This window comes from Lygodium microphyllum, chromosome 13, assembly GCF_053477565.2.
Source record: "Lygodium microphyllum isolate KBCC chromosome 13, Lygodium_microphyllum_v1.1.10, whole genome shotgun sequence".
In the NCBI taxonomy this organism is placed as follows: domain Eukaryota; kingdom Viridiplantae; phylum Streptophyta; class Polypodiopsida; order Schizaeales; family Lygodiaceae; genus Lygodium; species Lygodium microphyllum.
The window spans coordinates 68,694,897-68,766,985 of NC_141147.1; the positions used below are offsets into that span (position 1 = coordinate 68,694,897).

A 72,089-nucleotide genomic window follows, 5' to 3' on the forward strand; every position below is an offset into this window, starting at 1 on the left:
TGTGCATATGCTATGGCCGCCAAGATACAGGAGTCGTGGGATACACTGACTCTGATTATGCAAGACATACATATAGTAGGAAGTCCACTTCCGGCTATGTATTCACCTATGCTGGAGGTGCTATTTCTTGGATGTCCAGGGTGCAGAAATGCACGGCTCTTTCTACTACAAAGACTGAGTATGTTGCAGCCCACTGAGGCTTGCAAGGAGGCCATTCAGTTGGGTCATTTGGTTGCTAACCTTGGTATTGATGCTATCCCTACACTGCATTCGGATTCTATGAGTGCTATTCAGTTAGCCAAGAATTCGGTCTTCCATGCGAAGATGAAACACATTGAGGTGAGGTATCACTTCATACGTGGGGCTATTGAGGACAAGTCTGTTGACCTTGTCAAGATCTCGATGACCAGAATCCTGCAGATCTGCTCACGAAAAGCCTCTCTACAGAGTGCTTTGCCTTTCTCAGGAGGTTGATGGGCGTGGGATGAGATGACGTCTTTCCTCATCCTGTTGTACGTGTGTACATGTACTATCTTTTCCTTTTTCTTTTCACTCCTCACTAGGGCAGATTCGCCTTTAAGTGGGAGGTTGTTGGGGGTAAAGGCGCCTCCGCCTAGCCGCCTATGTATTACTACACTGACAGTCACCGCCACTGCACACTGCAGGTGGCGGGCGCCTGTCACCGTCACTTTATTCTTTATTCTTTTAGTGACAGTTTGAATAAAGGAAGGCCCAATAACACATTGTGACGGTTGGAGTTCCCATTTCTTGTCTCTCTCTTTCTTGCTCTTGCTCTCCTGCCATAGCTCTCGAGTGCAAGCTTCGATCCTTCTCACCTTTTAGGATATGAATTGGGGACCCCGATCGCCGATGATGTCAAGGGATGAAATGTGCCATTTTTGTGAACCTATCTACCACAACAAAAATATAGTCATTTTTGTCTAATTTGGGAAGATTTGTTATGAAATCCATGGACAGAGAAGACCAGGGTCACACTAGAATGGGCAAGGGTTGTAGGAGGCCATGTGGTTTGTGACAAGGTATCTTAGCCCAATTGTAGGTATCACATGATTTAATATATTCCTTAAATTTTTTCCATATATGGGGCCACCAAAAGTCTCTTGAAATAAGCTCTAAGGTCTTATTAACCCTAAAGTGTTCCGATGCTGGGTGTTATGGGTTTGTTGGAGTACTTGGAGTCTTGGCTTTCTTGGAGGGATGTAAAGTAGATCCTTATAGTATAATAATCCACTAGTTTCCTGAAACTCACAAACTTCATTTTCTTTTCTCTCTTAAATTTTTCTCTTGACATTGTTGGCCAAATCATCATGTGGCAAGGCTTCACGGATTAACTGGATCAAGGTAGGATCATCTTGGTGACAACTAGAGATGGCTTCTAGCTAGAGATGCTCTGGCTTGAGTAGTTTTGCTCATTGTTGATCAAAAGCTTCTTCTCCCTTCTTAGGTCCCAGGTAGGATCTTCTTAATGAAGCATATGATTGGCATTGTTGGTGTCGTGGGTGATAGGTGAGAATAAAGTCAAACCTAGATAAGAAGTTACTCCAATGGGATTGCCTTCGGTTGAGGATGTGGGTTGTCATAAAGTATTCTAGATTTTTGTGATTTGTGTAGACGATAACTTTATGGGCTGCACCCTCTAGATGATGATGCCAAGTATCAAAGGCATCTATAATGAAAAGGAGTTCTTTGTCATGGATCTCATAGTTTATCTCTAGAAGGGAGAACTTCCTTGAGTAGAATGCCATTGGATGCATATGATCAGTGTCTCTCCATGCAAGAACAAGATGGCTCCCAAGGCATAGTCTAATGCATCGATCTCAGAAAAATGGCTTTGTAGGATCTAAGTGGACTAGGATTGGGACAGTGGTATAAGTGGTCTTTAGGGTCTAGAAGGCCTTCTTGGCTTCCAGGGTTCATGAGAAAATTGAGTTTCCTATGAGTGTGGTGAGTGGTGTGACTATCTTTGAGTAATCCTTGATAAATATCCTATAGAAGTTGATAAAGCCAAGGAAACTTAGATATCGTGAACACATGTGAATGTTTGTCAGTTAAGAATAGTCTCGATCTTCTTGGGGTCCATGAAGATTCCTCTCTAGGAGACATTGTACCCCAAGAATCCCACTTCTTGTCTGATGGAAAAAACACTTCTCAAGTTTTGCATGTAGTCCTTTTTCTATGAGATTTTCCCAAAACTGATTTTACATGGTGCTTATGCTCCTTTGGATCTTTTGAGAATATTAAGATATCATTCGAGTATATAACTACAAAATTATCTAGATGCTTTTGGAAGATATCATTCATCATATGCTAAAACATTGTAGGAGCATTGGTGAGACCGAATGGTATAACAACATACTCAAAGTGACCATATCTTGTGTGGAAGGCTATCTTCCATTTGTCTCCTTCTCTGATCGATACAAGATTGTAAGCCCCTCGTAGATTAAGCTTTGTGAAGATCTTGGCTTTTCCAAGGCATTCCAAGAGCTTTGATATCAATAGCAAAGGGTATCGATTCTTGGGCTACTATCTTGTTGAGTTCTCAATAGTCCACACACATGTGAAGTGACCAATCTTTCTTATTCATGAAAAGAGTTAGGACTCTAGCAGGAGACTTTGAGTGCCTAATGAACCCATTAGCTAAGTTCTCATCAATATTCTTGTGTATTTAGCTAGTTCATCATCAAGGGATAGCTTGTAGATGGGTCCAAAAGCTGGTTGAGCTCCCTCATAGAGCTCTACAGCACAATCATATTGTCTATGTTCGGGCAAGAGATCTACATTATTTTTTTCAAAGACATCTTGGAATTCTTGATATTGGCTTGGTATCTTGACTGACTCATCCTTACTAGATTCTTGAGTTGGTCTATGATATATCATGTAGGCTGATTTGTGCCTTACTATGTTCATAAAGGCTTTGGCTCCTAGATATACCGACTTTCCTTGCTTTTCACAATGTGTAATCTTTCACTTAACCCAATCAATTTTTTGGTTGTGTTGCTTTAGCCAAGGCATGCCAAGGATGATTGTATTTGTGGGATTGAAAATGCCATTAAAGCATACATGAGATTTGTGATTGCCAAGAGTTACTGTGAGTGGTTAGGTTTCCTTGGTAATCTCCAGATATGCTAGAGGTCTTCCATCCATGACTTCAGCTATTGTAGGATTGGTCTTTTGTACTATTGGCTAGTATCTATTCACAAGTCCATCATCAATGAAATATGCAGAGGCCTGAGAGTCAACTAAGGCTTTGAGGGAAAGGGTCTCACTTGGTGGGATCATCTAGACTATGAAAAGGAAAGTTTCCATAGGTGTGGTTGGGATCAAGAGACTCTTTTTTATATCAAGGTTTGGCTATACGGTCTCATTTACAATTGGACATCATTGTTTTCCTACTCGAGGATGGTTGCAACAACTCTTAGGTTCTTTCCCTCTTATTAGGGAAATTAAGGGTGATGTGTCTAGGGTTTCCACAATACAGACATAGATGATTCTCTCTTCATCTTTGCTTTTCTTGTGGGGTCAAGGGCTAGAATTTGGTATTATCTATTTGCATCAATTCAGACTTGGTTTCTTCTTTGAATATCTCTTTAATTGGGCCTGGGTTCCATTGGCAATGCCTTAATTCTTCTTGCTTTTCTTGCTTCCTCTTGAACAATCTATTATCACATTGGATAGCTTGCATGATATAATCGTTGTTGAGTGTTTTTGCCATAGGCATATTGAGCATGAGGTCCTTGATGTCATCTCAAAGACCCCATTTGAAATGGTTGATAAAACACTCCTCATGCCAAGTGGGGTCATAGATTAATTGCCTAAACTGAGATGCATAAGCAGAGGTAGGGTGGTTACCTTGTTGTAGCTTTTGAAGTTTTGCTTTTGCTACTTCAGTGTTTGCATCTCCAAATGTGGAAGTGATCTCGCAAAGAAATGCCTCATAGTTATGAAGCACTAGCATATTCTTTTCCCAGATTGGGGCAAAGCACGATAAAGTTTGAGCACAAAGAAAACTCCCAATGAATCCCACCTTGAAAGCATCATCTAATACCTATCCAGTTGCATGCGGTATAGAGGTTACTTGTTGCATGAATCCCTTGAACTTCAAATGGTCACCATTGAACTTCTTTGGCATGTTGATCTTTTTGTTTGGGGTTGACAAACATATGGAATCATCTGATCACTTCCTCTATTGTTTTGCAAGTCTAAGATTAGTTCTTGCATCTCTTGAAGTGCAAGGCCTAGATGCATAGGGTGTTCTATTTGAAGTTGCACTTGTTGTTCATTCAAGTCTTGAATTTGTTGTCGGAGGTTTTGAAGGGAGGCCACGATTCTTTCAAGGGTCTTCTACATGGTTCTCAATAGGGCTAGAAAGTAGTCTTGCCAAACTATTATGGAAGCACTAGATTGTGCTTGAGAGAGACTAGATTAGATGCAATACTTGTTACAAGAATTCTCATTACAAGATAATCCCATGTAGGGGCACAAGGTACAATGATAACTTAACAAGATATGAAAAATTTCACAACCTGGGATCGTAGGTATAGACAATAGGACTTGATAGGATATGAAGGATCCCACAACTCAAGATCGTAGGTATGGATACAAGATATCAAAATTACAAGGTCAGCCTCGATGGGAATGAACAAGATACAAGATACTACTAGACAAGATCTCATACTATGAGATTACAAGGTGACAAGACAACATGAGTACAATGGAAGACAAGATAAGACTAGATACCATGACTATACAAGAACTAGAACTAGAACTAAAACTTACTTACTTGGAGGTCTCAACTCCTCGAGCTCCCAAGACTGGCATTGGCAAGATTGAGAAGCTCTATAGCGAGCCCCTCCTTTTATAGGTGTTGGAGGGTCGCTAAAGATCTTCTAGAATATTCCATGATGACATCATCAATTATGTAGAAAATGACATGGCATATCTTCTAGAAAATTATATGATGATATGGCAAGCATAGGTTTGCATGGTTGGCTCGAGGATGTCTTAAGGGTGGGTTCGCATGGGGTGTGGATTCATACGACATGAGGAAGAATTAATCCATACACTTGATCATGGCATGTCCATGATACCCTCTTCCCCCCTCTCTTTGTCTTCATAATCTAGAGGGGGAAAATGAAATCTAAAGTTTGAATGTACACCTTGACCAAAAAATAACACTAGCACAATAATTATTGGATGTAAATCAAAATGAACATTGGATGAAATATGATATTGTTGTTTCATTATAATTCAAAGTACAAATTAAAAAAAAGGTTAGAATGAAGCCATAGGCTAATAAAATACTTTGGATCTTTAAAAACTTTAAAGGGGGCAACAATCTACAAGAATTTCTTCTAAGACTTTGGTTTGGGAGGTTCTAGGTAAGGATCTTCAAAGTTAATGCTTGTTTGAGGTGAATGGTCATTAGTTCCTTTACCTCCTAAGCTAGACGTTGTGTATTCTATGGAGATCTTCATATTTTTCTTTGAAATAGCATGTTGGATTCCTTTTCCTCATAATTTTAGTGCAAACCTCAGAGATCATTTCCATCCCATCATTAGTCATCTCCATGGTTTCTCCTTCAACCAGCTCTTCCACATTTGGTTTTTTAGTTTCATATAACTATTGTCTTGCCTCATGTACTTTAGGCACTATCTTCTTTGGCTCTCATGGCTTGGCTACCCCAAAATAGTATCCTCTCCTACTAGATTTACTAACCTTGTCGCCCATTCCACCATCATGCAATAGGGCTTCTTGTCACCCCCTATGGTACCAAGTACTTTATCTACCCCCCACTACATGTAGTATTGGTGTTCGGCTTTCTAGAGGATTCTGCCTAAGAGTGCATTGCACAAATGATGAACTGATATTATTTAGCATTAAAGTTCTCTAAATCAAGTTGTGGAATTTTTAAGAGAAGATTGCAAAATAATTTTTTTAATAGTATTACCAACACCATCAAACGATGATCTGATTATTGCAGATGGGCACAATATATATCTAATGCTTCATTCTCATGTGTTTTTGTTAGGAAGATTCAATAGCACCTAGGAAAAAAAAAAGAGCAAAGGTTGTCTATACAAGAAAATGTGGTTGTAGTAATAAAAATGAGCTACAAATTGATACACTAAATAAAGCATTGAATGCGTGCTTTTTTGAGCATGCAACCAATACTAATTGCTGAATATATATTCATTAGGTCCATAGATTATACATGGTATTTACATAATTACCCTTTGCACTAGGTGGATTAATCCCTTGGATCCTCACAGAGATGGGCTCCACCCCCCCTCCACACCTCTTCCCATGGAAGTTGGTGGGAAAAGTTGCAACATGATATGGCCTCCAAATAAGGACCTAGTGTAGTAATGAATCTACACATATATGTAGCTAGGTTGGCAAAGTTTTATCTTTGGTGAGAGAATGCAAGACTAGATTTCTTGTAATTTCCATGTAGGTTTAATTGTCACAAAGCAAATTTATAGACTCCTTTTGCACTCTTCCCATAACTACCAAATTTGAAAAAAATTTGTAAGTTTAGTAAAGTAAAAGGGGTCATTTTGAGGCTTATAGCATGTAAAAAATGTCAAGAATCGCGTGGTGGGGGGACTTGCTCAAGATGTTGCACCGAACACACACAGAATGCACAAGGAGAAGCTCACTCAAGAGACAAGAAGAGAGATGGAGGCCAAAACGTTTTCTTGCTGGATTCTTCTTCTTCTTCCACACTCTTTACAATGTACACAAAGTATAGATAAGATACAATATAAAGAAAAGTGGCCTACTAAGTCAAACAATGCATAACCGACTACACTAGTCGACTGGCGTTATAACTATGCCAGCTGTAAATAGATGTAATAACCTGAATATAATAAGTAATGAGTCAGTGGCCATGTGAGAGTCATAATGACTACCAACGTGCTAAGTGTAGACGTGTGGACCCATCTAATTAGGCGGTCCATCATCAATGTCTACATGTGTTGAGCTTGTCATCTCAGCACTCCCCCTCAAGCTCAACTACATCTCTGCAACTCCAAGTAAGCTTCGAAACTTTAGCTTCTCTGTACCCAATGCCTTCGTGAAGATGTCAGCTATCTGATCCTGTGTGCTGACATACACCAAGTCAATCTCACCTGCTAGTATCTTCTCTCTCACAAAGTGGTAGTGTACCTCAATATGTTTTGTCTTGGCATGGAACACAGGGTTCCTAGCCAACTGTATACTGCTCATGTTGTCATAATAAATGACAACTAGACCTTCCACCTGCACATCCAAATCAGCCATTAACTTTTGTAGCCATACTACCTCACATGCTGCAATAGCAACACCTCTATACTCAGCCTCTGTACTCGACAAAGCAACTATAGATTGTTTTTTGCTGCTCCAAGCAACTGCTGCACTACCAAGAGAGAACATGTATCCGCTGGTAGATCTTCTATCAGACATACTACTAGCCCAATCTGCATTTGTGTATCCAAACACCTGTACATCTGTACCTGCCTCATAGAAAAGTCCATAATGTAATGTGGTGTTCACATATCTCAATATGCGTCTGATTGCATCGAAATGTGGCTTTCTAGGTACTTGCATAAACTGACTCACAAGACCAACATCGTAGCTCAAGTCTGGCCTTGTAATGGTCATGTAGATCAAACTCCCCACTATCCTCCTGAACATAGTAGGGTCTTCTATCTCATCCCCAACATCAGCACTCAACTTTACATTCTGCTCCAACGGGACTGAAAGTGGTTTGCATGCTGTCATACCATACTTGAACAACATATCTAAGCCATATTGTCTTTGGGACAGCCATATACCATCATCACATATGATCACCTCAATGCCAAGGAAGTACTTAGCTCACCTAAATTCTTCATCTCAAACTTCTTCTTCAAAAAATCCTTGACTTCAACAATCCCACTATCACTATCACCTGTAATAATCAAGTCATCCACATAGATGACTATGATGACCAAACCTGCATCTCCCTTTCTCACATAAAGTGAGTGATCAGCATCAAAAACATAAAAGCCAATATTGACAAGATACTCTCTGATCTTGTTAGACCAAGCTCTAGGTGCTTGCTTGAGCCCATAGAGCGCCTTCTTCAACCTGCACACATATGTGGGATGCTCTAAATCTTCATAGCCTGCTGGTTGATCCATATACACTTCTTCCTGCAAATCACCATGTAAGAAGGCATTCTTCATATCCATTTGCTGCAACCTCCAACCTTTGGCTGCTGCCAAAGCAATCACACATCTGACAGTTGTCATCTTAGTAACTGGACTGAAGGTTTCTTCATAATCTATGCCATATGTCTGGGCATAGCCTTTTGCAGCCAGCCTAGCCTTGTACCTACTAATAGAACCATCTGCATTGTGCTTAATCTTATAAACCCACTTACATCCAATAGTTTTCTTGCCCTTTGGTAATGATACTAGATCCCAAGTCTTATTGGCCTCTAATGCAGCCATCTGCTCATCCATTGCTGCATCCCAACGAGGATGACCAACAGCCTCCTCAAAACATGTGGGCTCAACATCCTCAACTAGTTTCACCATATAAGCATAATGGTGAGCTGCATAACCTTCAAAACCAAATCTTTTAACAGGGTATCTGACCCTGCTAGATCTGCGTACCACCGGATCACTCAATGGAGCCTTTACATTACTATGAGCTCTCTGTACACCTGGTGTCCTGATAGAAGGAATACCAAGCTCATCATCCAAGCTCTTTGAGCCACTGGAGTCTCCATCAAGAACTGCATCAATGCCATCTGACACATTATGTTTTCCTTTGTCTTTACCTGTAGTGCTACTAGATGCATCTGAAGATGTAGAGGTACTCCTTAGTCTCCCAGACCAAGGACTACCAGATGATGTCTCTGGTCCACTAAGAGTCCGTGATTCTTGCTTTTTAGCCTACACATGAGTGTCATGATCATCATCATTATCCAAATGCATCACCACTAGATGCATACCAACTGCTCATTTCATCAAAGATGACATCCCTCCTCACTCTGAACTTACATGTGACAGGGTTATAACAGTGATACCCTTTTTGCTCTAAAGAGTATCCAATAAAAACACATTTTTCTGCCTTTGGATCAAGCTTCTTCCGTAGCTCATCTGGCACATGAACGTATGCAACATAGCCAAATACCTTCAAGTGCGATACATCAGGCTTCTTTCTAGTAAAGCATTCTTCAGGAGTCATGCCATGAACTGCAGCTGTGGGAGTTCTATTCATAATATAAACAGCAGTATGAACAGCCTCAGACCAAAAATTTTAGGCATATTCTTTTCAGCTCTATCAAGGCACATGCAACTTCTGCAATATGCCTGTTTTTCCTTTCTGCAACCCCATTTTGCTGTGGGGTATATCTGCATGTGAACTGTCTCTTTATCCCATGAGACCTCAGAAAATCACTGAACTCATTCGAGAGGTACTCTCCCCCTCCATCTGACCTCAAGCACTTTACTTTCAAGCCTGTTTCTCTTTCAATTGCAGCCTTGAAAGTTCTAAAGTGCTCAAATGCTTCACTCTTTTCCTTCATAAAATATACCCACAGCTTTCTAGAACAATCATCAATGAATGTGACAAAGTATGAACTGCCTTCAAGAGATATATTTTGTGTAGGCCCCAGAATGTCTATATGCACAACATCAAGGATATTTATGCTTACATCTCTGTCATGTGAAAAGGGTTGTCTTGCCTACTTACCAAACTGACATGCTTTGCATACCTTATGAAATTCTGCAACTTTAAATGTAGGCAAACCTGTAACCAACCCTTTGGACTACATTAATTTCAGCCTTTGTACATTTGCATGTCCAATGCGTTTGTGCCAAATTTCAATATCTGCAACAACACCTTTTCCTTTAGCATACATAGTAGCATTCATAGTAGGAATTCCAGCATCCAAAGTAAACATACGTCCAACTCTACTTCCCTTTGCTACCAACCTGCACTTGTCATTGAAGTCTTCTACAAAGCAGCCCTTTGCATTAAATTTGACTTGCAGCCCTTGCTCTACCATTTGACCCGACTGACACCAAGTTCTTTGTAATAGATGGCACATGTAATACATTTGAAAGACTCTTTGTCTTACCCATCATGCAAGGACAAGGGAACTTTTTCAATGTGTGAAATTGGGTGGCATGAATCATCACCCATCTGCACATAACCTGCATTTTGCAAATCCTGCATCTCTCCAAACCATTCTGCATGGCTGGTCATATGATTGGATGCACCTGAATAAACATACCAAATATCATCATGTGTTCCCTTTCCTATAACAGTATTCAACATATGCTGCATAACAAACAGACATTCATTTTTGTCTTCATTCTGTCGTGAAGACGATGCATAGTTTCCTTGCTACAACTTACCATTGCGAATATCATCTTTCTTAGCATAACATTGGGCTGCAATATGACCTGTTTTGCCACAGTAGTGACACACAATACTAGAGTTGTTAGAACCTCTGTTTTGCCATCCACCTCTTTCTCTAAAGCTCCCCCTGCCTCTAAAGTTACCATGACCTCCTGAAACCTGCATATCTCCAAATTGCCGATTCAATCTGTTTTGCTGGTTGTCACTACCACATCCTGTACCACGGCCTCTTGAAGAGAACCTGCCACGTCCCCTTCCTGAACTGAAGTAGAAAGCTTGAACCTGTTCACCACTTCTTTCAGATGTCTCACTCTGCATATTGATTTCTTCAGTGATCATAAGGGAGACCAACTCATCGAAATCTGGAAATGGCTTTCTGACATATACGGAAGTTACAAAGGACTTCCAAGCCTTTTCATTGTTAAGTCCACCCAAGGTAGACGATACCAAATCATCATCATCACGCATTGCATCAATCGCTGCCAATGCATCTGCAATGCTCCTTACCTTCAGTGCATACTCATTGATAGACATCTTCCCTTTCTTCAATGTATTCAACTCTTGCTTGAGTTGAATCTTTCGTGCCTTTGTATTTATGGAAAATATACTTTCAAGTATGGTCCAAGTTGCATATGAATTCTCTGCATTTCTAATATGTCCTAGCATATTATTGTCAATTACTGCAGACAGCCAATACATGACCTTCTTGTCTTTTGCATTCCATTTCTTTCGTGCCTTTGTCTCTTCTGCAGTTGGAGGATCACTCACCTCCGGCTCCTTTTCTTCACCTAAAACAAACTCGTAGAGGCCTTTTCCAATAAGGAAGTTCGTGACATGGAACTTCCATGAAGGGTATTTGTTCTTGTCGAGCTTCTCAATGATGGGGCTTCCACTGTTCTCTGCCATTATCATAAAACTAATACCAAACAACAAGCAAATCTTCTGCAACCCTCGACCTGTAGTGCACAACAATACATCAAATAGCCTTTTTCACTCTGCTCAACAATACATGCAATCTGCAACCTGTTTGCAGATAAACCTTATGTTCGCTTCCTGTAAACACCTCAAGAATTACAGATTCACAATGTGTAACCTGCGTACCTACTTTCGGTCAAAACAGTCAAAATCACAGTGTACCGTGAAACTGTTGTCTGCAACCTTGCGGCTCTTAAACGGGACCTGAAACGTCCTCAGATGCCCAAAATAACTGCGGAATACACATCACTCTTCACGCACACCAAATCGCAATGCAATCTGAGATTTTTGCTTTGCCCTACTTCCGGTGCCTCCATAGGCACTATTCAAGAGAAAGAGTGGAAGGATGGGAGAGCTTCTTACCTGTGGCTTGCTTGCTCGAACCTTCGTTCTTCTCCTTCATTTTAGCTTTCAAAATCAGCCTCTCTTAGTGGTACGGCTCTGATACCATGTCAAGAATCGCGTGGTGGGGGGACTTGCTCAAGATGCTGCACCGAACACACACAGAATGCACAAGGAGAAGCTCACTCAAGAGACAAGAAGAGAGATGGAGGCCAAAAAGTTTTCTTGCTCACTTCTTCTTCTTCTTCTTCCACACTCTTTACAATGTACAAAAAGTATAGATAAGATACAACATAAAGAAAAGTGGCCTACTAAGTCAAACAATGCATAACCGACTACACTAGTCGACTGGCGCTATAACTATGCCAGCTATAAATAGGTGTAACAACCTAAATATAATAAGTAATGAGTCACTGGCCATGTGAGAGTCATAATGACCACCGATGTGCTAAGTGTAGATGTGTGGACGCATCTAACCAGGCGGTCCATCATCAATGTCCGCATGTGTTGAGCTTGTCATCTCAACAAAAAAAGGGTATTTCTTAATATCCTTTGAAGGCACGTTATATACATGATTTCTTATAGATAGGCTCCCTGAGGATGTGTGCACATGGGGTATGCAAGGGTGGTGTGTAAGGGGTGTGCACATGTGCATGGAGGGTGCATTAGGGGGTGTGCACTAGTGCACGAGTGCATTAGAGTGTATAGTGATGTGTATAATATGATGCGATGGGTTTCATGGATACACTATGGAGTGGAAGAGGAATGCACTAAGGGATGTGCATTAGTCCACTGGGTGCACTAGCGTAAGGGGTGTGCATGGAAGAGTGTGTATTGAGCTAGCATAAGGAGGGTGTGGTACTGTGTGGATACACTAATGCACATGCATGATGCATGTGCAAGGATTGTCCACATGCTCACTAAGATGTGGGATGTGGGTTGTGCTAAGTAAAAATACGTGAGTGTAAGCTAGATGCACAAAGGGTTGTGCACTAGTGTAAGAGTATGTAGTGAGGTGCAAGAAGTGCACACAAGGGCCTGCAATGGGTCACATGCAAGGGGGTTGCACTAGTGTAAGGGGATTTGTGTTATCTCTAATAAGTTTTAAGAATCTAGTCTATTTAAAATCTCCATGAACAACAATCCTCCTCAATAGTACAAGCTTTATATCTTTTCAACAAAGTGTGTAGTTTAGTGGGTGGGGGCTTAACTAGTGAAGCCAACATGATCATTAAAGAATAACTCAAAACTAGAGTCAAAAAGTCACCTGAATGACCTCAGTGAAAGAATGTATCTAGGAAATGATGTGTGAAGCAAAGTAGTTGGATGTAACAAAGCACCATCACAAGTGGAGACCCATAAAAATTTAAACTTAAGACCCATAAAAAATTAAACTCAATTAGAATAATTGGCATTATTCAATATGCAAGTTATAAAATTTTGCAATCACTACATATGCATTGTCCATTCTACACTCTAAATGAATTTCAAGTTTGAAAATTTTGAAGCTTTAGCTAGAACTTTAGTTATTATATATTTAGGTTGAAATGGTTGGGACATTATGATTTTTTGGACTAGTGTGGAGTTAGATTCCATCACAAGTATGTAAAAACTATACATGTTCAAGCAAGGATTTGGTCATAGGTAAGGCAGTCCAAGCTAGGCTCTAGCCACAAGTATGAAATACTTTTTATTGTGCTTATATTCTCTCACAAAACTTTTATTACTTACTCAATTTTGTATATGTGCTCAATTTTATAAGTGTGCCTGGGGCTTGAGTAGAGTGTTGATTTATGAAAAGATGAGTGATTAGTTTGTGAGTGGAGATTCCTTAACATCCTTCCCTTCACATGGATGTAGCATTTTTCATGGTATATCTGCTTCTTGCTCACATGATATATTCCCAAATCTTTTTGAAGTGATCTTCTCTCGTAATTGGTCATCTTATTTCTTGGTCCCTATAACTAGGATAATGGTCAAGCACTTCTTCTAATCACATGACTTTTCAAAATTTTTTGATAAGAATTGTAAATATACTATTTGGAAATGGTATTGTGCTTATGGTAGTTTAGGTTACAATGTGGATGATAGCAAACTGATTAAGTCCTTAATGCTTATCATCATAATAAAAATTCTCACACACTCCATCACTCACACAAGTTTATATATATATGTTTGATTACATATTGGAAAAATATGCTTTCTTCCTAATACCTTCAAGCATCATAGAGACTTTATTACTTTCTTTGCACCTTCTTGAAAGTAAAAATTCACCCACTTCCAATAAGTAATTTCAAAAAATCACCTATCTTTGCACTTCAAAGAAGCCTTGCACACATGAGATAGACTCTCCCTTGAATGAAATGCTACAATATGATTGTTTATGACTAATAGTACTATAGCTCATTAATATCAAGGAGAAACTTGCATGCTAGTAGAGTTAAAGAGTTTATGACACGAGAAATTGTAGTGGCATGCCCACTAGAGATAAAGAGATTTGGTGTGGATTTGACATGAGAATTTGTATATAAGTAGCTATTGATTATGTTTAGCATAGTATGATCAAGGGATTTAGAGAATCCCTCTCTTGGATTTCAAGTATGAAGCTTAAAAAAAAACTTTGCTACTTGAAAGAATAGTCACTTGTATACACACTTCAAATGCAGTACTTATTGGCATGATATGCTTCTGTCATAATACTTCCAATTATTATAGAAAATCTATTACTTTCTTTGAAAGCAAGAAGTTTCTCATTTCCAATAAGTTAGTTAAAAAAATCACATACCACCAATGGAGTAAAAGGCTTTAATGTGTATTTTGCATGAGAGTAGCTCTTGATGAGGTTTAGCATTATGTACAAATGAAGGAAAAGAGAGAGTAACTCTCTTCGAGTGCAAGTATGAAGTTTAAAACCCAGTAGCTCTCTTGGAGTTCCAATATGGAGCTTAGACAAAAAACTTTGCTACTTGAAAGGAGAGTCACTTCTATATATGTTCAATTACATGATTTATTGCCATTATATGCTTTAGTTATACTACATTCAATTACTATAGAAAATTACTTACTTTCTTTTGAAATAAAAAAGTCGCTCACTTTGAATAAGTTAGATCAAATAATCACCTACCTTTGCACCTCAAAGAACCCTTGCCACATGAGATAAACTCTCTATTGAATGAAATACTACATTGAGGTGGTTTATGACCAATACTACTATAGCTCATTCGTAGCAAGGAGAGATTTATATGCTTAAAGAGTTTAATATGGATTTGGCATGAGAGTTTGTAATAGCATGCCATATAAAGTTAAATAGCATGGCATGAGAATTTGTATATGTAGCTATTGATGAGGTTTAGCATTACGAGAAGAGAGAAAGCTTGAGCTCTTGTAACACATAGATACATACACACAAATAGATCACACAAAAGATAGGGAGTTGAAATGAAATTTTCTTCTTCTTCAAAATAATGAGAGTCTAAAACCTTAACATTCATTATATGTACAAAGTGGTCCATAATTAGTGTAAATTTATTGCACAAAAATTTGTAAATTAGGCTATTATTAAGGTCCAAACCATTAAAATTTGGCTATAATTTATGCAAAAAAAACCCTTATTGTTAAATATGGTTATAGTATAAGATTTTAAATTTCATCATCAAAAGGCACTGCGCATGCGCGCGCGCACGCACGCACCCGCACACACGCACGCACGCACGCACGCACGCACGCACGCGCACACGCGCACACGCACACACGCACACACACACACACACACACACACACACACACACACACACACACACACACACACACACACACACACACACACACACACACACACACACACACACACACACACACACACACACACACACACACACACACACACACACACACACACACACACACACACACACACACACACACACAAAACACGCACACAAATTGCTCGCAAAGTATAAACTTTATATGTTATAACATTATATAAGGTTCAAGTATGTGAGTGAGTAAATATGTGTGTATATGCATATTTGTATTTACATCTTAGCCAACTTGACAAGGTTAAATCATAAATGAGCTTGAGTCACTAAATCTTCAAGCATAATTTTCATTAGGGGCTCCCAAAAAGAAATCCATAATGTAAACAAGCTAACTAATAAAATGGTTAGACATCTTTGTCATAACTTGGTGGGTAGATTAAGTGGTATCCATGGCCAATTGTAAAGAACTACTTGTAGCATCACTACTACAATGATCCCCCTATAGCGAGGCATAAAGTGATTGATTGTCGTCTCATGAGTGATGTAAAAAGGCCTGTCACTACTGTACATTGTTTATGCGATGCGTATAGTGAGGATATCAGTGACCAAAAAGCGTCGCATAAGCAGCTTGAAAATTTTAACATGGCTTTAGTCGCTTAAGCGATGAAAATATTAAAACAAAATCGTTGCTTAAGTGATGACACCCTGTGGACCCGAGCTATCTGTTTTCGTCTCCTCTGTTTCTCCTTGGCCATTTTCTGGTACACCCCCCTCTCTCCCTCTCTTTCTCTATTGTGCATCTCTCTCTCAATCCCTCTTGTGGTTACACACAAACACACGCACACACACACACACACACACGCACACACACACACACACACACACACACACACACACACTCTCTCTCTCTCTCTCTCTCTCTCTCTCTCTCAGATATCACAAAACCTGTTGGATTTCGCTATTATACTAGTGTTATGGTTATTTACTATAATCGATCCTTCAAAAAATGTCTCATATTCTTGTGATTCTTGATAAGCAGATTTGGATAGGTTAGAGGGTACACCGCCACCTCCTACCGGTGATTGGCTGGGGTGGATAGAGTTCCAGTGCTACACATGGACCTACATATGATGATTTTCACTATGAGGAGCATATGATATGTTGGCGTGATCATTTTCAAGGCACATATTAGAGGCCACAATGAGAGTGCCATTCACATAAGATGCAGTACGGTATTTATGATCGAGTGCCAACACCTAAGGAGTGACATGAACTTATGGTACATGACTGATCTTTCTTACTTTCATTATTAGCTTTTGTAATGAGCATTGACTTATATATGTGATGCGAACTACGTTATATATGTAGGGACCCTTGCTTGATGAGAATGATGACTACAGTATTGGTGGGGCACATGTCCCTCGCACACGACATGGACATGCCATTGGTCAGTTGCAGTTTGAGGTTTCTTGACGACCTCTTGCCCTTGGAATTGAGGTTGAGACAGTTGGAGATCATCCATTTCCTACTCATTTTTTTGTACTCTAGTTTAGATGTGTACGATTTTAGAGGATACGGAGGATGGCAAAGGGGATCACTTCCATCAGATGGAGAGGTTTTCAGCTTCTAGGGCAATTGGTACATGATTTCTCCATCCACTATCAATGGAGCAGGACAAGGCCTATTTATTGCATAGGATCTACATTGCCCCCCTCTTCATAGGTCACTCTTATGTCTTTTTGTGGACCTATATATGGGTGGGGACCATGGGATCAGCTTGCTCGCTACATTCAAAGAATGAGTACTTATGGGCTGTGTCTCAATGCAACCTCTCTTTTTGAGAGAGGCATCACACATGCAGAGGGGCAAAGACTCTATATTGATGGGAGACCTTACTCTGAAGGAAACATAGCAACTTTGATCAATAGCAGCTGAGGAAGAAGCGCAAGAACAAATTTCACATTTGTAGAGATTGAAAATAGTCATGAACCAGGACATATGAATAGAGATGTACCAAGATACATAGTTGTGAATGCTATTACATCATTGCATGTTGGCAATGAATTGTTAGTTAACTATGGTTGGCCTAGGCCTCCACGAGTGCCCTTTATAGATGAGGATTAGGAGCTCTAGTGTATATAGATTATATATATTTTTGGAATCTTGTACTACAAATTTGGACTTCTATACTATAGTCTCGTAATGTTATAATCTTTTTGGGCAATCTTTGAAAGCTTTGTATATTTATAATAAAGTGTGGTTCTAATTATTCTTAAATTTGCAGCCATTGAATTGTGTGTGCTTGTGTGTGTGTCTCTCTCTCCTTTTATGGCCAAAGCATGCCATTACTATATGTCTTCTTTGCCTTAAAATATGCAGCATCTAGATCACAACATTGATGATGCCATAAATCAACCTTCACATGGCACATCACGTATGTCAATAGAGTGCATGAGGATCCTATGTAGGAGTAATCCTAACATGTATGCAAGAACTAAAAGAACAATATTCCAAGGAGTTTGATCCATGAGATGGCATCTTTGACGATGACGATAGCATGGTTGACTTTATTGATGATTGGTATCAAAATGATGGTGTGAGTGATATTCCCGACAATGAGAAATATCTTTGAGAAGAAGCTCCACATAGTATCTATACAGGAAGCCAATTGACACATCTAAGTGCAAGCTTACTTATTCTCAATCTTCAAAATTGATTTGGATGGAGTAATGTATCTGTTACAACGCTATTGAAGTATGTGGCATACTTTTTTTTAGCAAATTCCATTTCATTGTTGTGTGATTATGCTTTTTATTATTTCCTATGCTTGATAGCTTGTGTAATTGACTTACAGGCTACTCTCTGAGAAGTTCCTACCTTCAAGCAATGCCCTCTGTGTAGCATCACATCATGTAGTTTAAAAACTGATAAATAGTCTTGGAATTGACTATAAATCTATACATACATGCCCCAATGACTATATCTTGTAAAGTGGTCAATACAAGGATGATGTGACATGCCCAAAATGTTGAACGTGTCATTATAAAGAAGGCAAAGGTAAGGTTCCTAGAAAGATATTAAGGTGTTTTCCCTTGGCTCCACGTATAAAACATATGTTTCAAAGTTCGAAACTAGCTAAGCTTATGTCTTGGGGAGCAGAGCATAAGAGCAAAGATGGAGTCATGAGAATTCCATCCGATAGTCCTGCATTTGAGCACAATGATTTACGCTGGCCAAATTTTGCAAAAGAACCACACAATATTAAGATGGGCATAGGATTGGATGGTGTGAATCCATTCTCCATGAGATCAAGTAAATGGTCTACTTGAATGGTGGTAGTTATTAACTATAATATGCATCCCTATCTTAGTATTAAGAAGGAGCATTTACTGCTCTCCCTCTTAATTCCAAAAAAATGTCAAGTTAAAGACCTTAATGTTTATTTGGCCCCTCTCATTGATGATCTTCAAGATCTATGGACAGGAATTGATGTTGTGGATATGTACAAAAGTAGTGGTCAAAGACAATTCGTCATTCATGGAATTGTAACATGGACTATCCATGACTTTTCAGGATATGGCTTTTGCTCAGGTACGCGGTTCAACATATACACATTGTCTCGTGTGTTTTCATGATGTTTGTCAAGCAAGTTGTTCAATTATTATTATTATTATTATTTGTAGGGATATCTACCAAGGGTTACAAAAATATCTATCTTCAAGGGTTATAAAGCTTGTCTACCAAGGGTTATAAAGCTTGTCTTGTGTGCGGCGATTGGTTGAGATCAACATATAGCAAAAGTCTCAACAAAAATATCTATCTTCAACATAGACGATTTTTGCCTGCAAATCATCATTTACAAAGCAAGGGACAAGCCATACATTTTAATGGAAAGGTGGAGAATGGGAGATGTCCCATGTGAATGACACCAATGGATTGGTATCAAAAGTGGATTGCTAGACCCGCTATCGATCCGAAGTCAGAAATCATAAGCAGCAATGAGAGTGATGATGTCTAGATGCAAGCTAGAGGAAAACGTTCTTTGGCATTAAGTCCCTCGATGTGGTATGCTTTAGAATATTGGAAGGATTTGAGGATTTGTCATCTTCTTGATCCTATGCATATAATCAAGAACATTGGTCATTCCTTATGGCAACACCTTGTTGGTTTGAAAGACACGATTGCAGCAAGAAATGACTTAATGAACCAAAACTCGAAGCCCAATCTATGGCCACAATTTGATGAAACTACATGCAAGAAACTTATAAGCCCGCCCCATGGGTTCTCACATCAAAAGAGATGCAAACTCTCATCTAACAAATTCAATCTATTCGTATGCCTACAAGGTATGGTGCATCTTGTCGAAACATGTTCATAGTAGATGACATGAGCTTGTCTGGCCTAAAAACACATGATTGGCATAATTTTTTGACGGTAAATCTCTCCCAATATTTGAAAGTAATTTTGAATACCTTCCTTGTTTCGTTCATCGAGCTTATCATGGATTCATATGTGTAGCATGTCCTACCCCTTATTATTGATGGATGCACTACAAGAGGTGTCTGAGATATCATTTACCGTCTCGAGTCACTTACAAGATATTCGTTTGCTTGTAAATTTGCAGTACAAAAACATGTCTAATATATATATTTTCCTCTACAGATGGATTACATCTAAAGAAATTGACAAAGGGTCCATTCCACAAAAGAAGCGTAAATGCATAGAGCTTCTTTGTTTAATGGAGAAGGAGCTTCCAACGTCCTTTTTTGATATCTAGGTTCATGTAGTGGACAAGATAGAGATCATTGGTGTTGTGAGCACTTGATGGATGTTTTGGGTCGAGAGATTTATGGGAGTTTTAAAAAATTATGTACGCCAAAGGGCAAAACCAGAGGGTTCCATGGCCAAGGGATGGGTGCTCGAGGAATGCATGTATTACATCTCTGAATACCTAGAGGAAATTGATGAGGAGGCTCCACGTGCATGTACAATTTAGTCTTCTTCTACCATGCCAGACAAGGTATTGTCTGGTCAAGGAGCCCCTTTCTGACTCAAGGTCCAATAAAAATTGGAGATATCTACTTTCATAGGCTACAATAGCAAATGCATGCAACCGTTTGTTGATGAGTACAATTAAAAACTTGCAAGTAGACGAGTTGGTAGACATAGGAAGAGGATATCAAGACATCAAGCCGATGTAAATGAAGATGAGGATGCACCTTCTTTCATGGATTGAATATACACCCGTATGCAATGGGTGATTAGAAATCATGAGCCTATCTTAGATGAACAGAGAGAGTTTATGATTGGGTGTGAAATACAGGTAACCTTTTTTTAAAAATAGTTTTAAGAATTTAGATTTAAACAAATGGATTTTATATCAGTTACTTTTTTATGGTTTATTTGTTGGTTCAGGGTTGCATGTATACAAAAATGTGGGCTTATGGACAGCATCTAAGGGTGAAGAATATTGATGACTTACGTCTCACTCAAGGTTCCTGTGTTGTTGCCTCTTTCAAGCAAGTATCATATGCAAGTTCAAGAGACACAAATCTTGTCGACAGTGAACTTGGCTATGTGGGAACCATAGTAGGCATTTATGAAGTATCATATCGTATCTTCAAGTAGGTAAATAAAAACACTCTCTTGAATTGTGTAATCATGACATCTAGACTTCTTGAATTCATATATAATTCTAAAGCTTAAATTCATGCATTTTAATAGGTGGTTTTGAAGGTGGATTGGTTTCATGTAGAGTACAAAGGTAGTAATGCCACAATGAGACAAGAGCCATCCGGATTTTGGTTTGTCGATTCCTCTAAGCTAATACATGCTTCAAAGGAGCCATATATTTTTCTAGCTCATGTTGAACATGTGTTCTTCTACAAGAATGTAGATGCTCATCCATGGTGGCAAGTTGTGCATGTCCAACCTAGGTTGTTTGATAGCGATGACATAGTGGCTAATGATCGAGATGAATCGATTTTGCCTTCCGATCAAAATGCATCAACATCAAATAGTCATAGAGTTCTTCTTTTTGATCACGATGACCTTGTTGATGTTCAGAATGACAATGATCCACACTCCAACACTACAGACATCGAAGATAAGAAAACAATGGATGCCAAGTCTACTACGGAAATGAACATCAATACAGGTTTAACAATGGAGGAGATTGAAGAAGTCAACAATGATAATGAAGATGAGATTCTATTGACAATCAATCTCGGAGATGACGACGAGGATTACTAGCATAAGCCAAAAAACCTATGAATCAACCAGTTTTGAGGGATGCTTATTATTTCCAACACTTGGTAATGTATCTAGCTCTTAATATTTCACTATGTGGTCATGATTTTTTTTCCCCATTGTATTCTTACTAACAAGGGAGGGTGGCCGGGGAGTCTCGTGGTGATAGCTAGTGTTGGGGTTCAATTTCCCTTAGACTCTCTCATATGGGATAAGCTTAATGCCTATATCTTTCCTTTCTCTTTTTGTCATGTACTATAGCTGTGATTGCCCACATAGAGCACTTGATGGTGGCTTGGGAGATAGGGCTGGAGTTGGGACCAAATGTACAATTGGACGACCGTCATGAAGAGGGTTTCGTTGGAGGTTCAGATGTGGACTTTGAGTTTGAACAAGTCATCTCCAATGTGGGAGCATGTCAACAAGTTAAGGTAGCTCCAAATGCAAGTGCAGAATGCAGGAAATGTGATCACTTTTGAAGACATGGCGATAACATTTCTGTACCAGTTACCGGCATGGTTTGGTGCATTTTATTCCACCTTGATTGCTTTAGGACAAATAGCACATGAATCCTTCAACTGATGGTGTTGCCCATTTGCGACCTACGTGTGGGAAGATTCTCATTGGAGATAGATCTTTGGTGCCTATTGAGGGATGGAGTGACATGCCACCAGGAGGCCATACCCCGTCGCTTCAGTCTCTCCATGCTAGATAGGCCCATGTGAGGACATCTTAGGATGACCACACTCCATGAGTAGTTCCACACTCTACTTGAAGTGCATTGAGATTGTATCTAGTATGTATACCATTTTGTACCTACCTACTCACTTAGTTTATCATAACACTAGATAGTTGCTTTACTAGACTTGGAAAACTTTCCAAACATTCTATATGTAACTTTTTGGTCTCATAGGCCAACTTGGCCTTTTGTAGACGTTAATATAACTTTCTTTCTTCTTTCTTTATTTCTCTCACACACATACGCACACACACACATTCATATCAAAGCTTCTCACCATGCACGGTCGCGTTGATGGCCCATAAGCATAGACATTACCCCACAAAGCCACTTATGGTTCCATCCTATCCCATACTCTGTCTCTAGTATGCTAATGACATATTTCTTGTCATCCTGGCACTGATCACTTCATTGAAAAACAAGGCCCATTAGTAGTTTTAAATAAACATTATTTATCATTTTTATGTTAATTAATACTTACCCCCACGGAATGTGGATGTGTGGTATATAGGAGTAGCATAACAATCCCATCCGACGTCGAAAGGCAATGCTTGCTCCTGATTAGTCAATGGAATTGTCGCGCGCAATGTAGTAGGTAACACCTAGGGTGTTGATACAAGGGCGTAGTGGAACTCCAGCTATAGATAGCAGTGGTTGAGATTGCTGGGCTCCGTCATTGCCTATTAAGTGATCAAGTGATGTGCTGCTCTATCGACGTCTACATGCAATAGAAAAATAAGACAGTGAATTTCTAATCATTGAAAAACACACTTAACTTGATGTGTTGTTGTCGTAAAGGATATACCTCTATGTCTCCTGAGTAATAGGAGGTGCATCAAGAGGTACGGACTGACTTGATGGTCCTGGAAAAGGTATAGGAGACCTGATGTATACACAGGCATCAAGGAGACATTAAGATTTTTAGATTACTATTTTTATTGTTTGAGATGCTTTCTATTTTATTGTTTGAGATGCTTAATGATACGCTCTAGCGATACCTCGAGTTGAAGAGGTGTCTCCTCCCATAGGTGGTTGAGACGACATGCCAATGTCCTCCCCAGTAACTCAATCGTAGCGTCCAATGCTCCATCGGACAACTCCTCGTAGTCCACCATGGCCACATGTAAATCATCACGTGACAGTCCACCAACTCGTACATGGTCTTTATGGTCACCAGCCCTAGCCTCACTCTACGGCCAAGATCACTCATAGTGCCTGCATATTAGAACAACCATTAATAAAAAATAAAATACATTGCTCTCTTCCATTAAAATTAATAAAATACTATGCGATAGCATGCTGGATACTATAGGGCAACACTTGTATTGAGTGCTTATTGCTCATTTGATATGCTTATGTGATACTAATTTGATGCTAACATATTGATAAGTGTTTGGTCCTTGCTTGGAGTTTCTTTCTAAGCTATGTTTCTCACTTATTTATCCGCTCAAGTATATTCCTATGGCTACTTGATGCTTCTCGAGTACCTTGGATGCTACATTGCTATTTAATGTATAAAGCGCTTAATTATTTTTTTATTGTGTACAGTTCGGAGAGCAAAGGCTATTTTTTGTACGATCCTCGTACTCAAAATATTTATGTCAATGGAGATGCCATTTTTGTTGAAAATGCTGCTTTTTTTGAGGATCTTAGTTTGAGATGCCAACCACTTATGAGTCTAGTGATGTCTTTGAGGGTCTTTTGCCACTTGTATTGGGATCCAAGCTTGCTGCAAATGGAAAAATAGATGTATTACAACAAGCTGTTGTTGCTCCACCTGCCCTAGATCAGCCCTTGATTGATCATGTTTTGCCTCCACTAGTGGACTAAGTAGTTGAGCAAGAAAGGGATGCTATAAATACATCAAAACAATCGTGAGATGGTTGTTACTAGCTAGCAAGAAGGCTATTGTCACTAAATGAGTTTTAAACTCAAGTGCAAGGCTAGTGGTTCAATTGATAGGTACTATGCACTTGATCTTGAAAACTCTACCTTCCTGATCTTGAAAACTCTACCTTTCTCATCACCATGCTTGCAAAAGAGACTGACTTGATATATTGAGAAACCTTCCCTTTTTCCATTAAAATAGCTCCAATAGCATTTGTTCCCATTGCAAGATTCACATAGAAGCATTTCTTCCAATTTGGAGTGTGAAAATTATCCAAGTTTCCCAATACCTCTTTCACCCACCACGGAAACACCTCACATTCCATCCACACAAATGCCCAAGTTTGAAATCAATTTCAAATGTTGATTCCTCTTCCTCATCCATTTCATCTAAAACAAAATTTTAGCTTTTATTTTCTTCCTCCTCTTCCCTTTCATTCGGCAAAGCAAACAAAAAACAGATGAGAGTAACGAAGGCGATAGCCCAAAGGACATCGAAGAGTAAAACTAGAGGGGGTGATTGGTCTAATTGAGAGTAGTCTCTATGCCTTTTTCTCATCATGCTTATCTAGTGGATCTTCGTTGCTTCGAGTATCTCCCTTTGTTGCTCTCCCTTCCATTAATCAAAAGTGCACAATGTGAAGAGGAACCACGGGCTCCCTTCGATTAATGAAAAGTGTGCAATGTGAAGAGAAACCCTGGGCTTGGGTTTATGTTAAAATAACACTTCGTCAGTATATGAGCATTGCTTGAGCGATGGTCTTCCTCATTTAAGTGAGGGAAGCATTTAAAAATTCAAATGCCAACGGTGTCATGCCGCTATGCGCACACCGGATAAAAAAATCTAGAGTGTGGCTTCCTTTTAGATTTAGAGAGCCAATGCCACTTTAGGCATTAGTGTTAGTGTTCATGCTTCAAAATATTAGAAATTTTTTGGACAAGTTTTTAGCCAATTTTTGATATTCTAGATATTATCTCTTGTAAAAATCCATAAAACTATAGACAACTTCTAGATTAGGATGACACGTAAAAGAAAGCATATAGCTTTCAGCTAATTTCAGAGGATTTTATGTAAAAAGAGAGATTGACGAAATCGTACGATGCGCGATTGCTGTTTTTAGGCAGTGAACAACACTCTAAAGTGGGAGATGAAGAATGAGTGATCTGGTAGAATTCTGGGCAGGCGTCCTTGTATTTAACCCCCGTTTCAAGCCAATGGAAGCATCAGATTGGTGATTTGAGCAGCATAGAGGAAGGTATTATTTTGTACACGTTTTTATCTATTAGAGTTATATCTTCTCATAATGCTGAAAGAAATTGGCACGCTTCATCTCTGCTAGTATTCTTCTGCATTTTCTAATTCTTTTTTTTGAATATTGTTCTACGTCTTCAATTTCTTTGAACCCCTTCTCTTCCGTCTACTCCTCTCCCTGCTATCTCTTATCTTTAAGAACTTGTCTTGAAACCTTCAACCCTTCTCTTATCTCTATCATCTTTGGAGTCTAAGCTCTTGAACCCCATACGTTCTTCTCTTGTCAAACCCCAGCGGTGACCTTCAACCCTACGCGTTGCGACATTGGTCAACCCGACATGAAGGTTGGTGTAAGAGAACTCCAAGATGGGGGATTCGTCAGGAGATAGTCTACAACAATTGGTGCGATACTACAACGGACTCATCAACAACAAATCCAAATGTTACAACAACAAAAACAAAGGCAAGATGAAGAGAAGATTGATTCCATAGCTATCAAGGCCCTAGAAGAAATTGGACGTGAATTAAAAGAATTTAATGGTTAAAATGTATCTGTTTTCATTCGTTTGTATGTTGAGAAAATGCTCTTCTTTGGTGTACTGCAACATGCATGGAGCCGTTATTTTGCCAGACTAGCCAAGCATGGTCTTCAAGGAAGAATCCATGGTCTTTTCCAACAAGATGCAGATTGGGCTGCATTCTAAAAATCCCTACACGAAGAATTCTCCTTATAAGACTCTGGTGTTATGACGAAGAAAAGTTTCATTGAATGGGTTGAAAAACCCAACAAAGGTTTAGCTGCAAACAGCTCTATACCATGAGTTTGAAAGTAAATTTGGACAACTTGATGCTAAAGACCAACAAAGTATGGAAGGCCAGAAGATTGAATTATTCCTTAAGATTGCAGATCCCATTCTGCAAGAGAAGCTCGCTGATCGCCTAGAAGATGCTACCTCTAAATCAGGAGTCAAGACTGCATGGACAGATGTTACTGATGAAGTTAACATGATTTCTTGAAGAGAGCGAATGCGACTAAGATTGGGCTCTACTTCAACTTCAACAACTCCATTGATGGAGCTTGTTCCACCTTCAAAATCCCCTATTCCTTTGACTAATCAACCAACTCTTTCTTCTTCTGTTCCTTCTAAAAATGATGTAATGGATGAACTCATTAAAAGCATGCGTGACCTTCATCAGAATCTTACAAAAATTAGTTCCAAGGTGGAGAAGCTGGATGTCAAAGATGAAGAGCGAGGACGATCATCAACTCAAAGACCCATGAGAGAAGGCTTTAAGAGGCACTGTATTTGGTGTGATAGCCAAAAACATGACAAGAGGGAGTGTTCTGCCTTCCGTGAGACTGAAGCACATAAGATCGTCTTTTGGAAAGATGGAAAATTAATATAGCTGAAATTGGTCTTCCACTAGAGCCAAATTTTGGCAATGGTGGAATGAAGAAAAGATTAGAAGATTTAGATGTAATGAATGCATACGCAGTAATCGATGCAGCTACCTATGGGCTGCAAATTGAGCCAACTAAATCAAGTTTGAAAACATGTAAAGCTAATATGCAAGCTAAAGTATGGATGCAAGCACTAGATCAAATGGAACGTGGTAAAATAGCCAAAGAAGATTTGGCTAACACCAGTCAGTACATTCGACAAATAAGTGGTTGAAAAGAACCGGTAGATTCTTTTTCTGCCTTTGTACATTTGGCTAACGTCAATCATAAAGAAGTCTTGATTGAAGAAAAGTGAAGAAGAGAAGATGAACCAGGGCCTTCCTCTTCTGGCCCTCCGAAATGTGTAACTAGAAGAACATCTGAATAACCAAAGCTTGCTGAAAATATAATCCTAGATCAAGAGATGGAAGATGCACCACAAACAAAGAAGACCGAAGGAAAGAAGAAAGACAAGCAGCAAGGCTACAAATTGCAGTCTGACATAGAATTTGCAATCGATCTCAAACGAGTCCTAGAAGAATGAATTCTAGGAAGCAAAATTGAATTCACCTTAGGTGAAATTATTGGAATTGCCAAATGTGAATTCCATGATATAATTATTAATGTAATCAAAAGGAAAAGACAATATGTTGGTGATGAAGTTGAAGAAACAATGCATGATTTTTTGCAATCTCTTCAAGTTTTTGTACAGGATGAAGAAAATATGATTTCACAAGGAATTCATCTTGAAGTAGTTAAAGAATTAATTGCAGCAATTGAAGCTGAAGATAAAGAAAGCATGAATGCAAAAATTAAAGAAGTGAAAGCTGAAAATGTAATGGTTGGTGGGTCCAAATCAGTTGGGTAGCCCACCTCTCAAAAAGAAGGCCGTCTACAGCACATGCATGAGGAGGAAGAGGCTCGGTTCATTCCAAGTAGTCACTACTCCCATACACATTGGGCAAGAGCAACAATGGAGACAGTCGTCAAAATTGGAGAAAAAAAACACCATGTATTGCACTCTTAGACCATGGCTCAGAGATAAACGTCATGGCAAGGAGTCTCTATGAAAGTGGCGGATTGCCCATAGATGTTGATCTAGGATGGTGAATGAGAGCTGCAAACAACTCTTCTGGAGAGTTATATGCTGCATGTCCTAATGTGTAGATAACTATTGGAGACATAAAAGACAAATTTCACTTTTTTATTCAAGACTCTTGTAGTTACCCTATCATTCTTGGGCAACCTTATATTTCTGAAACCCGCTTGGAAACAAAAGCTCTTGATGATGATTCTTCCTATGCTCAAATCCGAAGCAAGGATAATGAATGAGCTGTCCAATTTCTTACTGTGTGTGCGAACCATCATCGAAATAGTGATCGACTGCGTGATTATCCTGTGCCTCCTAATGCCCAAGAATTCAAGGATTTTCGGGTTCCATTGCTGTAAAAGGAGGCTATGCTAGTGCGTCATGTAAAAAGATTGAACCTCCTTATGCTACAGAAACTGTCTCTAGCAAATCTGTATGTATGTACAACCAATAGTATGGGCTGTTATAAGTCTCTTCCAGCCATGACTAAAGCTAAAAGAAAATATTTATGTCATGTAAAAAGGGAGCTGAATACTTATGATATGATAGCTGAAAATGAAGATATTTCAGGCTTTATTTGGACTGATTACTACTAACACATTGGTTGAAATATATGTAACTACTCATGCAAAAAATCAGGCTGAAAATCAGTCCATAGAAGTATGTACATTGGATTTTTATCAAACAATTCAAGAATTTGTTGAGCAGGAAGACATTGGTTTACTCAACAAGGCTAAAGCGCAAGTGGAGACAAAATACAAGATAGTGGATAAGAAAGTCAAACTTGTGGCAGTCCCACTGCCTCCTGAAAGTGAAGGGCTCACTGATAAGGCAGGAAATCAGTCAAGTCTTCATGATCCTTCCAACATTGGTCACAAGTTCACACTTGAAAGTATAAAAGAGCTCAAAATAGGTGAAAATTCTTTCCTTTCGCCGGCTGAAAAATACTCTTTTATGCAAATATTTTTGAAACATAGAAAAGCTTTTGCATTTCAACCAAGTGAAATAGGATGTGTGGATCCAATTATTGTGGCTCCTATGGTCATTTTTATGGTCCCACATGTGCCTTGGAACCTTAAGCCCATTCCCGTTCTAAGGGCGCATTTGCCCAAATTATTGGAACTTCTAAATGAGAAGATCAAAATGAAGATTTTAGAACCTTCTTTAGCACCTTACTCAAATCGATGGTAAAAATGGATCTTTACAATTCATCCAAGATCTACAGCCTGTTAATCGTGTCACAATCTGGAATGTTGGTTCAAGTCCAATTGTTGATGAGTTTGCTGAAGCTTTTGCAAGTAGAGAAATTTATTCTATGGGCGATCTATATTCAGGATATGACCAATTTTAGCTTTCATTAGAAAGCTGAGACATTACCACAATGAAGACACCTCTTGGATTGGTTCACATGTGTACTCTACCACAAGGTGCAACAAACTCCGTAGCGCCCATATGATGAATGCCATGCACAAAGTCATAAGGGACTTTATTCCACAACTTACTCTTCCATTTCTTGATGATGTACCTATCAAGGGATGTAAAATCAATGAAAAGAATGAGGAGCTTGACAAAGATGACTGTAGGACATTTGTAGTTAACCATATGTATGATTGTGATAGGATTTTGACAAGGCTAGAAGAGGTACATCTTACCCTTTCTGGAGCTAAGTCATTTTTTGGAGTAGAAGAAGTCCTAGTGGTTGGACATCTGTGTGGCCCCTACGGACGTAAACCTTCACCAATCAAGATAGATGCCATTAGCAGAATGCAAGAAAAATGCAAAAATATCTCAAAGGTGAGAAGATTTCTTGGCGCATGTGTATTCTATCTCATATGGATACCACATTTTGCTCATATTGCCGAAAATCTTTATCAATTATTAAGAAAAGGCCAAATATTCTCTTGGAATAAAGAGCATATTCTTACTATGCATAAATTAAAGAAGCTGTTAATTTCAGCCTCCACTCTCAAAAAGGGTGATTATTCAAATGGTCAACCCATCATCCTTAGTGTGGATACAAGTCCCATTGGGATAGGATGGGCTATTGGCCAATAAGACCATGAAGGTAATAGGTATGGAATTTATTTTGGAGCAAAGGTTCTCAATGAACGTCAAAGAAGGTATGCACAAGTAAAAAGGGAATTGTGGGGAGTTGTAACAGCATTAAAGTGTGATCGTGAACACTTTATAGGTGCTTCTGTAGTGGTAGAAACTGATTTTCTTCCACTCTTGGACACGATTGCCAACTGCACTATATTCGACATTGCTATGCTAAGATGGATTGCATATATTAAATCTCTTAACCCTAAATTAAAGCATATTGCAGGAAAAGTGAATCCAGTTGTTGACATGCTATCATGTGCAAGATATGACAATGAAGAAGAGTTGATGAAAAAAGATGAAGCTAAAGAATCTATACTTGCTGAATTTCATTCCATGGCTATTGAAAATACATTTTCAGTTACTACATATACTGGTCCAAAGCTAAAAACAACAGGGTGGTCAACTAGAAGCCATCATGCTCATTGCATTGCTCAAGTTCTAGTTCATTTCCTTGAAGAAGATTGGCTGAAGATCGGCCAATATTTGATCGCAATGAAGAAGAAGGAGACTTGGATTGATGAGGAGTTCAAGCATATCAAGAGGAAAGCTTATGTCTTTTTTCTTAAAGAAAGACATCTATGGAAGCACACAAAGAAGAAGAAAGGAGCGCTTGTTTGAGTTTTAGGTAACAAAAGATCGCAACAATAGGTAATTAAGGAATTTCGTGAAAGCTTATGGGCTGGCCATAGAGGCATATGGGGAACCTTTAGTAAAGTCAAAGAAAAATATTGGTGGCAAAACATGTATCAGGACATAGCACATTTTGTTGAAATCTGTTATGTGTATCAGATGTATTCTATGGTCAAGCATTGAGATGGGTTACAACCGACTTATCCCTTGTCTATACGTTATAGATGGGTTATTGATCTTGTAACCATGCCTACACGAATATGGAATATGTGGTATTTAGTGCTTGCAAGAGAGGATGTGACCAATCAAGTTGAAGGCAAAGCCTTAACAACCAAATCCACTTAACCTATTTGTCATTTTTTGCTTGAAGAAGTGTTTTGTAGATATGGTTGTGTGGGTAAAGTAACTACAGATAGAGGAGAGTTGGATGCTGATGAGGCACACAACTTCTTTGCTCAATTAGGTATTAGGTTGCCTTTAACATCAGCCTACAATCCTAAAGGCAATGGAAAGAGTAAGAGAGGTCATCAACCTATTCTCAAAGCTCTAGCAAAGTCTTATAGAGGAAAGATCAAAGAATGGCCTAAAATGCTATCTTTTACATTATGGGCTGACCGGACTACTCACAGTTCAATGACTAGCTATATGCCAGCTGAACTTATGCATGGACAACAACCAATTATGCTGAAGAATCTATTCTCACATGGAGTCTTCTACCTTGGGAGGAAGGCATCAATATAGAAGAGTTGCTGACTTTGTGCATAGGCAGCTAGAAAGAAGGCCTAAAGATGTTAAAGTAGTTATTGAGATGCTAAAGACACCAAAACTAAAGAATAAAAGAAGATTTGATAGGCGACATTGACTTCAGCCAAGAGCTATTCAAGAAAATGATTGGGTGCTTGTCTATGACAACAGTTTAGACAATCAATACAGTGCTTCTACGAAGATGGTAAAGCGTTGTTTTGGCCCATATGTGGTAAAGGTCATTCATGACAATGCCACATATTCATTGGCTGAATTGGATGGGACCAGCATAAAGATATCCATAGCTGGAAAAAGAATTAAGCTCTTCAAACGAAGAAAAAGTTCAACATATGAGTTAGAAGACTTGGATATAATTCAAGAGCATGAAGACATAGAGGAAGAATAAAGGGTAGAAGATGAAGACATTGACATGGCGGAAGATACTTCTTCTAACACTGCAAATCCGTAAGACTTTGGCACATGCCAGAGGATGTACAGATTAGGAGGGGGTGGAATGTCGTGCCGCTACGCGCACACCATGTAAAAAAATCTAGAGTGTAGCTTCCTTTTAGATTTAGAGAGCCAATGCCACTTTAGGCATTAGTGTTAGTGTCCATGGTTCAAAATATTAGATTTTTTTTGGACAAGTTTTTAGTCAATTTTTGATATTCTAGATATTATCTCTTGTAAAAATCCATAAAACTATAGACAACTTCTAGATTAGGATGACATGTAAAAGAAAGCATATAGCTTTCAGCCAAATTGAGAGGATTTTATGTAAAAAGAGAGATTGATGCTATCACTGTTTTTAGGTAGTGAACAATACTCCAAAGTGGGAGATGAAGAAGGAGTGATTTGGCAGAATTCTGGTCAGGTATCCTAGTATTTAACCCCCGTTTCAGAGCCAATGGAAGCATTAGATTGGCGATTTGAGTAGCATAGAGGAATGTATTATTTTATACACTTTTTTTGTCTATTAGAGTTATATCTTCTTATAATGCTGAAATAAATTGACAGGCTTCATCTCTGTTAGTATTTTTCTACATTTTATAATTCTTTTTTTTTTAGTATTGTTCTACGTCTTCAATTTCTTCAAACCCCTTCTCTTCCGTCTACTTCTCTCCCTAAATCTACATTCACCCTACTGTCTCTTATCTTCAAGAACTTGGCTTGAAACCTTCAACCCTTCTCTTATCTCTACCATCTCTAGAGTCTAAGCTCTTAGACCCCTATACATTCTTCTCTTGCCAAACCCCTATGGTGACCTTCAACCTTACGCGCTACGACAACGGATGTGACTAGTAGTGCATATAACATGAATATAGGATACTAAACATGCTTATATTATCGGGGGGTTCACTATATATATATCCTCTATATCGCGTACGTTTAAGGCTTATTTATAAATATCCTTATTTGTGATTTTTCCTTAAATAAAACACAATCCTTTTTTATTCAATCTATAAGTAAGTCCTTTATATGATACCTTTCTATATGTAAAAAATGTATAAAGATGGTATTTAAAAGCCCCTTATTATAAACTCATGTGATACAAAAATATATTCACTAGTGTCCCCCCTTCCCCCCCTTGAGCTTGTGGTCTAGATGTAGAAATGGTCACTAAAGCACACCAGTGTTACTCAACCAACTTAAAACCCACAACTTTTATTGTAAGTAAGGTAAAAAATTGTGAAGCTACTAGGGTATTTTGCCATCTTTACAAAATTTAAAAATAGCTCTACTTCAAGTACACTTGACAACATGGAGAGCTGAAAAGAGGTGTGGCATGTCTTAATAATACTAAGTTTTTGATGTCGTGGCCTAATGTTAGTTATTAAGTGGAGTGTACGGTTTGATAGTTAGGGTTTTGAATTTAAAAACTTAGATTGGATATTGAAATTTCTAAATCAAAACGCAAAAATTCTTGTGCCATGTAGCTTGCCTTATTCTCTTATTGGCAGTCTTTGGGATTTTCACATCTTTATGTGCTATATGCAATTTGTATAAAGAAAGTGGAAAGTAACCCACATGCAATTGCTAAGATATATTTATTCGAAACATGATGGAGGTCTTGTTATTTTGAAATATGCACTAGTAAGAACATTGACGATCGAGTGATGACAATGGAGTTGCTTGATCATTTCTAAGGAGTTTACTAGATACCCTCGAAGTGCCCACATGTGTAAAGCTTGAAATCCACGAGTCTGTTTCCTTGAGAAGAGAACTTGGATTTAGTGCCAAAATTTGAAAAACAATCCCAATTTTGAGTCTGAAAAGCTACACTAAAACCTCAAGTTCTTTGAGAAGAGATTGGAATGGTATAGTGCTCCACATGTCGTAAGTGCATCCTTATTATGAAGAGTAAATTTATTTCTACCAAATTACTCTTCGTGTCCTTAGGGTATCCTTATTACAAAGAGAAAATTTTCCCCTGCAAATAGATTTTTAATGTGCCAAAGGGGTTACAGGATACAGGGATCAAACACACTCGACCCACTATGCTACGATTGGTTTGGCATGAAGAGTAAATTTATTTCTAGCCATTTGGTGAAAGGTTTGTCTTCCCTTGGAAGGGTGTGGTGCAACCTTCAAGATTAGAGCTTCGCTTCGCATGCAACCCACGTAACGGCCTGCTCTGAACGCTCTTGGGTTAGGGATCTAGAGCGGCGGAGTTGAAGAGATTAATGCGGATGTCGCCGAAGAACTCGATGTAGCCGCCGATGAGATCGGGGAAGGAGAGATTGCTATTCTGGCAGGTGGCGATGATGGACGTCTGGAGGAAAATGCCGACGTCGCGGCAGAGGAAGCAGGTGGGGAACGCGCACACCGGCCCGCACACGTTGGCGGCCGCCGTGCCGGACGTACCCGCAGTGTTGCAGTAGCTAGACCAAGGCACGCACGACGTGCAGCACTCGTCCTCCTCCCCCGACCCCTGCAGGTCGCTCGCCAGCGCCTGGGAGTCTACCAGGCTCGGGCTCGCCTCGCTCGTCTCGCACACCACGTCGTACCCCTCCACCACCCGCAACTGTGCCTTAATCGCCGCCAATATAATTAGCATTAGCCCTAGTAACTGCATGAAACGGCCGATCAGTACCGCTACTTCCATTCTCTCTCTCTCTCTCTCTCTCTCTCTCTCTCTCTCTCTCTCTCTCTCTCTCTCTCTCTGTCTGTGCGGCGTGCGGCGCAACGAGCGCACTCCAGACGTCCCCCGCCTTCACATACACGCCCTCCCTTCAATCATTGATCGATCTTCGTTCCGTGCGGCGGACATCACCAGATAAGGCTTCCTTGGAAGCTGCGAATCGGTAACAAGCAATGTCGCAAGCGAGCCACTGCAGATAACAGTCTATCTCGTTTTACAAGACCTAACCGCTTACAAAGGAGGTGAGATGTGAGCCATTGTAAGTGTGGGTGGTGTCATTTGTGTGTGTCAGTTCAACCCATATGCCTCACATCCCTTGAGCCACAGGAGCACCTTCCGAGAGCCCCGTTTCCCACAAGCATGGCACATATTGCCTTCGTGTTTCACCCATCAAATGACACCAACAGCTTGGTAACTTTTGCAAATAAGTACAAGTCACTACACACAAAATATTAGCTATTCTTGTTTTTTGAGCATTTTAAAAAGGCAGCGAGTTCAAACCCTATGCCCCACATCCCTTGAGGCATAATAAAATATCTATTAGCATCTAAAAGACATAGGCTATCAAAAGGTAAAGTAGAACCAAATTACAACTAAATGACATACACTATCAATACAAAGTTATGGACAGTTCTCCTTGGAGATACAATTCCATTTGACATTATCAATATCATTCTAATAGACAAAACATCCATTAAAAGTTGATACACACATTGTTATTAAGTTTGTTTATCTTATTACTATGAAAGTAAGATGCTATTTATTCAATTTGTAAATTTCATTTGTCTCTTTGTCGCATGATAGCAACTTGTACATGTACAAATGTAGGACATTTGTTGCACACCAAAAGACAAATGGCATATAACTATTGTGCTTGTAATTCTAGTGAGTAGATTATTAGCTGAAGCTATGCAAATGCAATTATTTTTATTTATTAGTGAAGAGTATTTTGGTGTGTTGGATTAATTATATTGGGTGCTACTATAATCTTATCGGGAAAAAGTATGTTGTTCATCCTAGAAAAGCAAAAATTCAAAAAGGTTGTTTTTTAAATTCTTCATATTAAAACTTAGAAATACAGATCCATAAATACATGCATGAAGGAGGTGCTCACTCGTGCATGGGAGAAGATCACACCTATTCTCTCATAGTGTACCTTTTGTTTCTATTTTTCGTTGTGCTCTCAAAGTTTTTATTCAATTTTCTGTTAATTAAATGCAATAGGGAATAACACAAGCAAAGAAGTCCATTAACAACATGGCTTTCTTTAAACACATAACACCCAACTTGAAAATCTCCCCTAATGTAAGAAAAGACAATACCTCTCCTAAAATATAACAAAAAGAAAAAGTAGACTTTTCACAAGGACTAATACGTTTGAACCAATCAAAAGAAAAAACAATGAACCATGATAGTCTTTCGAGAAACCTTGAAAATAACGTACTTAGAATATATGCTAACCTTATGTGTAACATATGTCTTTATTATCCTCTCATCATTATATTTTTCCAACAAGTCACACTACAAAATATAATGTTTTACTAGTTTTCAAATAACAACCATTAGATTATTACGAGTGAAGCCAAAACAAAATACTATGAAGCTACTTTAAGATATATAACGTACTGAGAATATATGCTAACCTTATGTGTAACGCCTATCTTTATTATCCTCTCATCATTATATTCTTCCAACACGTCACACTATAAAATATAATGTGTTACTCGTTCTCAAATAACAACCATTAGATTATTATGAGTGAAGCCAAAATAGAACACTATGAAGCTACTTTCAAATCACCGAATCCATTCTTATCCAATGTCATGGATTCTTGTCCAATATCCACACATCCAAAGGAGGTGGAAAATGGCCATAGTGCATAACCCAATGCTAGTCATAACATCAAAGTTGATATGTAACACTATGTAGATAAGAATGTAACATTCACCAATACTCTTTTTAGTGGCCACTTCATAATCATACACATGTGTGTATATCTATTATTTGTTTCTCTTCCTCAATCTTAATCCTTTACATGTCTTCTTTCTCATATTTCTCTCTATAACCCCTGCATCATTTCTCTCTATTTCTACCCTAACTCATATTTTCTTTCTCACTATTATTTTCTCTCCTTTATTCTAGCTATTTCTTCTCTTGTCCCCCTCTCTTCCAATATTCTCTCTCTCTCTCTCTCTCTCTCTCTATATATATATATATATATATATATATATATATATATATATATATATATATATATATATATATATATATATATATATATATATATGAAATTTGTGATCCTCATCTTATACTTATGTCTTCACCATCCTCCTCCCCCCTCCATTTCGTGCGACAATGATTCCCATTCTCAATTCAGCCCAAACACCCAAGACTTCCATACAAGCAATGATCACTTCCTATCCGAACATTACTTATTTTGTGGTGTGTCAAGTATATTTATTTTATTTAAAAAGCTCCCAGAATTTGAAGTAAAGTGGTAAATATTTTTTATCTTGTCAGGTCATGCATGAATATAAAAGAGAGAGAGAGAGACTATGGGTGTGTGGTGCTATGTGTAAACCATGAATTGAAATGGATAATATCTCACATTTAAAATTTTTATTTTTATTCATTTTTTAATGTTTAGAATTTTGAAAGAATTCTATTGTCCTTCTCTACAAAATATAGCTAGTCACTCATAATTATTCATGTCTATCTCATGGATTCAATAGGAGATATTTTAAATCCCTTTTCTATACCTTTTTTAGAGATAGAGGGGTATCATTTCATGGGGATATTCTTAGGCTAAACAAGACAATTGTATATTTAAAACATGATAAATTTACATATAAGGCATTTCTAAATTAGGCCCTAAACTCATGTGATAATAGGACTTACATGTATGAACTTATTGATACTAGGGTTTTTCATTGTATTATTGATTATTGATTGATTAAATGTTGTTAGCAATGTCAACATTTTTTGTGAGATTTTGGCAAAAGATAAAATTACTAAGCTAAGAATGAACCTTAAAGTTTTTTAACCTAATATATTCATACTTCGATGTAAACATACAACCACAAAATGGTTGGACATAATTGAGATCTCTACATGAAGAAAGACCTTATGCTTTCAAAGAGATCCTTCTTATTATGTCTATTCTTATTATGTTAGATTATGATGTTATGAACCTAGTAAATGAGGATTACTTGTTATGTCTACTCATTCTATTGTCAGATGTATGGTGTATTTATCTCCTTAACATCCTATTGTCAAATGTGTGGCACACATCTCTCCTTAATATCCCCTTCCTTAGATAGAAATGCGGAAATCCATGCAAGGGATTTGCGAGTTAATCTTGTGGAAATTGTCTATTCCATGCTCTCTTTCTCTCTTTAGTTGAATTAGTTCAAGCCATGGAGGTAAATGTTAATGCTTTTTGGTTAGTACAAGCCATGGAAGTAAAACACATGAGCATGCCCATAAAAAAGAAAGTGTGTCTAACCCTTCGATTGGATTGAATACTCATGTCTAAGGTTTTTTAAATTTTGTGAAAAATATAGTGCTCAAATGGTATATATTCCTCTCTCTCTCTCTCTCTCTCTTAGCTCTAGCCCAAAATTTTACTTTGATCTCTTGCCTACATAGTACTATCTATCGAGTGATTTGTTCATTTGAGATTATTTTTTATTGAGCTTTCTCAGTAACTCATTAAAAACTTAGGTATATTCAAGTACAACCTCATAATATAGTCCCTAATATAGTGTTAGTTTCACACACACACACACACACACACACACACACACACACACACACACACACACGCACACACACACGTGTTAGTTTCACACACACACACACACACACACACACACACGCACACGCACGCGCGCGCGCGCGCGCGCACGCGCGCACACACACACACACACACACACACACACACAGAGGATGCATCATTACGTACTCAACTACATAACCTCAATGCTATACAAATAAAATACAAAAGCTAAGAACCTCTCCTAAATTCTTCATTTATCACACATGAAGAACTACAAGCATCATATCAAAATAATAATAAGCATATGAGGATAGTAAGAAGATAGCACTATAGGCCCAATTTTATGCAGTCCATACATGCACAAAAATATGCATAGAATTCAATATATGCATGCACAAACAACCGAGAGTCTAGAAACTTTTTCCAATATATTTCCCAACACTTCCTCATATAGTACCCCCGTATGATAGGTGAGGATTGGCCCAAAACAATTTTCCTCAAGGATCACATGAGACCTCCTCTATACATATGGGATTTGTACTCATAGACTAGCATATTTTCTAATAGAGTCATTCTATGATCCTTCTCCCCTTAAAGTTGGCTCTTTAGTTTCCCTATAGATCCTAACATGGAGATAATGCCTATAGGTTTCATGCTCTTCTTCTCGTTGTCCCCAATGTTTCTCTCTTTTTTCTTCATCATCCCCTCTTTATCAACATCTTATGTCCCATTTTATGATTTGCTTCTGATTGCCTTTTCCATTCTATCCTCTTCATGGCTCCTTGGTAGCCTATTGTCATCCTCATATTTTTCAAATTCTCTTGTTAGCTTCTCTTTATCCACATAGTCCATGTGCTCTTTCCAAGTATGATTTTCGTGCTTTTGATATGCCTTCTCTAACTCCTATTCATATGCAAACTAGGCACTTAGTGCCTAGTTCCCTCCCAGCGCTTCGTGCTAGGGTTGGCGCTATTCACCAAATTTTGAACCACCACTCCTCTTACTATTGGTTAGCACATTTCACATCTTGATGCACATCTTACATGGCAATATGATCAATGGCCAATTGAGTCCCTAAAAAACAAACCATGAGAGATCCTAAAACCATTGTGAAGCACTTGTATTATTAATAGTTAATGTATTGCATTTCCATGTCAATTATTAAAACGATAACTTGATTATTAAAAATACAAAAATACACTTGTATATTGTAATGATTCAACATATGAAATAAAGAAATAAATAACATTATTTATCCCAACCATACAATATGAAAGATGAATGAAGAAAAAGTGATTTTGAAATGTATGTGATGCCAGGAGGCATATTCCACGGTGGATTTCGTGAGGTTTTACGGTGGATTCCGTAAACTTAGATGACCGGGGCTCATACGCAAAGAGGATTCTTTGTGCGAGAAGTTGATGGGGACGCCTGTCCTTTTCGGGCGTTTCATTAATTTAGTGTGTACATGGGTGATTCCATAGCGGGTGATTCCGCAAAATGCATATTAAATTAATAAACGTTTATGAGTTTAGAGTGCGCACTCGTAATAAATTAAGGTTAGGATTTATTTCTAACCAATTGATTTATTTATGTAGCTGAAGACTGCTAGGTATTCACTTTTGTCGGTTTAATTGTGTTATTTTACTAACGATTGTGAATGCTTTAGTTGATGTGTAGAGATAGCAGCAGTGGCGGAGGAAAGCATTGGAGTCTAGCGGGTTTTCGACTCTTGGACTAGATTTTGATAGGCGCCACGCCTATATTTTGTTATGTCTATTGAGACATCGATTATTTATTATTATTTTGTATGCGCTTATGCGCCTAGATATGTTATTTCTATTTGGACATTGAGATTGGGCGTGCCAGACACTATGGGCACCGTCCATTAGCTTTATTTTACTATTTTTGTAGAAAGCAAACTCAAAAGCTAAAAGCTTGTCATATTTTTGTAATTGGGCTATTATTGAGCATGAAGATTGGAAATATAGATAAAATACATGCTTTGTGAAGCGCTCACAGAAGGCATGGGGGAGATTGAACCCAATTTGTCTCTTGCCTCTTGTCGTGCTTGCTTTTACATGGGTTTTTGTGCTAAAAAGTAGAGTACTTTGTTCTTGGAGACCTTCCGGGATTCACCACGTGAGCTATCTGTGACCGATCTGCGCACCAGTGGTATCAGAGCGGAGCAGAGATCAAGAGCTTCCAATCGCTACCAATCTCGGGCGAAGGCGGAGCTCCAGGAACAAACGGCCTCTACAGTCAATCTCGTCGCGAACCGTCGATACATGCAGACTTCTGGCGATCAAGAACCCCTGTTTCCACTGTCAGATCGCGAAGGACCAAGCTCTACAGGCAGAGGACCACTCAAACACTTCCATCATCAAGTCGTGGAGTTACAGAGATAAGCTCTTCTTAAATCCAACTTAATTATTCTATTAAAGCTTAATCTTAAGCTTAGAAGCTTTAAAAAGGCTTCAAACTCCACAAATTTGAGTCGTCATATCAGGAAGTACCCCCGAAATTTCCGCGCAGGCAAAAATGGCCCCCCCCCCCCCCCCACGAAAATTGACGTCGTTGCTGCCCATTAATTCCTCCTTCCATAGCTTAAGCTATTAAGCTTAAGTCACTCAACTCTTATCAAGTCACACAGGGCAGAGAAGTCGATAAACTCCGGGTCTCGCACTCCTGAAGTCAAGTTCCGTAAGTCGATAGTAATCAAGTTCTGCAAGTTCTGCAAGTCGGCCTAAGTCCAGCAAGTCAACAACTCTGCAAGTTTGTTAAGTCTGCAACTCTGCAAGTCAGACTAAATCAGAAATGACTAGTGCTTAAAACTCATAGAAGACTTGTTCATATGCAAAAACTCTGAACTGGAAAGTTGTTCGCAGCAAGCTGATCTACCTATCTACAAGTTCGTTGAAGTACTTTCAGCAAACAGATACATAAATATTGCAGAATTTCTGAAAATTGAAGAAGAAAATACCCAAAAATACATAGCCTTGTAACCCCAAATTTGAGCTATGCTCATCCCGCTAACTGATTTTGAGTGAGAAAGGTTTGTTGAGTTTTACAGGATGACTACCCCACATATGGATGATCCTATGGCTAAAGACGATCTACCCGAGCCTACCATGGAACAAAAGCTGGATCTTATCATGCTGCAATTGGAAGAAGAGCGAAGAGCTAGGCAAGCCTTGCAAGCGCAATTGACAAAGCTACAAGGAGCGTCCACTGACAAAGAAGAACCCCAAGCTGAAGATTTGATTCACCGTACTATCGACGCCACTCTTGAAGCACAAACCATTCGCAAGGAATCCAAGATAAGTAAACGAAGTTTCAAGTTCCGCACTTTCAATGGCATAAGAGAAGGAAAGATTGTTTTATCATTCATTAGCCAGTTTGATGACTATTTCCATGAGGAAACGTATCCCGAAAAAGATAAAATCAAGTGTGTTACTAATCATCTGATAGACAGAGCATCACTTTGGTGGACTGTAGTCCGCAAGAGCATAGAATGTCCTGCTACATGGGAAGATTTCAAGAAGAAGTTCATGCAAAATTTCCTACCACTGCAATTTCATGAGAAGGCTATCAAGCAATGGGATTTACTTCAATAGCGTGATCGTGAGCCTATTCCACAGTATACAGAGCGTTTTTGGAATGCACTCCTACAGCTATGCATGCTTGAAGACGTACCAGAGACGACACATAAGCGGAAGTATATGTCTGGACTTCTTGGACATTACTACGCTGAAGTGAACATGTTCAAGCCTGCTACCCTTGAAGACGCCATCTCCTTAGCCCACGACACTGAAGATAAGTTACGCGGAAGAGATCGATGACCACAGCCATTCCAAGCAAACGGTAATTATGGATCTAAACAATTCAATTCCAATTTCAGAAGGTTTAATCCAGGTCGTTTCTCATCACCATCTTTCCGCAAGAATTGGCCTAAACCACATGCATTACCATCCACTGTCAATCCAAATTCTAAACCTATTCCACAAGCAAATCCAAATATACCCAGACTCCCAGCCATTGCAAATAATGTGACCAAAGCCAAGCCCATCGTATGCTACAAGTGTCACCAGCCAGGGCATCTCGCAGCAAATTGTCATTCAAAGAAGCCATCAGCACATATCAACTACCTTGGAGCTATGGACGAAGACGAGCATGAGGATATGCGGGATTTCACTGAAGAAGAAGATGATCCTACTACTACTTCCGACACTTTACCAGGTATGCCTACTTCACATTCATTGTTGACTATGAAATGTATGGTGCATGGAAAAGAAAGAACTATATTGCATGATGACGGTAGTACCCATGACTTTATTTCAGCAAAATTGGTAAAGGAATTGAAACTGCATACTGTACCTACGCACTATCGCATAAAAGCTGCATTTTTAGGCACTAGGTACAATGGCACATAAGAAGTTCAAGATTTAGAAATTCAAATTGGTCCATATATTGAAAGAAGAAATTTCTTAGTTGTCCCATTATAGTCTAGCGACATTATTCTAGGAATGCCATGGAGACACCAACATAATCCCAATATAGATTATTCCACACACACAATGAATATAAATTTTCAAGGAAAATCTATTACATTATTTGGTATGCATGCATCTCATATGTTTCCACTGCTTTCGCATACTCAAGCAAAACGTGCACTACGCAAGAATACTAAATCATATCTCATTTGGGTAAATGAATTGCACGCAAAGGAAAATCATATGCACCCTAGGCATAAGGAATTTCTCGCATATTTTAAGGACTGTTTTGCAGAAGACCTACCACCAGGTCTACCTCCATCACGTCCAGAAGACCATAAGATTGACCTAATACCTGGCACACAACCACCTTGCAAAGCCCCATATAGGCACAATCAAATAGAGAAAAAAGAAATCCAGAGTCAAGTTGAAGAATTACTAAATAGAGGCTTAATTTGACCTAGCAGTTCTCCATTCGGTGCACCTGTCCTCTTAGTCAAGAAAAAGAATAATACTTATCGGATGTGTATTGACTACCGAGCATTAAACAAGATCACTGTAAAGAATAGGTATCCTATACCTAGAGTTGATGACCTTATGGACAAACTGCAAGGATATTCTATATTTAGTAAAATTGACCTTAAGTCTGGATATCATCAGGTGAGGCTAGATAGATCCGATATATTTAACACTGCTTTCAGGACACAGTTTGGCCATTACGAATTCTTAGTCATGCCATTCGGATTAACTAATGCACCTGCTACTTTCAGTAGAATGATGAACCGTATTTTTCTAAAATATCAATACTGTGTGATTGTTTTCTTTGATGATATTCTAGTGTTCAGTCAAAGTGAAAAAGAGCATTATGAGCATTTATAATTAGTTTTTCAATTACTGAAAGAAAATCAATTGTTTGCAAATCCTGACAAGAGTGAATTCTTTAAGACAGAAATAGAATATCTAGGTCATATTGTATCAAAAGAAGGAATAAAAGTTGATCCTAAGAAAATTGATGCAATATTGCATTGGCCTGTTCCTAAAAATGTACATGAATTACGCTCATTCCTTGGTCTTGCTAGTTTCTATAGGAAGTTTGTACGTAATTTCTCATTACTTGCTTTACCATTGACCAAACTTCTTAAGAAAGGCATTGTTTATCAATGGACTGAAAACCAGCAGAAATCCTTTGACTTACTCAAACGTGCATTAACCAATGCCCCTGTTCTACAATTGCCTGACTTTAGCAGACCATTCTTTTTAGTTGTGACCGATGCTAGCGGATCAGGAATAGGAGCCGTGCTAATGCAAGACAACCATCCAATAGCATATTCTAGTTCTAAGCTGAAACCCTCTGAGCTTAAATATTCCACTTATGACAAGGAACTCTTAGCAGTTGTCCAAGCATTAAAACAATGGAAGCATTATTTAATGGGTTCAGAATTCATGATAAAGACCGACCAGCAAAGCATTAGACATCTACTTAGCCAACCCCGAATTTCTGACCGTCATATCAAATGGGCTTCATTCATTCAAAGTTTCCATCCTATCATTCAATACCAACCTGGAAAAGAAAATGTAGTTGCTGATGCATTGAGTAGAAGACCTGCAATTCATAACATTTCTATCATATCTTTTGATTCTTTGATTGCCATGAAAGACACATATCACCAGGATATTACTTTTCATTCTGATTGGCAAAAATTAGTTCAAAATAATTTCATTCCTGTTGATTCATTGTCATATAATGATGGATTCATGTTCTTTGAAAAGAGACTGTGTGTTACTATTCCATTCCGATCTTTTGTTTTGAATGAAATTCATTGTCCCCCATATCAACGTCATAGAGGTATCATTTCTACATTACGCATGTTAACTAAAGATTTTTATTGGCCGCATATGGATGCAGATGTATCTAATTTTGTTTCTGAATGTTTGATTTGTCAAAGAATAAAGAGACATCATGGTAAACAGTATGGACTATTAATGCCTTTGTCTATTCCATCTAAACCTTGGGAACATATATCTATGGATTTCATTACTGGTTTACCAAATACTAAATCAAACCATGACATGATTTGGACAATTGTAGATAGATTTAGTAAGCAAGCATATTTCATTGCATGTAAGAAAACTTTAACAGCATCACAAGCAGCACAGTTATTTTTGAAAACTGTTTTTACTAACCATGGATTGCCGAAAGTGATTATTTCAGATAGAGATTCTAGATTTTGTAATAATTTTTGGATTACACTGTTTGCAAATCTAGGCACAAAGATTGATTTATCATCTGCATTTCATCCAGAAACAAATGGACAAACAGAAGCCACAAATAGCACCATTCTAGATCTTTTACGTGCATACACTATCTCTAAACCTCAGACATGGGATACTCATTTACATTTATTACAGTTTGCATATAACAATACACCGCACACATCTACAAAGAAAGCACCTTTTGAAGTAATTTATGGATATAGATTATCTACACCTATTGCATCTTTGTCTAATAGAATACAAAGTGCCGATGATATTGCTACTATGCATAACTCTATTTTTGATGAGGTAAAGGATATGATTGCTAAAGCCCAACAATCATATACCAAACAAGCCAACAAGAAAAGACAAGCCATGAATTTCAAAGTTGATGATTATGTTTGGCTTAGAATAGAAAAGCGTAGACTGCAAAGTGTAGATAGACATCCAGTTGTCAAATTAGCTCCTAGATTCTACGGACCATTTAGAATCATTCATAAGATTAATGACAATGCATTCAAGTTAGAACTGCCATCTCATTGGAAAATTCATAATACATTTCATATTAGTTTATTGAGACCATTTAGAGGCCAATTACCTATCCACCCTGTCTATGAAAACCCACCTTTACTAGAAGAAGAGACTAAAATACTTGAACCAGAAGCCATTATAGACACTGACTACATGACCACTAGAACTGGCCGAAGGTATTCTAGATATCTAGTCAAATTTAAGAACCATCCTGTAGAGGAAGCACAATGGATGCACGCTAGAGACTTAAATGCTTTCCCCACTCTGTTAGCTCCACATTGAGCTAATAGCAATTGAGGTCAATTGCTATCCCACCCCGGGGGTATGATGCTAGGAGGCATATTCCACGGTGGATTCCGTGAGGTTTTACGGTGGATTCCGTAAACTTAGATGACCGGGGCTCATACGCAAAGAGGATTCTTTGTGCGAGAAGTTGATGGGGACGCCTGTCCTTTTCGGGCGTTTCATTAATTTAGTGTGTACATGGGTGATTCCATAGCGGGTGATTCCGCAAAATGCATATTAAATTAATAAACGTTTATGAGTTTAGAGTGCGCACTCGTAATAAATTAAGGTTAGGATTTATTTCTAACCAATTGATTTATTTATGTAGCTGAAGACTGCTAGGTATTCACTTTTGTCGGTTTAATTGTGTTATTTTACTAACGATTGTGAATGCTTCAGTTGATGTGTAGAGATAGCAGCAGTGGCGGAGGAAAGCATTGGAGTCTAGCGGGTTTTCGACTCTTGGACTAGATTTTGATAGGCGCCACGCCTATATTTTGTTATGTCTATTGAGACATCGATTATTTATTATTATTTTGTATGCGCTTATGCGCCTGGATATGTTATTTCTATTTGGACATTGAGATTGGGCGTGCCAGACACTATGGGCACCGTCCATTAGCTTTATTTTACTATTTTTGTAGAAAGCAAACTCAAAAGCTAAAAGCTTGTCATATTTTTGTAATTGGGCTATTATTGAGCATGAAGATTGGAAATATACATAAAATACATGCTTTGTGAAGCGCTCACACAAGGCATGGGGGAGATTGAACCCAATTTGTCTCTTGCCTCTTGTCGTGCTTGCTTTTACATGGGTTTTTGTGCTAAAAATTAGAGTACTTTGTTCTTGGGGACCTTCCGGGATTCACCATGTGAGCTATCTGCGACCGATCTGCGCACTAGTATGTGTAGTATCCCAACCATAATAGAAGCTAGATGAAAAAGAAAGTATGTAATGTCCTAAACCATTTACTAAAAAGAAAGCTTTCTTTTCTTAGTAGAGTTATTGATAGTGGATGTAGCATGTGGAATACACAATGGCAAAGCAATGGCATGGCCAAGGGGTTAAAATTGATGGGGTAAGGTAGCTAGGGTTGTTAGTTAGGCCAACTAAGTTTAGGAGGGAGGGAGGTTAGTGTTTTGGGAGGAGCTAGGGTTTGTGTTTGGTTTGGCATTTCGAGGGCTACAAGGTCATGACGTGAGTTTTGGTGGCACATGGGAAGAGCACATCAAGATTTAAAAAGATTAGTCTTTTCAAACTGGGAGTTAAGTTTGGTGGGAGTCACACACGCACACGCACACGCACACACACACGCACACGCACACGCACACGCACACGCACACGCACACGCACACACACACACACACACATAATCATGCTACGACAATGTCTCACATCTTTAGTAAAATAATTAGATGCAAATGCACAGTTGTTCTTCTAGAGAATTTTGGTTTGGTTAGGCAGAATGCCTAAGAGAATACTACATTAGTAATAAAGCATATATTGGAGCTTGAGTCCAAAAGAAAGTATGTTAATCCATACCCAAGCATATAACATTACACATTATAACTCTTTGAATATATTAAATAATCACACATAACTCTTCGTTCATGTATACATGCATATACTAAAAGCTAAACTATGCATAAAAATTAATGCATCCCAACATATCTTTGGTGAAATGATTGAAAAAGATCATCGACTATAAGGGGACATACAACCCTATGATATAATACTAGCTTTGGGGTAACATGCATGCACGCTTGCATGGTAGTTATGCTTTGGGAAAGTAACATGTGGACCAACATAAAATTTGAGTGGGTGTTGTTGATAGGTAATGATGGCTTGGTGCCAAAAGGTTGAAGAAATGATGAGACCATTGTTTGAAAGGAGAAGTACTTAGCATATGTCAACTTTTACAATTCCTATATGCCTAGGTAACTCTAGAATTAGATAGCGTTTCCTCACCTATATTGTAAGGTCCAAATATTCATGAGTCACTAATCTACAACACCACATGACTAACTAAACTAATCTACAATGTAAAAATATATAGTATGAGCCTTTTGCCACTATGTTTGAAGCAAATTACCGATTGATTTTTACATGTTATTTTGGCAAGTTTAAAAAGATGACTAAATTTGTACAAAGGATACTATCTTATATGGACCCAAGTATTCTAATAAATTAGGCATCAAAGTATACATTCATGATCATGCTAAAAAGAGAGAGATGGGGACCAACTCAAAAATATACACTCATCTTGCTAAAAAGAAATAGACAGGGACCAAAAGAGACATGCTAGAGATAATCTAACCCTGATAAGGGGTACATATAGTGTTTGTAATCTTTCAAGGAAAATTTACACTTCTCAAAGTATTGATCACATATGTGAACTTGTACATAAACCACACACATAAATATGATTAGCATTACCGTGTATATATAGATACATATACACACACATATTATACATGCCATATATACTTCATGTGTATGTGTATATTTCACGTTGGTATTTCAGGTTCTCTCAGATTGCAAATTGGACATGCCTAGCCTATCATATGAGAGAGAGGTGCATCTCGAACACACACACACACACACACACACACACACACACACACACACACACACAGATGTATGTATGTGTGTATGTATGTATGTATGTATAAAGAGAGGGTGAATATTAATATATTAATATTAATATTAATATTATATATATGTGTATAAAATATCACACACATACGTACATATTTGTGACATGATGCTAAGAACTCATGGTGAGGGTTGAGAGAACACACACATATATGATCGCATGCGGATCCACAATCCAAATTTCTTTTTCCACCATCAAGAATCAATTTTCATACCATGTTTATATTCCTATGATAATCACACCAAGATTGTGTTTAAATATACATTTACTATCATGCTTGTTATGGGTAAAATTTGCACACCAATTGCGCATCTGACCAATTATTCTATTGTAATGTTAGATGTTACTTTTAAAATCCATCTCCCATCTAAAGAATCAAAACATGGAGAGAGAGAGAGAGAGAGAGAGAGAGAGAGAGAGAGAGAGAGAGAGAGAGAGAGAGAGAGAGAGAGAGAGAGAGAGAGAGAGAGAGAGAGAGAGAGAGAGAGAGAGAGAGAGAGAGAGAGAGAGAGAGAGAGAGAGAGAGAGAGAGTGTGTGTGTGTGTGTGTGTGCACGTGGATTGAGAGAGGAGGGAAGATTGTTGTAGCCTAGGAAGACCTAAAGGATCTAGGAAGAGGGAGATATGTGGCCTTTGAATTTGATGGTGGAAAAAGAAGTTTGGATTATCGATTTGCGTGACACAATGTCACATAGGTGAGATGGACACAAAGTTTTGGGGGGGTGGGGGGCAGTGTGTAAGTGGCTATGCACACACCATGTGGCACCCCCCCCCCCCCCCCAAATCTCCCATTACTAATAGTAGAAGATATGCATAGGAGCACAAATGCACAATTCACACACAAGCAAGCACAATCATGCACATATACGTATGTTGTTGCACTCAAATGTCTATTTTAGCACACACATATGAAACACCTAGATATACATACTTGCATGACCAAGCACATGGATACGTTATTCATCAAATAAAAAACACCCAGTTCATACATATCATAATTGAGCACTTGAAAATACCCCAAGCATTACATGCATATAGTAGGCACTAATAAATTCATGAAGAAAAAATATAATCTAGAGAACCACATAAATATATAGGGCTAGAGTCCTCAAGAGAACAATAAGAAAATGGAGAAAATGCTACAAGAAAATATATTTTTTATCATCAACAAGCATATTATTATTCTCTTGATTGGACCATACATAGGAAATATAAGTAAGGAAAACAAATTCATGCAGCTTCATGAAACAATTCTCACTTGGTGTCTCCTTGGTGTCATTGTTCAACAAAACATTTTGGATTTTTTGTTATTACTAATACCAAAACAAAGAAAACATCCAAATTCCAATCCTAAATGGAAATCATATCATAATATTTTAAATAATCTTGAATAAAGCCTCCATAGTTGCTTTTTCTCATGACTCTCAATCTCTTATATCAAACAATTATATTTTCTCTCTCTCACTCGATCTTGTAAGTCTTGATTCCCTTTTGTTGAGACTCAATAGCACTACAGGCTAGTTGAACCTCACCCTCACAATTAGTGAGCTTGGTGGCTAACCCAAGCCTCTCAAAAAGAGCATGATCATGCCCTTGGGTAATGGTAACATGATCTACTTGATAGGCTACTAACTTGGCTTTGTGATTGTGAATTGTAGCCTTTTACTAATCCATCATAGTAATGGATATGGTCATTTTTTAATGAATGTCACTCAAAATAGCATTTTTGAAAGCCAAATACTCAAAGGATTTAGTTAGTTGAAGAGTCAAAGAATCTACCTTGTCTTGCAAGGAAATATAGTTCCTAGAGACTAGAGACAATAAGTGATTATTGTCTCTAATGTAGCTTGGACAAACCGTGTGCAAGAGCATAGGTCTAGCTATGAGGCTCTATAAAGATGAAGGTATCTAACTACCCTTCCATTGATGTAGCAAAATGATTACTGCAAGAGAAGAACAAGGGAAGGGAGCTAATAAACACAAGAGGGGCATGCATAGATGAGGGAATTGGAACAAGATGGGAAGGACCATGTGAATGACATTGCTTTTGGTGAATGAGAAATCATCATCATTAGAGGAATCCCATGTCATTGGAGGGGATGACATGCTAAAGAAAAGTCCCATAAGAAACATTATTGACCTAACCTTTTTAGACACTCTAAAGGTGCTAATCCATCTTCATGAAAAGGAATCAAGCCTAGCTAGCCATCCAAGTCTCAAAGAGAAGTAGTAAACATTTCCTTGGACAAACACTTTGGTGGGATGCAGACATGCATAAACCAATTTTAAAGGAACTAATAGAGTTGCTTCCATAGATGATTAGAAACAACCACAAACGCCCTTGAATTGTTAAGGACTTGATTGGGTATCAATGTATATGATTTCTCCATGTGCAGAGTAATTATAATACACTCAGTGTGGTGTATGACAAGTGTACAAAACTGTGCACTAGTAGAATATAAAAAATAGACAAGGAAAGGGCCTCACTGATGTCGGGAAGGAAATATAAAAATGCTTTTGACTGACCAACCCGATCTACCTTTTATAGGTGGATAGAAAAGTGTAGCAAAGATTGTGATCTAGGAAAATGAATTGTAAGACCATGAAGCATGCACAAGTGAATGGTGGGCTCCTTTTAAGTTAAAAAATAAGAGGGTTATTATGCAAAGTGCTCATGCAATGGCAGGGTTCATTTTACAAAGATTAACAACTAGTTAATTTTATTTAAAATAATTGAGATGCATTATATTAATTTTGTGAAACAACAACAAGGTGAATTTTATTAAAAACTACTTGCGTGTTACATCACATGTGGAGGAGGGAACATTTTAGAAAACCTAGAGCTGTGTGACATCACCCACAAGGTTTGAAGGCATGGAATGAATACAGTTTACAAGTCCATGAAAGAATGTGCAAAATTGAAATAGAACAAGGGAAAAAGGGTCCACAATCAAGTAGAAGACCCTTAGGAAATTCTAAAAACTCACATAAGAAAACATCAAAAATATATGGTGGGCATGTGTTAATGTGGTGGGATGGTTGGCTTTGGTGTGGGGGTTCTTGTTAATGGTTTTGTGGATGAAATTTGGTGCTGGGCAAACGATCCTGTAATCCCCACCTGAACAGCAACAAGAAATTGCAATGATAAGGATGAAAAATGGTCCACACTGACCAACACATACGTCACATACATATAGCAACCAAAAAATTCAAAATGTACACCCCATACATGTACACAGTGTGGATGAGACATGTATGCTAGCTTTAGATTGGGGGGAGGGAGGCGCCGAGGGAGGGGGGGTTATGGAAGGGGGTGTGTAGAGTGGGAATGAGGGTTTGGGTAGGGTGGGATAAAATGGGGGTTTGGGTGGGCTGGTATAGGGTGCAAAAATGGGATTTGGGTGGGGGTTGAGGGGAATAAGGAAGGGAGGGTAGGAGGAGGTGGTGAGGAAGAAGGAAGGATGGATAAGGTGGTAGACAACAAGCGAGCAAAGCCACAAAGGAGAAGCGATAGTGGCCCTCACGAGTAGAGACGTGCAAAGGAGGAGAGAGAGTAGATAAGAAGAAGATGGATGTGGTAGCGGTAGCTATCAGGTTAGGTAGGCAGCAATGGGCTGACAAGATCACAACGGTAGTGGCAACAGTGGCGCCTCGACCCAAGGGAGAAAAGGTGGCAGCGAGAGAGTTGAATGACAACAACACTACAGTCTACAGGGAGGGCACATCAACTTCAGTAGCAAGAGGGGAGTAGGGGTGGGCGAAAGGAGGGTGTTCTAGAGGAGTAGGGGGTAACATGAAAGTGCCGGGGCAACATTTATCTCAAGTAGCTGGTGAATAAGACTAGCATTGGCAGCACCAAGGCCGAGCAGCGAAGAAGATGGCAACATGTGGCATGATGATAGTGGTAATGATGGGCTCCTGAACAATTGCGAATTGGTGGTAGAACAACTACAATGAAAGGAGGGAAGATATGGAGGTAGAGGAGGAGAGAGAGGGAAGAGGAGTGTGTGTGTGTGTATGAGAGAGAGAGAGAGAGAGAGAGAGAGAGAGAGAGAGAGAGAGAGTTGGGAAGAGAAGAAATAATTAAAAGAAGGGGAGAGAGGAGAGAGGAGAGAGAAAGGGGGAGGGTGGGACACTATTCATGAAAAACATTTTTGATAGTAGTTAGAAAAACTTCTAACTTACAATCTTAGAGGGATTTTTGAATGAAAGTACATGTATTTGTAATTTTATTAGCAAAAAATTTTCAAGTATTCAAGGTTTAAACCTTCTTTATATTTCGAAAGTCTTTTTGAAATTTTGCAATTAATTTTATATTAAATCTTGGTTTTTCACGAACATTCGGGAGGGAATAGCTAGGGTAGGAGCAAAACATGTTTTAAACTATTTAGAAAATATATAAAGGAGAGTGGGAGCTTTCCCCCCTTGTTTACCGTCCCCCTTCCCTTCCACCCCTATGCCCCTCGTGGTGGGGGGACAAAAAGGGAATATATTTAAATAAAATAAAATAAAAAGAGTAAGTGCTAGGGGTTTCTGGTGGGTTAATTGTGTGTTTTCTTATTTTTTGCTTATTAGTTTTTTTTTTCCTTTTAGCTTTTTTGATTTACTTTTATTTGTTTTAAATAAATCCATTTGAAATGCACATTAGGGAAGGTGTTAGAGACAAATGATATTGGGATGGGAAAAGGAATCATTCACATGGAACACACCACTAAACCCAAAAATGGAGGGACACATCTCTACACTTAAGATTGGCAAATCCTTTTAGGATGATCAAACTAATACTAGAAGTTGGGAATAGAGACCAACATAACTGGGATATCCCAACACCTAAGACAATGGGCATATACATATGCATACACAAGGGGAATAGAGTTAGAAGAACTTGACCCAAAAAGTATTGACATCCTTGCAAATTATTCCACCTTAAGGCATCAATATATTGTGAGCATGGAAGTGTCCCCATCAAAACTAGCATCTAAAAATGTCAACTACAATTGCATCAAGAAATATCAAAATAAAAAATTCGCCCACCATCCCTATCACATACTCAACCATCCCATTGGAGGGTGGATTGTTAATTATTTGTGTGATGACATGTTCTACCCTATCATTCCCCAAATAGGCCCCTCCCTAAATCTAAAATAAAATTACCAAGGCCCAAGGAAGAAATACTTTCTATAAAAAAGAATTATGTTGTCATTGTCAATGTGTGAGGCACTCCACCTCACTAGTCATTCAATCTAAATGAGAGAAGTGTCGCTTACCCCACCCACTGACAAAACTTTGATAAAACTTGAGTCACACCACCTGACAAGAAATAGACAACTTCGAGGATAATAGAGGTACAAGAATGGAAGCCTTGTAGTTAGTGCATAGAAAAAAGGTATCATGATGTGATTGAAGAGGCCTATCTAGTACACTCCATGCTTAACATGCACATATCTCACCTCTCATTTGATTGAAGGAAAAGAACTATCACTTGCTCCACCCTCTATCTCATGCTCATTTTATAGATACAAAAGGTAGCCTAGACTCACAATCCATTCGGATTAGAATAAAATTTGATATTACTCAAGTATTCACCAATGAAGATATTGGTGTTTGAAGAAGAAACATATTATCAATGCCAAGGATAGAAAACTTTCAAGGAACTGCTCACCCAGGGAAGTAGCCAATGTGTCAAGAACTTGGGATGTACTTAGAGATACAACACATCATAAAAGTCAGGGATATAGTAGTAGATAGATGACCAATGTACCGTGGGAGGCACAATAAGATCCAAAGTGTATAGTGGGAAAACAAGATATACTGTACGAAGGATGCACTAAGGGAGGTGGCTTTGGGACTACATCTAGGACTGTTGAAGAAGGATTGTCACATATAAGAAAGTGGATAGGACACGTGAAATAGTAAACATTGAAGAAAAGGGTCTATACTAAGGGTATTGCCACCTTTTCCTCTCTCAACTTCTTATCCAATAGGTGTTGCCACCTTTTCTTGGAGTGAAGCTTTTTCCGATCATGGGGAACTACTTTCTTTTCTTCCATAATAGTTTTTCCCCCCCTAAGAGTGTTTCCACCTTTTCTCAAAGAATAGGTTATTAGGATAGGGATTGAAGTTCTTTTCTCCCACAGTAACTTTTCCTTTTTTTTCTTTGAAAATTAGAATTATTGTATTATTCTTCAAAGCCATTCATGCATTATTGTAGAAGTAAAGGATAAGGTAGGAGGACAATGGTAGGTACTAGAGAAGAGGGTACAAAAGGACTAACACTCCATCAAGTTCATTGTGATCAATGAATCAATTCCAAAAGAGAGAAGATATGGGCTATTGTGACTATCAAGATCCCCAAGGAGGAAAGTACTTCTTTGGTCAATCTTCATTAATTAGGAAGGGATGTTTAGAATCATCAATCACTTGGATTTAGACTAAGCCATTAGGATTGATGGCAAACATCTTGTAGGGACCAAGCCAACACTACTTGATCTTGCCAAGAAACTTCCCAAAATGTGAATCATAGGCCATAACTAAATCACCTTCCTTGAACTTGTTTTGTTTAATGAAACTGTTGTGGTATGCCTTAAGATGAGCTTGAGTGGTTTCCATACATTATAGACCATTTACTAGATCTCATCCAAGAATTATAAATGTAATACATGGTGCTAAATAGGCTCTTCATCTTCTAGGAATTTGGTGATAGCCACTCGGAGAGAGGGAAACTCTAGTTCAACATAGAGAAGGCTACTTACTTTTATACCATACACTAGTTGAAAGGATGTCTAACCTATTTTGGCTTTGTAGGAGATTCAATACACCTAGAGGACCTCTTTGAGTTAATCATCTCAATCATGTTTGTGGGTTGCAATGGTCCCTATTAGAATCAAATAGAGAATCCGATTGGTAATTTCTGCTTGGCAGTTGGCTCTAGCATAATATGGGTTGAGTTCCAACGTAATTAGAACTTAATAAGTTTTTGCATTATTTTGTTGAGAAAGTGGGTGACTTGATCATTGACCAGTTCCAATGGACTAGCAATGAGGATAATGATATTGTCATAAAGGAATAGGGCTACATTGTTTCCATCATCTCACTCAAGAGCTCTAGCTTTGCACCTTTGTCACATAATCTATGCATACCATGGCATATCTATTCTACTTCCTTTTGGTCAGAGGACTGATGGGCCCTATAAAATATATGCCTCATTTCTCAAATGGCTTTAAAGGAAGGATGGGTTGAAGCATCACAACAATAACCACACATTTAGGAATTTGGAAATTTTCATAAAGTTTGGGAATTCCTAATGTGATTAATATTTTGACACATGGTCAAATCTTATCCCCTTACTTGAAGATGATATTATTACTAGATATTATATGAGCAATCCCCCCAAGTCCCACTCTCAAATATGGGGTTAAGATTTATCCACTTGGTCAAATCTTTTCATCTTATTTAAAAGTTAAACTTGGGAGATTCCCAAATTCTCTAATATGGTATTCAATAGTTTTATTAGGCTTTCCCATCCATTGGCATGCATCATAACACTTGCAACAATCATAGGCATATTTATGTAATGTAGGCTACCAATACCCTACAAGGAGAGCCTTTGTGGTAGTTGCCCTAGCACATGGCTCATCATGAAAAGCCTTCAATATGATCCCAATCTCATTTCCTACAACACATCTCAGAATCTTTGTCTTTACTATACAATTTGTCACCCGACAAAGTCTTCTTTGTGCTAGAGAGTTGAGGAGGGTATTGTTCTATGACTAAAAAGTTGGCAATATCTACATACTATGGGATAATAATATCCACTAGGAACAAGGATGTACTTCGAAGATCCAAATCATCTTGCTCCTCTTCTTTACCTTAGAAATATGTAAGAGATAATAGGCAAGTATGTGGGAGTGGCCATGCTTTGCTACCACTTCAAAATCAAACTCCTTGAGAAGGACTAACCATCACATCACATGTCCTTTCACATCTACCTTGTTCATAAAAAGGGATAAACCTTCATGAGCTACATAAAAATTGAAATGGATCAATAGAAGGTGGTGTCAAAAGTCCTGCAACATAAAGACCATAGCTAGGCATTCTAGTTCTATCATTACATAGTTCCTTTCTCTATTAGTGACTTTATAGCTTGCATAGTAGATTGGTTGGTCCACCTTTGAAGACCCTTTTTAACATAGGATTGCACCTAATCCTTCTACTAATGCATCAATATGCACATGAAAATCCTTCAAAAAATCAAGAGCTTACAAAATGGGTGTTTCAATGAGGCATGATTATAGGATATTTAAATATTCTTACATTCAGGAGTCCAAATAAACTTTGCATCCTTCTACAAGATTTTATGTGAGACTATTGTCTTTGTTGCAAAATGAGGAATGAACCTTGTATAGTAGCACCACATGACTAGGAATCTATTGAGCTGCTTGAGGTTAGTGGCTATGCTCTAGATACAATCTTCTCGATCTTGGATAGATTTGTTGCTATTCCTTGTGTAGATACATTGTGGTTGAGAATCACCCTTGAAGAGACTCTGAAAATGCATTTGTTAGGGTTGAGAGATCCCATACTCCCTATTTTGACCAAAGTATTGCTCCAACTGTTCCCAATGCTTATAGAAGAGATTGAAGATACAAAAGGTATTGATACAAACTTCAATAAAATCATGGAAATGATTTTGAAAGGCTACCATCATCACTTTTTGCCAAGCAACTACTGTATCACACAACCCAAACAACATCACCTTGTATACATATGTTCCCCATTCTATTGTGAAATTTTTCCTAGAGTGATATTCTTCTATGATCTACACTTGATTGTATCGATTAAGTCCATGTAGAAAGGACTATAGCTCATGGGATTTGTAATTATATCCAAAAATTAATTTGTGAATGGAATAGGAAAGTGATCTTTCTTTATCTTGCAGTTAAGCTTCTAAAAGCATGCATTGATGTAAAGCTTTCCATTCTTCTTGGGCATGAATACAATAGGAAAAACCCACTCATTGTTGTCCCTTAGGCAGATGAAACGAGCATCCAATAGCTTCAATAACTTGAATTTTGACCAAAGTTGAGTAGCTTGGGTTCATTCTGCGTTGCCATATTAGCTTGGAATCATGCTCAAAATCAAACCTTCTCATTGTTGCCCAATGGGTAAATGAGATCACCATCCAAGAGCTTCAAAAACTCAAATTTTGCCAAAATTGAGTAGCATGGGTTCATTCTGCATGGCCATTATCAAATTGGCTTGGCATAAGGCTCTAGATCAATGTGATGATAGCATACAATGGGATCAATCCCCTTCAAATCCTTATATGACTATGCAAATGCATCCAAATTCTCATTGAGTAGTTTGTACAAGTCCAATAACTCCTCATCAAGAAAAACACTACTTGCTTTAAGATGACATTGGGTTCTAGATCTGCATCAATGAAGGTTTTTATAGTTTCACTTACCACATCTCTTATAAACATACCTTGTGTGGCTTCTAGATATAGATAAGAATCCTTCAAGGAAGTTTCATCCTCTTCTCATTTTTCGCTAGAACTTGCTTGTATTGCACAATTGCAATTGTTTTGATGCCACTAAAGAATGGAACTAGGGTTGATTTTGATAGTATATCTTGGGAGTAACCACTTCTTGACTAGAAGATTCATCCTTTGATGATGTGTTTAGGAATGTCACATGGCAGAAAACATCAAAACTTCTTTGATTTTGCACATTTTATATGCTTCAGTCCAGGCATCATCACCATATTTTCATGAAAAGGCTTAATCGAAGTGATAAGAACCCCTAGCAAAAGTGATATTAAATTTTTACATCCACTACCTATACATCCTTTGCATGGTCTAAGGTCCATTAATCAATCCTAATGGAACCATGGCTAATCTATCCATCACAATAGGATCTTTAGTGTGCTAGATGCTTCAAGAATAAAGTGGTAGGAAAAGAGCAAAATATGCATATTTCTTGGGTATACTGATGAATAATCAAAACGTTACCAACTCTATAACCATTTTGAAAGGAAGATCATTATAAGTTGTGGTGTGGCATTTTTTGAGTAGCCAAATCAAGTGGAGAGGAAGACCCTCCTTCAAACACCCAAGAACTCCCTACTCATCAGCCATAATCACCACATGCATGTCTATCAATCCCTATAGTGCTTAGTAGACATGAAGAAATTCAACATCATAAGAATAATGGATGTGATGAGAGTGACACAAGGAATCCATTGCCTAGGTGGGTATCTTAGCTTTAGGATGGCAAGGATCCACCAATAATTAAAGAAATTCAAGACGTGCCACATCAATCTAAGAGGATAGAGGAGCAAATCAAGAATATTTTGTCAATTATGCATCGATGGTTGGAAAATTTGGAGAAAATACAAGATCATAGTAACCTTAAACATGTTATGGAAGACCCATAATGTAAAAGTTATGCAGGTAGAATATGATTCCATCATGTGCAATCACAAAGTGGGTCTACAAAGCTAAGTACAAGACTAATGGATCATTGGAGAAGTATAATGAAAAACTTCTGCAAAGGAATTTGCATAGATAGAAGATTTATTTGTCAAAGACACTTTTTCTTGTACATCTGAATTGACTATTATTTGTACCACTCTAGCCCTTCTACACAGCATGGGCAATCAATGATACAAATGGATGTAAAATTGTTAGAAGATAGGCATAGGAACCCACTGTAAGCAAGGGTGTATGAGGGAAGGTGGGTGTGAATAGCCTTAGGGGGAGGGGAAACCCTAACCCTAGCTTGGCAGAGGCTATATAAATAGCCTATGGGTCACTATCAAACTTGAGATAGAGTGTACCCAAGTTTTACCTTGAGCAACTTAACAAACAAGAATTTGTTCTTGTACTTTGAGCCTCTTTCTCCCTCTTGTACACACATTCCAATCCTGCAACTGTGATTTTTTTCCACATGGTATCAGAGCTTCCTCTGATCTCTTCAGCTTCCTATACCCTCAGCCTCACTAAGTGCACAAGATTGTCCATCATCTTCAACTTATCTCCTTCACCTCCATAACTAGCATGCACTTGCAAACCTTGGAGGACTTAGGGAGGACAAAGGAGGCCGTATTTGCTCCTGCTTTCTTTTGGAGATCTCTTCTCCACATTAGGGCGTAGTTGCTCGTCAGGTTAGCCCCCAATATTGTCCATGAATGAGCCCGACATTATGCGTTTTCTAGAACAGGCGCAGTTTTCTGTCAGCATGACATCTGTACCAGTGTGCACGCAGCAGGGGACGCAATCCTAGCAACCACCTTGGGGCTTTGATAGCCCCCCTAGTGGGCTATCCTCATATACAAGGGTTCCTAGAAATTTGCTCTACAGAGAGAGATATTTGACAAACCCTAACTATGTACCCTGTGGTATCCATAGCCAGTAAGCTCTAAACTTGGCATTTTTCACTCTGAGATTTTATAATCGTGATTCTAATCACTAAAGCATCTACTCTGAAGCTTATTTGAAATCTTAAAGCTCTTGGACATGCTCGATGGATATCACTAAGTGCATTGGGAAGCCAACTTTCAACCTGCTTTCATTCAAGCATTTCACTAAGCTTCACATTAGTGTTTCTAAACACTTTTCTTGCTAGGTATTTACTAAATATGATGAGTGTTATTTTGTCAACTACCTCTTCTTATATTGTTGTAAGGTTATGTGTACAATTATAAACACATAGACCATCATACACTAGAACTGTATTGCATATCTTGAGTGACTTTGGTTCAAGTACACTAGTCAAAACATCATATTGGGGAATATGGGAATTTCCCATAAGTTTGGGACACGTTGTCGTGATGTTATGAGGACATAGTGTGAAAAAGTATGGAGTGCATTTGACTTCTTGATTGATCTAGAGAGTCAATGTGATCGGATCCATTAGTACTAGTGTGAGTTGCATGGATTATCCAAAAATACTAGATTTTTGGATAATTTTAGTATATTTTTTATATTATTTTTTGTAAAAATCCAAAAAAGTTAGAAAAAGCTTCTAGATTAGAATGGCATGCAAAAAGCTAGTTGTTTTTTCAGCCAATTAGGAGATTTTTCATAAAAAAGACAGATGGACAAATTCGCGCGCATTGTGATCACTGTAAACAGGTTGAAAACTGCAGATTGAGCTAAAAGGAGAAGAAGGAGTGATCTGGGACATCCGTGAGCAGGTGTCTTGTGGGTTTACTCTCCTTTCGGAGCCAACGGAGCCATCAGATTTGGGTTCCAGAGTAGAGAAAGTGCTGATTTTTCTGATCCACGTTTTTGGTCTACGAAGGAGCTCTAAGAGAACTAATGCCTAGAGATTGCTTTTGAGTAGTGCAAAGATTCCAGGTTTTTTCAATACATATTGATTCAATTCATTGTGATTTGTTTTTATCATGTTTACCACTTGGGTATTCTCTATCTTCCCTTCCATCTCCTATCTCTAATACCTTCTACTTTTGATCCCCGGTACAACAATGCTTATGCAGGTACAACAACAACAACAGGTGATGTAAGCTTCAGCTCAAACAGAAAGTGTTGTGATGAATGCTTTGCAAGCAGTCGAGTGTGAGGTGAAGTTATTCAATGGCAAGAATGTATCCGCATATGTACATACCTATGCTCAGAAGATGGAATTCTTTGGAGTGACTCAATCTGCATGGAGCTAGTATTTTGTACGTGTTACTATTCATGAAATAAGCATAGAAGAAGACAAAGATTGCATGTCTCTAGCTTGCCCACTGTTACGGGTAAGACACTTGAAGTATCCAGTAAGCCACCCGCTTTTGTGGCTAACCCTATGGCTGTACCTGCTATTGTTCCCTCTGTTAGGGAATATGTCTTAGATGAATTGGTCAAAGGGATGTGGGATCTTCAATTGAAGGTTGCAAAATTGGATGAAAAAGGACAAGAGGAAAGGGGATGGGCAGCAGCCCCTAAGCCTGGAAAAAGATGTATGTGGTGTGACAGTTTGCAGCGCGAGAGAAAGGATTGTGCTGCCTATCAGGAGGCCTTGGCATGACAGCTTATCTTTTTGAAAGATGGAAAGATCCATGCACAAGAAACGGGATTGCCTCTTGCTTTGAATTTTGGAAAGGGAGGTATGCAGAAGCTGTTGGAAGACTTGGCTGTCTGAAATGCTTATGCGGCGGTACATGCTTCTACTTTTGGTCTATAGTTGGATAGAATGCATGGCCAAGTGATGGTTGGTCCAAAGGCTGAAATATGGACACATGCTTTATATGCAGCTGAAAAGAGAAAGGTCACTGATAGTGAAATGTCTCATGCAGGGCAAGACATTCATGGCATAACTGGTTGGGAATCACTGGTAGATGCATATTCAGTGTAGGCATATTTAGCGAAGGTACAAAACACGGATGTACTTGTGGAAGAAAAATGAAAAAGAGATGAAGATATTGCAGGGGCATCTAAAAGAATGACAAGTAGAAGTGTGGATTAGCCTAAAGCTACAAATCAGCCACCTCCCGAGCATGTTATGGAAGAGGTCAGTCAGAAGCAAAAACATGATAACAAACAAGAGGGTAAAAAGAAGGGCAAGTAGCTAGGATATAAGTTGCAATCTGACATTGAGACAACCACAGATCTTAAGAGGGTTCTTGAAGAACAGATCTTAAACAGTTGGGTGGAATTTACCTTGGGAGAGGTGCTTGGCATTGGCAAGCAAGAATTTCATGATGAGATCATTGACAAACAAGAATTTCAGAAGCAAAAACATGATAACAAACAAGAGGGTAAAAAGAAGGACAAGTAGCTAGGATATAAGTTGCAATCTGACATTGAGACAACCACAAATCTTAAGAGGGTTCTTGAAGAACAGATCTTAAACAGTCGGTGGAATTTACCTTGGGAGAGGTGCTTGGCATTGGCAAGCAAGAATTTCATGATGAGATCATTGACATAATTAAAAGGAAGCGTCAGTTTCTTGGTGATACCACTAGTGCATTGCTGCAATTTGAAGAGGAAACTGGTTTGTTGGGTATTCGGGCTGAATATGAGCATGAAGTAAGTATTGGATTATCTATGCAGGATGCTACTAATCAGTGGACAACATGTGGAAAAGAGAAGAAAGTAGTTGAAAATGCATTGCCTTGTAGCAATTATATGCATGGTGGAGTAAGGCAAATGCAATAGTATGGAGAAGAGACTCTAGGATTTATTTCTCGAAGTCACTACACAAGAAATCATTGGGCTAGAGCTACCACTGAAACGGTAGTGAAAATAGGGGAGCGTGAAACTCCTTGTGTTGCTTTACTTGACCATGGGTCTAAGATAAATGTCATTGAGTAGGGATTGTATGAAAATGGTGCATGGCCTGTGGACACTGATCATGGTTGGCATATGAGGGCTGCAAATAATTCTTCAGGGGAGCTCTATGCTGCATGTCCTAATGTAAAAGTGACAATTGGTGATGTACAGGAAGAGCAACACTTCTTTGTGCAAGATAATTCCTCATATGTAGTGATTTTGGGACAACCCTATATTATAGAAGTGCATATGGAAACAAAGGTACTTGATGATGGTTCTGCTTATGCAAGAGCCAGAAGCAAAGATGGGAGGAAAGCAATCCAATTTCTTACTGTTTGTGTTAATTATCCTAGAAATAGTGATATGCTTCGAGAGCCTCCTTTGGTTCCAAATGCAAGGGAATTCAAAGACCTGGATTTTCATTAAGCACTGCTGTAATGCGGGGCTATAGTAGTGCTGTTCAGAGGGTGTACTCACTCTTGATGAAATGAAGCATGTATTTACTATTGGTAATTCTTAGTTTACAGCAAACAATTCATGTTGGTTTAAGTCTATGGAAGTTATGTGTAGGGCTGAAGGCATATCTATGAAACATGCTATTAAGAAATTGGGATCATTGGGGATGTTAGTTGAAAATGATGGCATTTCAGGCATCTTTTATGGGCTGAATATTACTAACACTATGGCTAAAATTTCAGCAACTATACATGTAGAAAATGAGGCTAAAAACATAGTGTTGTCAGTATGTTCTTTGGATATGTATGATGTTATAGCATTGCTTGCTCAACAGGAAGGATTACAATGGGTTGAAGCACTTGTAGAGACAAAGTATAAGACAGTTCACAAAAAGGTGAAAGAAATTGCTTTGCCACTTCCACTAGAGAGTGAGGGTATGTATGAAAAAGTGTCAAGGCAGCCAAGCTTACGGGATCCTAAAGATATAGGTCATCAGTTTACATCTGAAACATTACAGGAATTGAAAGTTGGTGCAGAAGGGTTTCTTTTGCTTGCTGAGAGAAACTATTTTATGCAGATGTTGGCTAGACATGGGAAGGCATTTTCATTTCAACCAAGTGAAATAGGTCGTGTGGATCCAAATGTTGTCTCTCCTATGGTCATATTTACTGTGCCACATGTACCATGGAACTTGAGGCCTATTCCAATGCCTAAATCTTACTTGCCAAAAGTGATGGATTTGCTAAATGAAAAGATTCACATGAAGATCTTGGAGCCTTCTTCAGCCCCATACTCAAATCGTTGGTTTATTGTGCCAAAAAATAATGGGGCTTTGAGATTTATTCAAGACATGCAACCGTTCAATAAAGTGACCATAAAAAATGTGGGTGCGGGCCCTATGGTTGATGAATTTGCAGAGGCTTTTGCAGGCATAACGATCTATTCTTTGGGTGATCTTTACTCAAGGTATGATCAATTTCAGCTTGCAATTGAAAGCAGGGATATCACAACCATGAAGACTCCTTTGGGGTTAGTATGGATGTGTACTCTCCCACAGGGTGCAACAAACTTAGTGGCACACATGACAAATGCTATGAATAGGGTAATCAGGGATTGTATACCACAATTGACTATGCCCTTCTTGGATGATGTTCCAATCAAAGGGTGTGCAGTGGATGAAAAGAATGAAGAGATGGATGCTCATGGATGCAGACAGTTTGTTACAGATCATATTGTGGATTGTGAGAGGATTTTGACATGTCTAGAAGAGATGCATTTAACTCTTTCTGGACAAAAGTCTGTCTTTGGATTTGAAGAGGTTTTGATTGTTGGGCATATGTATGGGCCTTATGGGCAAAGGCCATCACCAGCAAAAATAGATGGGATTGATAGAATGCAAGATGTATGCACGAATCTATCAGAGGTGCATAGATTCTTGGGTGCATGTGTGTTCTATTTGATATGGATTCCTCACTTTGCACATGTAGCTGATGTTCTTTATCAACTTCTAAGGAAAGGTCAAAAATTTCATTGGGAAAGGAAGCATAAAAAAGCAATGAAGAAATTGAAGCAACTCTTGAAATTAGCTCCTATGTTGAGAAAGGCTGACTATTCACATGGAAAGCCTATCATTATTACTGTTGATACAAGCCCAATCAGGATTGGATGGGCAATTGGGCAAGATGATGAGGAAGGGGAAATGTATGCAATACGCTTTGGTGCAAAAGTATTGACTGAACGACAGAGAAGATATCCACATATAAAAAGAGAATTATGGAGAATTGTGACAGCCCTTAAATGTGATAAGGAGTATTTTATGGGTGCTCATGTAGTCATTGAGACTGATTGTTTGCCGGTATTGGGTATGACTACTAGTTGTGCTACCCCGGACATTGCTATGCTCCGATGGATTGCATACATTAGATCTTTGAACCCTGAATTTGTGCATATTGCAAGAAGAGATAATCTGGGGGCAGACATGTTATCTCGAGCACGTTATGAGAATGAAGATGGGATGATGGATGAGGAGGAAGAAGATGACTTTCTTATGGCTGAAAATGATGTTGCAAGAGTGAATTTAGCAATGCAAGGCGTTGCTATAGCATTAATAGAAGCTTGGACAACAAAGAGAAGATACTTTAGATGTTTGCATCTTGTGTAGAAGTGTTTTTGGAAGACAAAAATGTAGGAGAGTGGCTGAGAATTGGTCAATATCTCAGTACATTAACAAAGAGAGATGAATGGTTGGATGAGGAGTTTAAGAACATCAAGAGTAAAGCCTATGGATTTTTCTTAAAAGATGGATACTTATGGAAACATGCTAAAAAGAAACAGGGTATGCCATTGTGAGTTATGGGTGACAGAGCTTCACAAGTAAAAGTAATGCAAGAATTTCATGAAAGCTTGTGGGCTGGTCGTAAAGCTGTTTGGGGTACTTTTACAAAGATAAAAGAAAGATATTGGTGGCAGGGTATGTATAAGGATGCTACTCACTTTGTGGAAACATGTATGACATGTCAAATGTATTCAACTATGAGACATCAGGATGGATTGTAACCCACATATCCATTGTCTCTTCATTTTAAGTGGGTGGTGGATTTGGTCACAATGCCTACAAGTCTTTGGCAAATGAGGTATCTTGTCCTTTCTTGTGAAGACTTGGCTAATCAAGTGGAAGGGAGAGCTCTACGTACTAAGATGACAATTTCCGTATGTACTTTTCTCTTAGAAGAGATATTTAGTCGATATGGTTGTGTGGGAGAAATTACAGCAGATATAGGGGTGAGTTGGATGCAGATGAAGATCATGATTTCATTGCACAGGTAGGGATAAATCTTGCTTTAACTTCAGCCTATAACCTTGAAGGAAATGGAAAAAGTGAAAGAGGTCATCCACCTATTGTGAAGGCATTGGCAAAAGCATATGGAGAGAAGATAAAAGAGTGACCACGATTGCTCCCTTATGCTTTGTGGGCTGACAAAACAACTCATAATGCTATTACAGGATATATGCATGTAGAATTGATGTATGGTAAAAAACCTATCATGCCAATAGAAGATATGACAGTCACATGGAGTGTGTTACCTTGGGAGGAGTTGAATCAAGAGGAGTTGTTGGCCTTACGCATTAGACAATTGGAAAGAAAGTCAGAAGACATAGATGTAGCAACTACAAAGTTAAGGGCAACAAGGATACAAAACAAGAAACGGTTTCACAAAAGACATAAACTGAGACCAAGAACCATGCAAGATGGGGATTGGGTATTTGTTTATGATAGCAGTTTAGATAACTAGCATAGTGCCATGCGTAAAGTTTCCAAAAGATGGTTTGGACCCTATGTGGTAAGACATGTGTTTGATAATGCTACTTATGCATTAAATGAGTTGGATGGGATAGCCATAAAACTTTCGGTAGCAGGGAAAAGAATCAAATTATTCAAAAGGTGGGAATCTACTGCCTATGAGTTGCCAGAATTGGAAGAAAATAGTGGCCATGATACAGGGGCTAGCCAGGAAGATATGGAAGATGAAGAAGAAAAGGATATGGTTGCAGAGGATGAGAAGGATTTAGAATCCGGTGACAACTAGGATTTTGGCACATACCGGAGGATGTGCAGGTTTAGAGGGGGTGGATGTTGTGATGTAATTAGGACACAGTGTGAAAAACTATGGAATGCATCATCATCCGACTTCTCTACTGATCTAGAGAGTCAATGTGATCTGAGCCATTAGTACTAGTGTGAGTTGCATGGATTATCCAAAAATACTAGATTTTTGGGTAATTTTAGTCTAGTTTTTATATTATTTATTGTAAAAATCCAAAAAAGTTAGAAAAAGCTTCTAGATTAGGATGGCATGCAAAAAGCTAGTTGCGTTTTTAGCCAATTAGGAGATTTTTCATAAAAAAGATAGATGGACAAAATCGTGTGCGTCACGATTGCTGTACAGGCTGAAAACTGCATATTGAACTGAAAGGAGAAGAAGGAGTGATCTAGGAGATCCGTGAGCAAATATCCTGGGGTTTTACCCTCCTTGTGGAGCCAATGGAGCCATCAGATTTGGGTTCCAAACATCAGAGAAAAAGCTAATTTTTCTGATCCACATTTTTGGTCTACGAAGGAGCTCCAGGAGAACTAATGCTTGGAGATTGCTTCTGAGTAGTGCAAAGATTCCAGGTTCTTTCAATGCATATTGATTCAATTCATTGTGATTTGTTTTTGTCGTGTTTACCACTTGGATATTCTCTATCTTCTCTTCCATCTCCTATCTCTACTTCCTTCTACTTCTAATCCCTGGTGGATTCGACCTTTCGACAAAAACCCCTCTGACAACGTGGTCAAATCTTTGGATTTGTCATAACTTGAACACTATAACTCCACATTTAGCATTCTAAGCTCAATAGATTCCATTTTTCAAGTACTTTCCAATGATAGGCTACATCATATAGTTTTGAGAAGCTTATGGGCATGTTATCCGGGTGCCGCCTTTTTAGTATTACAAAAATGGGAATTGGGAGATTCCCAAACTCACTACTATCGTATTTCAATGCAATCAAAAGGATGAGTGTCATTGTATTCTCCTCGGAATCATCAACAATAAGCATTGAGATCATAGACCAACACATGCTTCATCCACTAAGCCATACCACAAGGAGGAGCTTGAAGTTCAATCTAGGTTTACCTCATTAAAACCTAAAAATACTATTAAACCTCGGAAGAAGATTGCACATTAGAAAGGACCACCAGAGTCATACTTTGAACTATTACATTTGTATGATTTTCAGCCTTCTCCTCATTACAACTTTGATTTCGACTGTTTGATTTGCTTTCGCATTCAGTGGCAAGTTTGTAAGGGAATAGACACTACCCTTGTCTTAATAAGTGGTAAGACCTTTCCAATGGCCACAACATATGCTGATGTCCGTCCTCAAATTCGAAAGTTTGATGGCAAATATTTCCACCCATGGCAAGTACTTATAAAGTACAAAATGATGGAGAGAGGGTATTGGCCTCTCATTCAAGGCACTAGAGTTGTAAACTTTGCAAATCTAGTTGATGTAGAGGATGACCAACATGCCCAAGCAATCATAATATTACACTTAGATGAGTCCCTGATTCATCATGTTGATCAACTAAACACTTCTAAAGAAAAATGAGATGAGCTTGAAAAGCTCTATGGAGTCACTAGTAAAAATACTAAAATCTTCCTTAAAATTGAATTCTTTAGCTTGGAATATAGATCAGGAGAAGATTTGGGAAAATTCATCTCTCACATGAAGGGACTTATGGCACAACTTGCCTCTATATAAGCTTCAATACATAAAGAAGATGCTATTGCTATTCTCCTAAAAGCTGTAAAATAAGTGTTTCCTACTCTTGTAAGCACTCTTACCAACATTCCAGACCCTACATTGGCAAGTACCATCCAATCCTGTTTGGATGAAGAAAAGAGAAACCACAAAGAAAGCAGCAAACAGTCAGGCATCGTTAGCTTCCCGTGATCAAGTATTGGTACATACCAGTCTCAATAGATGTTCTTTCTATAAGAAAAAATGACATCTTGTAAACAACTATTGGAAGAAGTATATTGAGAAAATGAAATGTAACAATTGCAAGAAGACAAGGCATATCACTAGTAAATGCCCCAACACTCCTGATGCACCCAAAGAATTGATGGCCAACTATGCCTCCAATCCATATGAAGATCGACTGTTTTGACTCTTTAAATCATCCACCTAAAACACTCTTGTAAGCTTGATTTATAAAGGCATCCCCGGGGGGGGGGACATCTTACATGCCTTGTAATCCAATGCCACCCTGGTATTGGGGGGGGTGTTAGAAGATAGGCAGAAGAACCCACTGTAGGCAAGGGTGTATGAGGGAAGATGGGTGTGAATAGCCTTAGGGGAAGGAGAAACCCTAAGCCTAGCTTGGCAAAGGCTATATAAACAACCTATGGGTCACTATCAAACTTGAGATAGAGTGTACCCAAGTTGTACCTTGAGCAACTTAATAAACAAGAATTTGTTATTGTACTTTGAGCCTCTTTCTCCCTCTTGTGCACACATTCCAATGCTACAACTTTGATTTTTTTTTCCCACAAAAAACAGCCTTCTTGAATGGATATCTCAAGAAGGAAGTGTATATGAAACAATCAACTTGTTTTACAACTTAGGTATTGAAGATAAGGTTTATAGACTTTGCAAGGTACTATATGGAACAAAAAAAGCCCATATCCTTGGAATGGGTGGATTGATAGGTACTTGATAAGTATTCTTACTTTTAAAAAAGTCATTTTGATGTTCTTTTGCATGTGTTTGAGGAGAATGGTATGTACATGCTCATTGAAGTGTATGTGGATTATCTCACTCTTACTATTTATGGATTTCTCAAAGGGGGCTCTATCTACTGAGTTCCAGATGATAGATCTTTGACTTATGCACTTTTTTGGGGGCTGAAATTTGGCAAGAACCAGATATGATCTTCATCTCTCAAAGGCAATAATTTGATACATGGTATTCCATACATTAGAGGTGGTGAGAGTGCCTTAATTGGCTATTGCGACTTAGATTGGGCAAGAGACATAGATGATAGGAGATCAATTGACAAGTTTTTTATCTCACTAGGATCTACAGTCGTCTCATGGATTAGCATGAAGCAACCTACAATTTCTCTCGCTTCAACTAAAGCGAAAAACAAAGTAGCATCCTTACCCACATGTGAGGTCTTATGGTTAGGAAGAATTTTGGAAGATATGGGAGCAATGAAAAAGGAGCCTATAAATTTAATTTGTGACAATCAAAGTTGCATGGAAATTGCAAGAAATGTAGCGTTCCATTCCCACACAAAGCATATTGAAGCCTACTATCATTTTGTGGGAGATCTTATTATGGATGGATATTTGGAGTGTTGTCATATCAAAGGCAATTGCATAGACATTTTCACCAAAGATCTTGGGAGGAGTACTTTGGAGCAACACCTTTGTTAACATGGTATTAGACCAAATAAGTAGTTCACCTTTGAGATGAACAATGAGTGTGGGTATTGGAGATCAATGCTTCACCCCTCATATAACTACATAGATAATTGCTAAATCTATATTTGTGAGCCTCCCCCCATATGAGGAGAAGGCATTTATGAGAAACAAATTAAGCTCATCTCGATTTCAACACTAGATGGTGGGGCAGAGTGGCCATATAAACCATTTTGGAGTTCAACACATTGCCAACCTAGCTTTATACATGTGTAGAGTCATTATTAAACTAGGTCCTTATTTGGAGGCCCTATCATGGCACGGATTTTCCTATCATCCTTCTTGGGGGGAGATGCAAAGGGGGTGGAGCCTCTCTCTACAAGGGTCCAGGGAAGCTCATCCTACCCTAGCTCAAAGGGCCATTATGCCAAACATCAAATGTAATTTATGGACCTATGGAACATACATTTGGTGATCAATTTTGGTTGCATACTCAAAAAAACATTTATGCAATGCTCTATTTAGTGTGTTAGTTTAAGGCTCGCTTTTGTTACTACACCAATGCTTTTTTGTATACACAATCTTTTCTCTCATTTTCTTCTTGGGTGCTATCAAAGATTCCTAGAAAAATCACACAGCATGGAAGCATTAGCTATCTATTGTACTTATCTACAATCATCAAATTTATAGTTTGTCACTTGCTTACAAGTTTATTGTACTCTACTATTTCCTATTTTCTTACACAAAGCTAGTTAAACAGAGGTTGCTAAGATATCTAGATTAAGAACCCCTAATTACTCTATAGTTCCCATGGATGTTTTGTTTTTCTTTAGTGTGTTTAGACAAGCATAGTGTCCTAGTATCATAATCCATCAAATCTTTTAACCTTGCACGGATAGAGATTGGCGTGCAAGAGAATACAAGGGTTGTTTGAAAACCATAGGTTTGATTGTTAGAATTACTTTGCACACTCAATTATGTGCAAAAAATATTTATAGATAATATTTTTGGAGTAAAAATCCCTAATATTAACAAAAATGTTATTAAATAAGAATTAAGCTACATAAGAAGTGTAAGTGAAGAACTTGAGTTGTATGGTGAGGTCAAAATCAAGCTGTGTTTTTCTTGAAGAAGATAGGTTGTGAGTAGTTGATGATTCTAAAGTTTCTCAATGAATTGTTGAGGATGTAGATTTGCTCTTGCTACCTCCAAACATTTTTTGTATCTTGAGGTCATCAAGAAGTCCTTCTATTGTTGGTGTTTTTTCAATATTATTAACTTGCATTGTTTATTAATGTGCATGTTATCTATAGTCACTAGATTACACTCAATGGAATACTTGCAACTTGAGTGTAGGGTAAGAGGTTAGGTTGGTGATATAGGGATGTAGCTCAATAATTCATCAAAACATCAGCAAGAGCACCTAGAAGGAAGAGGTAGAAAGAGGTGGTGCAACTATGGTGTAAGATGCCCAATTGTGAGGGTAGGTAGGTGAGTGTGTGATTGGGGGTTGGATCTAATGCAATAAAATCTGAGGCTTTCTAGGTATGCCTCACATTTGAGCACTCAATTGGTTCAAGGTTATTGGCATAGTGTTAGGACCAAAAATCGGCCTGAGCT

At 38.4% G+C, this 72,089-nt stretch overlaps 1 pseudogene; it reads left to right on the forward strand.

Annotated features, from left to right (window-relative positions):
• Positions 1 to 18,673: 18,673 nt before the first annotated feature.
• Positions 18,674 to 21,743, forward strand: LOC148026739 (uncharacterized; annotated as a pseudogene).
• Positions 21,744 to 72,089: the final 50,346 nt, after the last annotated feature.